This window comes from Toxorhynchites rutilus, chromosome 3 (assembly GCF_029784135.1).
Source record: "Toxorhynchites rutilus septentrionalis strain SRP chromosome 3, ASM2978413v1, whole genome shotgun sequence".
NCBI classification, from domain to species: domain Eukaryota; kingdom Metazoa; phylum Arthropoda; class Insecta; order Diptera; family Culicidae; genus Toxorhynchites; species Toxorhynchites rutilus.
This window is the reverse complement of record NC_073746.1, coordinates 101,773,786-101,845,874: the sequence shown is the minus strand read 5'-3', so window position 1 is coordinate 101,845,874 and position 72,089 is coordinate 101,773,786. Positions and strand designations below refer to the sequence as shown.

Genomic DNA, 72,089 nt, shown 5'->3' with positions numbered 1-72,089 from the left:
TTGCAATCGCGTTTATATCGTGAAAGATGAAGTGTTGATGATCCAGAGTAAAGCATGTTCAGTTTATTCTAAATTGATATTATTCTATTTGCCAGCATGAATCATATACTTGTATGAAAATAGAAAAAGACGGGTTGTAATGATAGTGACATAAACAGATAGTCGTAGGACTACACCAAGGGCTGTCAATTTAAATAACTTATTGAATACCCATGTAGTTTTTCTATATCGCTTAGCGAAATTACATCTTAAACGCTCCCAAAAACATAATTCGCATAGAAATAATCCGCAAATCATACTCTGCAGCACCTTTCACAGAACGACAACAGAAAATCCGGAACCGATTATTGACGGCGACTACAGAAATCGCAGTGGAACGAATTTCCACCTTCAGTTTTCAACCGATGGACACAGTTCTCACTGCTCTCATAAACTTCTTCTATCTATCCGGCTTGCAATGTGTTGTACAATGACGTCATATTTAATCACTTCGTGAAAATTGAATGACCGATCGGAAGTCCCCAACCACCAATAAGCCCAAAAACCCTCCTAAATTCACAATAGCTCTCCCCAGCATCGAACCGTTGTATTGAATCGTATTAAAATAATTGGCCCATCTGGTACGACATTATTTAAAACCATTTTGTATTTGTAACCATCACGAATACCTAAGAAATCATCAGCTAAATTTTTCGCAGTAAGACGACATCATTCAGTGACAAATCATGAAACGGGGTACGTTTTCATGAAATCGAACTAGCAAATGCAGCGTTCGTTATACGGACAATGTGGATAGAAAAAATATCGCAATTGAAGCTCCGCCAATTTATTGAGTATAAACAAACTTTAAAAGCGAACAGATTTCTCTTTACTGATGTCAGACACAGCTGTTTTGCTCGATACAAAGGAACATTGGAAGATAAATATCGCACACAGTGGTGCTACTCTGTTCGGTGGAGGTACCGCGATGATTCTCATGCCGTCTGATGGAGAGTACTTCTGTTTTTTTGCACCGCATCATTTCTGCATCTGTACTGTGGTGTAAGTTAAAAATTTTGAAAACGAAAAAATTACGTTCTAAGTTAGGCTGATCAAACGTACCGTTTTTAACGGGACAACACCGTTTTTTTTAGTCATTTTTGATTGTCCCGTCTTTTTACCATTCTGTACCGTATTTATCTTTACTGTCAATATTTTTATTTCGAATGAACTGATTGGAATTAGGATTTTAAGATTGTTTGCAGGGAAAGAGTTTGTCTGCCAATTGTGTATTTATATAGAATAATTGAAGTGTTTTTGCAACTTCGTCGGTGAACATTATGCAAAACTACTTGAGCATGGTAACACACTTTTACTTTCTCTTGAACTTTCCATCGAGATGATTCTATGTGTTTTTGAACGATTACCTTCCTATTTTCATTCACATAAAGAATGTCTTGTTGGACTACGCGAATAATTTGGAAACCCGGGTCTCAAACTACAGTTTCTTTTCACCACAGATCTCAGTGTCCTTTCAAACATAAATTGGCCTTGTTCAGACAATGTTGCTGAAATTGCTGTGAATTTTGATTATTTTATTAGTCTAGCTGTCCAGTTGATTCAGGTGGAATACAGGGGGCAAAATTTCTCAAAACTGTTTCAAAGTAGCATAAGTAAATATCTTCCTGTTTAGATAGATGAAAACATATTTTTTGATTAGCGGACAATGATTAAAGGAATTATAATTGATGAGATGAAAAGTTGGAACAAAGAACCGTGCGAAATATTGTTCACAAGTCATTGAGTTTTGTACAACTACTTCAATTTTTACTGCGTTGAAAATGTCGAGTTTCGTTACGAATAAGCACCACTGGCGGGAAGTTTTGATTTTTTGTGTTCATTGGAAGAAAAGTGACTCGGCCAGATTTTGTAGGGAATGGTTTGGACGATTTAAGAGTGGTGATTTTGGAGTTAATGTCAAAGAATGTCCAGATGCGTTGATCCGTTTAAAGTGAGATATTGCATAAATATAACTTCCAGATAATGCGACCGAACGCGAGTCAATAACATTCCATCATTACAACTGTCGGCCTTAACGGCGCCAGTGGTTGTATGGTTAGCGTAACAGCCTCACAATCCGTTCGGCCTGGGTTCAATCCCAGCTGGCGTCGTTGGGATTTTCTGAGGCGAAAAATCTCTGGTTACGTCTTCCTTCGGAGCGGAAGTAAAAGAAGTTGGCCCGGCTCATGAGTTGTTGAGTCTGATAGGTAGGAACAGGTGGAGTCGCCTCCCTGATGTCGGTGATTGGCACTAAAGTGGCGGAAATAGGCCGACGAAAAATAAGCGAAGATAAAAAAAAAAAAACTGTCGGCCTTATGTTGCTGTTCAGGTTAAAAAATATTTGAAAAATAGTGGGTAAGAAATTCTGGTTCACCCGCTATATATTCCAGACTTTGCTCAAGTTGATGGCAATATAGTTGCCACTGCCCGTTAACCCCAAAAGCACTGGCTTGTAAATTCACTTTATTGCGCCTTTGGTTATGCAAAAATCAAAACATTATTTCTAGTGCAGCGATACCGATTACTTCAGCGATTTACAATATTTCTAGTGCAGCGAAAAAACATGTTTTTTATATAGAGTTTTAGAGAAAAAAAAATTCAATTTTTCATCAAATACACCATTTCTTTAATTGAAAAAACTGCATGATCTTACACAGCAGATCCTAAATAGTACGTTTACAGTGAAAAACATAACAACTGTTGCATTTTCAACGAATTCAAACAGAATTTTCTGCCGACGCTCAAAAATCGTGGTTTTGTTACATAAAAATGTCTCCCAAATTAATATCGTACATTTTTAGCAGCCCAATAAATCTGAGTATTGTTAGATACCTTTGGAAATTCTTGGTTAAGTAAAATATTGAAAGACTATTCCAAGCGCAGCGAAAATAATTTTTTGTTGGTATATTGCCAACAACGATTTTTTTGCCACGGTCTCACAAATGGTTAATTCATTTTGGTATTCAAATAAATGTGTTTTTCTTGCAAAAACGGAACGAATTAATGGCTTACGTGTCTCGTTTTTTCCTGAACTATTTGGTCAGCCTATTTAGCGTGCAAGGATTAGTCATGGTGTCACGGGCCGCAAAAAAATAAAACAGGGTGGTGTACAAGACACGACCGCATTGTTATCGTAGATGATAATGAAGAAGAAGAAGATATCCATTTAGTTGTGATTGCGAAATGACATGAGAATGGTCTCGCCTCTGCCCGCCAGTGCATGCTCTGCACTATACTTACACTATGCATATTTTGAGAATGCATTCTGAGGCGGGAACGTGAACAGACGTAGCAAAACATGAACTGAGTTTGGTCAGGGCGATCAAAATATTTCTAGTGCTTTCACGGCCATCCGACGACATGCATCAACCGCTGACCAATGTTGACTTCGATGAATATTCAAGATTTTTGAGATTTCACCTATATTCAATGATCTTTGTACTTTGAAAAGCTATAAAAGTTCTCACATCATTTAATGATTACACACAATCAATTGTTGATCTCAAGAAAGACGGGTGGGTAATGTCGGGGACATAACCGAAGAGACGTAGTACTACGCCAAGGTCTGTAAATTTAAATAACTTCAAATTCAAATATCCGAGTAGTTTTTCCAGGTGTATGGCACGATTTTCGCTATCTCACTCTACCTACCGATGTCAGATGGTGTTAAATTGGTAATTCGCGATGGCAGAAAAATAGTGTCGACGTCTGGTTACGACTTCAAATTAGGGCCATAATTTGGGTCCCAAACTCGTTAGTATAATCTCTATCAGATTAGAAGACACGAAGCCGGTTTTTAAATTTTAAAATTTGAATGAAAATTTTCACTTCATGTTATTTAATTACTTGAAACACTTATTTCTGACTTTCATTCAACCATATAGTTATACAATTCCAATATTGTTACTGATTTTTTTCGTTATAATATAAAGTTATCTAAGGTATTCGAACGGATTCTCAAAAACCAAATCTGCCTTTATATAAATCAAAATAATCTGTTAAGTTCAATTCAATCCGGATATCGGCCTAAACACAGTACAAAAACTGCTATGCTGAAGGTATTTGATGACATTGGGATGATGATGTCTTGGATAAGGGACGACCAGTTGTTTTATTACTTCCGGATTTTTCTAAAGCCAATTTCCCACGAAATGCTTTGCAAAAAATTGGCTCAAAACTTCAATTTTTCTAATCATTCAACCACACTTATTCAATCATATCTAACAGATCGAACCCAGACAGTTTTATGTAATGGGGATTTTTCTAGATTCCTTGCTATATGCTCTGGAGTACCTCAGGCCTCAATTCCAGGATCAACATTGTTCTCTTTATAATTAATGATCTTCCACAAGTGTTGAAATTTTGCAAAATTCACATCTTTGCGGACGATGTGCAAATTTACTTTGATTGTCAGGAAATTCGGCAGCAATGGTTTCAAAGAAAATCAACGATGATTTAGCCAGAATATATATCCATGGTCGAACATGAATAAGCTTGTGTTGAATTTTAATAAAACCAATGCTTTATTCATAAACAACTCTCAAAAAAACATCATACTAAAACCGACGTTGCAGTTTAACAACTCAACAATAGAATTTGTTGAAGATGGTGTCAGCCCTGGCATTACTATTCAATTCAACTTCAGTTTTGTTAAATATATATTCAAACAATGTGAGAAAGTATATGCTGGTCTTCGTACATTGTATGCTACTACATCTTTCCTCAGTGCGGATATGAAACTCAAGCTTTTCAAAAGTCTTGTATTACCTCATTTCATCACTTGTGATTTCCTGCTTTCTGAATCATCAATGTACGCTCAATCGAGATTACAAATAGCATTGAATGCATGTGTACGATATGTATTCAACTTAAATAGATTTTCCAGGATTTCTTTACAATATCGTCTGCTTAATTGCCCATTTATAAAGTTTGCGCCTATGAGATGCTGTTTATTCTTATTTGATCTTGCGAGCACAAGTCATCCTGGCTATTTACACGAACAATTAAATATTAGGCTGTCAAAAAAGTCCTGCGGTATTTTTTTTTTTGAATTTTCATTTGTTCATAAAATTAGTTACAATCATCTGTTTTAAGACGGCGCCAGTGGTTGTATGGTTAGCGTAACAGCCTCACAATCCGATCGGCCTGGGTTCAATCCCAGCTGGCGTCGTTGGGATTTTCTGAGGCGAAAAATCTCTGGTTACGTCTTCCTTCGGAGCGGAAGTAAAAGAAGTTGGCCCGGCTCATGAGTTGTTGAGTCTGATAGGTAGGAACAGGTGGAGTCGCCTCCCTGATGTCGGTGATTGGCACTAAAGTGGCGGAAATAGGCCGACGAAAAATAAGCGAAGATAAAAAAAAAAAAAAAAAATCTGTTTTAAGTCAAATATTCGCCGTTTTGTTCGATGACTTGTTCCCAACGAGATGCCAACTTCATAATACCCTTCTATAATGTTATAGAAGCTCGCTTCCTTATTGGCAAAAAACTCGGATAGCCAATTTTCACAGGCCTCTTTTGTGGCTAACTTCTGACTACCTAGCTCGTTCGCCATGGACAAAAACAGGTGGTAGTCACTTGGTGCAAGGTCCGGACTATACGACGGATGCAAAAGAACCTCCCATCCGAGCTCCCGGAGCTTCTGGCGCGTCACCAAAGAAGTGTGTGGCCTGGCGTTGTCCTGATGGAAGACAATGCGGCCTCTGTTTATCAAAGATGGCCTCTTCTTCATGAGTGCTACCTTCAAGCGGTCCAGTTGTTGGCAGTACAGATCCGAATTGAGCGTTTGGCCATAGGGAAGCAGCTCATAATAGATTATTGCTTGACAATCCCACCAAACATACAGCAGAACCTTCCTGACCGTTAATGGAGGCTTGGCCACCGTCTGAGCCGCTTCAGCGGGCTTCGACCACGACCGTTTGCACTTCACGTTGTCGTAAGTGACCCACTTTTCATCGCCAGTCACCATCCGCTTCAGAAACGGGTCGATTTTGTTGCGATTCAGCAGCGATTCACATGCGTCGATACGGTCAAAGATGTTTTTTTGCGTCAACGTGTGTGGCACCCATACATCGAGCTTCTTTGTGAATCCAAGCTTCTTCAAATGGTTAATAACGGTTTGATGACTTATCCCCAGCTCTTGGCCGATGCTACGGCTGCTACTATGCCGATCTTTCTCGGCTAATTCAGCGATTTTGCCGCAATTTTCGACGACAGGCCTTCCGGAGCGTGGCGCATCTTCGACGACCTCTACACCAGAACGAAAACGTTGAAACCATCGTTGTGCGGTGGAAATGGAAACTGTATCGGGTCCATAAACTGCACAAATTTTATTGGCAGCTTGAGATGCATTTTTGCCTTTGTCATAGTAGTATTGTAAAATATGTCGGATTTTCTCTTTATTTTGCTCCATATTTGCGACACTATAACTCACGAACGACTTAACCAAACAAAACACTGTCAAAGACTATATTATAGCGCGCAAAAATACCTTTCCAACAAGCTATAGTATGACTCGATACAATGAATACAACTAGAACTACGCGCTTACAACGACACCTCGCGGAAATACCGCAGGACGTTTTTTGACAGCCTAATATTTTGAGAACCGCGCGCGCAAGGAAATATGTTATCCCTCGACACTCCACTTCCAAATACGGCAATTCATTCTTCGTGAGAGGTGTTTCACATTGGAACTCATTACCCAACAATCATACTCTAATGAATTCGAAATTTGCATCTAAGAAGAAATGTTTAGAGCACTTTAACCGTTAAATTAGTAGAATTAGTCAAATTGAAATCATAAAAGTTAGTGACGCACTATTCTGTATATAAATCATTGTAGCATTTAAATGATACTAAAGTCTCAAGTTACATAATACGAATTGAATAAATAAATAAATAAATAAATAAATAAATAAACAAATAAAGTTGTCAATAATGTCAAACAATTTTCCTATGAGACTTTTTCACCACCTGCCAACAAAAATGTTTTTAATTTAAATAGAATACTAATTTAATATGGAAAAGCTAATTCTCATTCATAATTTTAATTTTGAAAACGTTCACTGAAAATTAGCTATTCTTTGACGCTCCCCTAAACTAGTAAACGAAGCTCAATGCCAGCTGAGTTTTTCTGTGCCTATTAGCAAAATTACATCTCCAATTTCCGAACAAATAATTCACAAATTATACTATTCAGCATCTTTCGCAGACCGACAACAAAAAAAACCGAAATCGATTGTGTTGGTGGTAACTACAACAATGAACAGAGCTCTCTCTTTTGGAAATTTTCTTCTTTCCAACCAGCTTGCAATGTATTGTACTTTGACGTCATTTTTTATTCGGAATTTGTAAAAACTGAATGATCACTCTGAAAAACCCCAACCACCAATAAGCTCAAAAATACGTCTAAATTAACACAGGCTCTTCCCAAGCAAATAAGAATCATATATTTTACTTTTGTATTCGGATATCACTTTAGAATCCATCGTATTGTAGATAACTTAATAACTCTTGTTTAAAAGGTTTTTTATTTTTTTTTAATTAATTCGTTTATTTTTGCAGGCTCAGTAACTTAAGTTTAAAGGAGCCGAATTCTTAAATATAATTTTAAAACTATATATATAAACAATTTTCTTACATCTATGGTTAGTAAGGTGGAAAACCGATTACTCGCGGTGTACTCGAGTTTAGAAGGGTGACATATTTTTAGGAGAAGGATGGGGTATAAGGAAACTGTAACAATGTTGATGAACACTCAATTCTTAAATCTGTTCGTATATCTATAGTGTTTTTACATTTCAACTTGTTCTACTATTTATAGCAAGGGGACGAATTACCCGCAAAGGAAGGAAAGGAGTGTATAAGGACTTTGTTTAAAAGGTTTGGTGGCCCTGAAAAGTGTCAATTAATTTTTGTTCTCACGATACTGAAATTTTGTCCTCATTTTGCCGATGCATTTTTCTCGACAAACTGAATGCAGCTACAGGAACTGGTGTATTGGATCGATTAGACGGAAGCGATGGGTTACGATTGTTCATTTGATGAAAACTCGATGGTCGTTGCAGATGATATTCGTGGAATAGTAGCCTTGAAGTTCCCACAGACTGTAGACTGTTTATCGTCCAATAGCTTGATCGGCTTCTTGATCAGTACGAAGAGATATCCATACGCGCACAATGCATCAATTCAGTTGTAGATGAAATTGATGAAATGTCTGCAGTCTACGGAGGCTCTTAGAGTATGTATGCAACACAATTAAAACTCGTTGCCCGCTGTCGCCGTTGCCACCGCTACGCTCCTGCCGCTTCTGCTGCTTCATACCAGAATGACGGGCTTAGCACATCAGCTCTGCTTCGCCGTTAGAAAATGAATGATGTTTTCAGGAAGCAACATCCAAATTCATTTCATTCGACTGGCGGTAGAATCACAAGAGAAGTGGCTTTCAATATAATTCGTTGCTTGTATCTTAATCAGTGCCACAAATTATCAAAATTTATTCACCAATGAAGGAATTAGATTTTTCCCAATATCGGATGAATTCTCTTCTGTTGAAACTCAACACCATATCTGTCATAATGAGTATAACACAAAACTCGAGACGCGTGAACTTTGTCTGGTATACTGATCGAAAACAGCATGAACGAATTTCGGAAAGCCTGCATTCAGGCACTTTCATCACTGTCAATAATTTCAGGTGATTATCAAGAACGTTAAGTTGATCTTCATCGCTTGCAGTGAATTTTTATTAAAAACATGTCACCCAATGCACATATAAATGGTGGTGTATGCCATTTCCGGGCAATCGTGAGTAGATTCGTAAAACGTAGCAAGAGTTATTCTATACATTCCATTGCCGAAGTCGCCAAAAACAAGAATTTTGTGTGATGAATTGCCATCCTTTACCATTAATCTATTTCACTCTCAATTGGTGACGATAAATTTTATGCTTTGATTTTCACTAACACGCAATGATGTTCATTTTCGACCTTACGAATACCATGACGAAAAGGAAGATGCAAATGAAAAATAAACTTCATGGCAAGCTGATGTTGATGTACATTCCACGAATTTGAATGTCGTGAACGTGAATATGTTCAGTACTGATCTTAATTATATTCCGCTTTGAATGTCGTGAACGAGAATATTTTCAGCACTGATTCTTAATTATATTCCGCTATTACTCTAGTTGCTCTTTTTGTTCGGAACCATTTGAACCGTTTGAACCAATCAAAACGAGGCATATAATGCGTTTGGCAGTGCTTGACATTTCACAATTATTCAATTGTTTATCTCAAAAAAATAATGTTATTCATCGTTATTGATGCGAAGAAATATTCCCTATAAATTGATGTAAACGTCTTTGCGGTTTATTAATAAATGCTCGAGTTATAAGCGTTCGAAATTTTTTATGTTTACCTACATGTTCAGTGTCTAGATTTTCATTTTACTCCCTATATCTTCCAGTTAGACGTAGTCCCACGTCAAAAATATAATTTTCTTTATTCTAATAGATGCGTAGGAAATATATCCAATCAATGTATGCAAACATCTCTGCGATGTTTTAAGAAATGGTCGAGATATAAGCGTAGGAGATCTTTCATTATTTCCTACATGTTCAGTGTTCAGAAATTTATTTTACCCCCAAATATTTCTGTTCGACGTAAACTTACGTCAAAAGAAACTGAAAACTATTGGAACAAAAGAAATTAAGGAAGCTATATGACATGTATCACAAAGGAATAGAAAACTAACGAGGTGTGGAGCCAAGTTTTTTTCTTGAACATTTTGTTTGTGATTAACATCACTCGAATAAATAAATCAATTATGAAAAATGGTTTGTCTGAAGTTTCAATTGACAAAAGAAAGTGTGTTTGATTTTTTTTTATGTCCATACGCTATAATCTGGTTGACGTTATTAATTATAGCTGAAAAATAATCATCAAAACAAATTATTTCGAAAATGTCACAGTTGGAAAGCGCCTTACACTCATTTTCGAGAAAACCTCAAAGCAATCACATTTGATTGCGATTCATAATAATTATATTGCACGAATCAATCGTTCACCACCCATCATCGCGCTCGCACACTTCCTACACACCTGTTCATGGCGGTTGTCGTTGCGCGGGTGATAAAAGAAATGAGGAGAAAACATATCTGCATTTGTTTTTTTTTCTCGCTTCAAGAGCAGAGAGATGGGAACAGTTTCATCCGATCTGACCGGAATGGTGGAGAAAGAGCTACTACCGTCACTTTTACTCTCGTTTCGCAATTGCATAATTGCGAACAAGTGATGATTGTCGTTAGTCTCCTCTGTCCGGGTGACTGCTGCCAGCTCGAGCTCTGAATCAAATTAGACCTCAAATACAGCTTCTCGGATGGGTTGGCGTTCGGGTGGTTGATACGGAAACCACTTAATGGTGCCAAGTGACCGTTTATAGGTCGGTAGGGAATACTGCAAGCTAGACATGGGTAAATGTAGGTAACACATGTAAGAGGCACAGGTGCTGATAGGCATGGTTCAGGAGGCTTACCCTGTGAATCTTTGGGGCAGAAGTGTATGCTTGCTGGGTTATGTGCGATTCACATAGCACGTTACGGAGAAGAACGTCTACGTTCCGTCAACGTCTCCACCAATTCACACATGCAGTCAATGCTTCCACCAGCACCGTCACGTCAAATGCCAAACGAATGATTTATTTAATTTTATTCATGGTGTCGCCACCTACAACAATTTTAAATTGCAATGCCCTCTTTCAAATCAGCATGCCTAGAATCAGTTCTAAATTTTGAAAAATTCAATGTGAATCATTGAATTCAATTATTTAAAAGCTTAAACCGCGTAGTCCGACCCATATGCAATAACAATCATACATAGAATAATTCTTTCAACTAATCGCGGATGATTTTCACTCCGAAATTTGGAGCTAAGAGATATGTTGGCATAAAAAGTACAGTTAGTTACTTATAAAGCGATATGCTGAGGCACCACTCAGTGTCGCATTGGAGTCGGTTTTGACCAGTAATTGGACATTTGCGACTGGTGGCGACTTTCAATGTGGGGCTATAATTTGGGCCCCGAACTCAATGTTTACAAAAATGTCCAACTAGAGGTAAAAATGTCTAATTAAACGTGTTGCATCACAGATCTGTTCAATTAGCCTTATGTCGATGTAGATGTAAATTACTGTATAACCAAATCAAAACAAAAGCCCAGACAAAAACCAAACGAGCCGTCCGTCTCCGTCAATTATTCTTTTCTAAGAACCCTGCCGGTCGTTTTCGTTGAACGTATGCTGACGGGTCGTTACGTTGCTGGTGTATGTGAATGTTTTCATGAGAATTGCATGGTAGAATCATTGACGTATCGTGACGTGACGGGACGTGAACGTGACGTGTATGTTGTATGTGAATCGCACTTTAGACTGCAAGAAGTTGCGTAATTCGCGAGCATTTACAGATAAAAAATGCGTCGTTTTTCTGCTTCTGTTACAGGTACAGTAGCGTAATAGAGCTATAAACTTGTACGCTAGTTGGCCAGAAAAATAGGTTACTTTTACTTTCTTGTTTATGGGTTAAAGGAGAGAAATGTTTTCATTATTACATGGTACATGGAATCTGGAGAATGCCACATTACTACGAAAGTAGCGCGGAGGTAAGATCAAAGAAGTAGCGTTACCACAAGTTACCACTTAGTTGATCAGGTGCCTTTATATAATTGCACAAAAAAGTTTTCTGTGAATGCCCACTGAAACTATGTTGCACGATTACTCCATAATTCAATACAAATGTTTTATAATAGCAAAATCATGCTTGAATTATATGGGGTAGTGTGTAATTCTGTGTGTATTTCTCTATCTACAATACTATGTGCGAGTTATTGAACATGTTTTATCAAATACACAAACACGTATTTCATTTGGTCAATTTATGTAAAACAAACGCAATAAATCTTAGATTCTTTATTGAATCGGTGATCTCTAACAACACACCCAACAAATCAGATGAATAATTAACTTGAATTAGTTCAAACGTGTATGATTATGGAACACACTTGAAATCCGAAAGAATTTTACGAGATGGAAAAAGAAGCGATTGTTTTCAAGTTTCGCAGTTTTTACAGTGCGATGTATTCGCTCGATCGTACCATATTATTTGTATTTTTGACTCACAACATTGAGCTTGCAATAATAACTAACTGAAGGTCGCAAGCAATGTGAGTTGGTCGTTGGCCGGCGAACAACCACATCGGTTTATTTTTAATGTTCGGTTCTTATGATAATAATTATTATGTATGTCTAAACTTTTGTTTTGTTTGATGGACTATCAATCTCATGGCAAATTTTTTCATGAGTTAGATAAAATTTGATCATTCAGAAGGTTTTTGCTCTCATCACACCTTATGTATATCTTGAGGCCTTCAACGGCCTTGAGCTGGCGTCCATTTGCGCTTTTGAAGTCAGTATATGCCTGAAAGGTAAAATACTCCTTCTAGTTGACCATTCAAGTGGAATAGATTTTTGGAACCATGCTCCGGTTTGGCGTGACATGTATTGGTGGTGCACTTAGAATGCAATGGGGATGTGATTTAGCTCACATGTTTTCAAAAAAACAAAATTCAAAACATGCACTCTCTGGTTGATCTTCCATGAAATTTCGCGATTTAAATCGCATGAATCCTAACTAAAAATAGAATATTTACTTTTTCTTCTTCTTTGTTGAATTATAGAGACTTTGAACTTTTTCAGTTCATTCGTCTGTATCCTTGAAAAAGGTCCTCGATGAAAACTCTTTTTTTGAGCTAAATTTCCTCACTTATGTCTTGAGAAAGACATTCGATGCATCGCTGAGGCTCGTCCAGTAAACGGTGTTCACCAATCCAGCACCCACGAAGAATGAATATTCTCTTCTTCTTCTTTTTGGCTTTAAGAGGGTTTAAACTTTTCAGTTCATTCGCCTCTAGAATATTCTCTTCTTTTCTCAAGAGCGACTAAATTATTGTATCGCATTGTACAATATCGATAGGTACAAAACAGATGTATCGATTGGTTGCGTTCGAATCGGAAATTAAATATCAGAAAACTGTTTAAAAAAGAAATAAGCGAAAACTCTACAAGTTTGAGAAATTCGTTTCTTCTTTTTTTCAGACCTTAGATATATTTTTCCACTTATTGGTAGTGAGAAACAGCACCAATATCTATCAATTCCCTATAAAACTCGTGTTTGAAAATCATGATGTGCTATAAAACAGGTGGCATGATGCTACAGAAAATCGTCTTTCCTGTAATTTTTTTTTTTTTTTTTTTGAGTAGGCCGGTTTTGCAACTACGCGACACAATTACCTCTATAGCAGAAATTCTCCTTTTTTATCCTATTCCTTCTATCCTCCACCAACAGTGCTGCAAATTTGTTGTAAGCGTGTAAAGGGTGCAACTATTGAAATTTGGTCAAACAAGAACGCGAGTAGATAGATTTCAAAGAACCTATCTAGTGGTTGTCCATATACCACGTGGACAAAAAAAGAACGATTTAAATTACCCCCCTCATCATCCGTGGACAAGCGTGGACATTTCCTATATCTCCCTGGTGTCAACGTGGACATTTCTCTATTTTTATTGAACATTTTTATTTAACTTGCCCTGTCACATGTTTGTATGTTTGTTTGTAACATGTTTGTCTGTAGCGCTGTACCACATTAATAGAAATTTGACCCCCTTCCTGTTGACCGATTGATCTGAAATTTTGAACACACATTTATCTCTGCAATAATTATAAAACTGCGCATTTCATGATCTTGAAAATCCCAGGCGGCCGCTACAGAATGGCGGATTACATATTTTCTCAAAACCCCATAATATGGGTTTTCCAAAGCCCCATCAATTTGGGTATGAAATGAAAGGGCTTTACTAGCAGAACACAGTTATTCATGAGGAATGTAAATCCAAAATGGCCGCCACAACAAAATGGCGATATATATATAGAAACACGTATATATATTTTTTTTTTCGAAACCCTCATTAATATGGGTATCAAACGAAAAGGCTTTACCAGTAGATCACTGCTATTTATGGAAAATTCAAATCTAATATGGCCGCAGTAACAAAATAGCCAATCACTTTTTAAACGGTTTCATTCAACTCGATCTGTTGGATCTATAATTCTTGGATTCGAGTATCTCAACACAAAAATGTAAGCTTCTCCGTGACATCACACAAACTGCACCAAGAGCAGCAATTCTTATACGGGATAACATTGGATATGTACCGATCACAGAATTTATCAATCGTGACATCGTGGCAATACAATTGGAGGTTCCAACGACCCGAGGGAAAGTCGTTATGATCTAACACTCTGCAGTTCTAAACTATCAGATAAGACAAAAAATTGGCATGTGCCAAAGGAAGAATCACTATCTATCTGATCATAAACATATAATGTTTAATTATAATTCTGGTGATCTTTAGATCGAACAATTCAGTTATCAGAGAAAAACAAATTGGGATAGTTATCATTCCAAACTTCAGGAGGAAATTTTGATATCAGAGGAAAGTATTTCTTCCACTGAACAGCTTGAAATAGTTTCATCAGAATTTGAAACCAATATTAGATCCACCTTCGAAGAAAACTGTCCACTGAAGCAAAAAACTTCAAGTAAGGATGCATCTTGGTGGAACGAAAAAACTTAGAAAAGGCTTAGAAAATTGTCTAGGAAGCTCTTCAACAAAGCAAAAATTACCTCTGATTGGACAGATTACAAAAACTGTCTAACAGAATATAACAAAGAAATCCGTAAATCTAAGAGAAGGGATTGGAAGTTCACCTGTGAACAGGTAGAAAGTTTACCTGTTATAGCAAGACTTCATAAAGCCCTTTCTAAGGATCACACCAACGGACTTGGTAGTCTGAAAAAAGGAAACTGTCAATATACAACCGACTCCCAGGAAAAATTAGTATCATGATGGAAACACACTTCACACGCTCAATCCATTTGACTTCCGGACACGCACAGGTCTTCAATACAGCTCAATTTTGTCCAATCAGAGACGAGAATAGGGCTAATGAAATGGCTAGGGCGGTCTTTACGAAGTCAAGGGTTGATTGGGCAGTGGATTTCTTGAAGCCCTTTAAATCTCCAGGACCAGACGGGATTTACCCGGTGCTGTTACAAAAATGCAAGCCTATCACTGTCCCTCTTCTAACGGAGATGTTTAGAGCTAGTATGGCACTAAGTTACATTCCTAGTAAATGGCGAGAAAACCGGGTTATATTTATTCCCAAGGCTGGTAAACGTGACAGGATGACTCCCAAATCGTATAGACCAATTAGTCTAACATCTGTCACCTTAAAAAAGATGGAAAAGGTCATACAAACAATAACAGCTGAATTAGGAGGATCTACTCTAACAACGAAACCAACTAGAGGTTGCCCTCAAGGAGGAGTTCTAATGAATAAGCTCGAATGAAGACTGGATGGAAACAATGACTAACTTCAGTGCTCCCTTCAAAGTGATTGAATTCAATTGGATAGGATAGAATACATTCCCAATAGTTTGAGAATGTATTTTATCCTTAAAACAACTAGCTGCTACTAACGAAGTTAATCTATGCTGGGTGCCTGGTCACTGCGGTATAGAAGGTGATCTCTTAGCAAGATTAGGATCTTCAACTAAATTCGTCGAGCCTGGGCTATTTTGTGGATTATCTACATCGTGCATGAAATCTGAGCTCAAAACCTGAGAAATATCAATGATTGAAGTCAACTGGAGGGCTCTATCAACACCAAGACAATCCAAATTATTTATCACACCTTGTAACAGAGTAACACGCAACCTACTCAGCTTGACAAAGGCAGATTTGTGTACATTAACCGGTCTATTGACCGGACACTGTCCGAGCAGGTATCACCTTAAAAAAATCGGAAAACTGGAATATGATAACTGTCGTTTCTGCAATTTCGAAGCCGAAAATTAGGGACATTTACTGTGTCAATGCAGTACACTAATTCAGCGAAGACTGCGGATTCTTGGAAAGGGCATTCTTATGCCTAACGAGATTTGGTCTGCTGAACCAAAAAAGGTAAGGAACTTCATAAAGGAAGTCATATCTTCGTGGGGGGATATGCAAAGTCCTGATGCGACTATCACTTATTCCCTGAGTGATGGAACGAACTGACACTGCATACATAGCAAACTGGAGTGCACTATAAAAGATCAAACTGATGGTCGCAGTGGTACAATGCTCCTACAGAAGAAGAACTTGATATGTTTGTATGTATGTTTGTATGTCTGTTGGGTTGTTCGACATTAATAAAAATAACGACCCCGTTCCTTTTGCCTAATTGATCTGAAATTTGGAACACACCTTTATCTCTGCTGTCATTATAATACTTGGACAAATATACTAATGATACGGATAATGTACTAAAAACTAGAAAATAAAAAAAAGCAAAAAAATCTTTTTAAGTTAACCGGTTTCATTGTGATAAAACATGATAATAATACAGATAATGTACTAAAAGCTAAAAAATAACCTAAACTAGAGTTGGCAGAAAACATTTCATCTTTGGCAGAAATGATGCCATTTCGTATGCTGGAGAGTCAAATGCGCAAATAATGAGCTGTTTTAAAAGCTTAAAAATGGTTGATATGTATGCGAGCAGACATCTGTTTCTGTTTTCTTTTCTCATTTCATTTGGGATTGTGCCAAAAAGAAAGTCCATACGACGTCAATGGGGATCGAACCAAGGCCGGCTGGAATGCAAAGCTATTTCACACGACCACACTATCCATATAACTGCCAGTACTGTCGTACAAAAGCGTGATAATATTACACCTCATCATAAAATGAAATTGAAAGTGTTTTTCTAAGAGGATGAAGAAGAACATGAACGAGAATATATCTTTCTCTGTCTGGGCCGTGTATTTGGCAAACCATACGAAAAATTTTCGTATGCTTTCAGTTAAATATGTATCCTGTTTCGCTCACTCATATTGGCTCTAGCATATATATTATACAAATGATATACATGTATTGGGGAGTAGAACATTTTCTGTTATTTTTCAGCTCATTTAATGTAATAAATTGGGATGCCATAACATGTGCTAGAAATTAACTTTCGTGTTGAGCCGCTTTTGAAGACACTCTTTCAAATACATCTGTCTATTCATGGTGCTTGTGATCAATGTTGCTACATTTTCTTTTGTGCCGGAAGGTTTAAAAATCTTTCCATCTGTTCTATTGTTGCCAAAAATCTGTATCATCGAAAATATTCGTTGCAGAGGAGAATCTGTTTTATTAGCATGTAAAAATACTCATTTATTTTAACAAAATATTTAATTTACTTACTACAAATAATTCATTTGCTGTTAATGTACACCCAAACTAGCGTTGGCAGAAAACATATCATCTTCGGCAGAAAAAATGCTTTTGTAGTGAATGTAATGAAGGGTGAAATGAACAAATAAACAAATAAAATGAACAAATAAAAAACATGATATGATATCAAGCCAGAGAGTGTAAATAATACACATTTGTGTGGTATCGAATAAAAGTGCGATTTAAACATGTGTTATCTCAAATATATAGACACCGCAGACGTACCTTTAGTTGAGTCGACATAACGACGGCGTAAGAGTCCGACGCCGCACACACTGTTGCTTAGCAACCGTTGGCCCTCGACTTCACATTAACCATCAACCAGCACGAGGTAAGACGTCCCTGCATTAATAAAGTTATGCTGGGTGATTCCCGAATAATATCATACTCGAGAAACGCACAACATTAAACTATGTCTACGCAAAATTTAAATTAGTTTTACCCAACGTATTAAAAGTAAAAGTAATTTAAGTGTGTGCGGATTTCAAACGGTACACCCTTTGTATAATTTTGGAGCGTAGTGGAGCTGACTCCCGTTTTTCGGAATCTTCGAAAAAGTCAACTGGCTTTATTTACCTTCACTTTTTAAAAAAATAAAACACAGATTTTTTGAGATATTGAGTTCAAATTTATTCTGGTTGAGGTTCAATTAAGAATGAAATTCTAATTCAGTCATATGACGACTACGGGCCTGTTTACAGCGATCGATCCGTTGAACCCAATTTTCCACTACTCAGCCACACATGTCAACCGGAATGTGGCGAATTTTGCGTTAGATGTTGTCTCGGAGCTCTTCTAAAGTTGCTGGTTTGTTAGCATAGACCAGTGACCAGGGTTGCCATAATAATATTTGTGTTTTCGGTCTCAAAAAATCTTTTTAATTGAGTTTTTTCTCAGAAAATCTGTATAAACCCTTTGCGGTCGTTTGGCTGCTATCAGCCACCACAGCAAAGAAGTATACCAATACTATAATAATGCAACATTAACGCTTTTTCTAAACGAATTTTAATGTCTTGTGAACTTTTTCACGAAAAGCAGTGATCTTTATATTCAAACAGAAAGATAGAAGGCGAAAGGCGTAAAACTAATTATTGTTGTGATACATGTGAAAGGTATCACACGGGGAAGAATTAAAGCAATTATTTTTTAAACATAAACATGAAACCATTGTTTAGTAGAAATCAGAAGTTTACAAAAAATGAAGGAATCATGTTCATCTTTCATAATCTCACAAAGTCATACGTTACTGCTTTTTCAAGTAAAAATAATTGCGACCAATACACATGCGGAAATTTAATACGACCGCAAAGGGTTAAATTTATAAGTTCAATTATGAAGCATTTTCTTAACTTTAGTATTATTGATTGTCATAGTTATTATGAATTTGACGATGTTGATGGTATCCACGCAAAAATTCGCATTTACTGTGTTATTTATTTATTGTAAAGCTAACCGATGACGCAGACTTTTGCATCTTTTCGTCTTAGATTGAACATGAGGAAGCTGTACTAAACGCTACACATGAATGCAAAAATGGCTCTCATTCAGACTAATTCGAATGCTATATGAATAAAATTGGTGGATTGGGATGAGATCAAGCCATAACTAATATTGGATCGTTATTTTGAAAAATTCTGTAAATCTGTATGAAAACCAAAAAAATCTGTGATCTGTATCTACAGATTCTTGGTTTCAAAAAGTCTGAAAAATCTGTATGAATACAGATTTTTCTGTAGATATGGTAACCCTGTCAGTGACTCGACATAGTTCCATAAACAGAAATCCAAGATGATTGTTGCTGTTCAGCCAACTGCTGAATTTGTAGGTAAATCCAAGCGACCACATCGATTGTACAGCCCAATCCCTATTAAAGTAATAAAGGATACTATCTATTATGTGCTACCGTTACCGCAGAACAGTTATGTCAAAAATTATGGTCAGATATAAAATAAATTTTATTCTAAGGAGAAACTTTGATGAATCTTACATAGCGTCGCTCAAATTGACATTCCAAATCGTCCAGGTGCGGCAGCGGCGCCACTCAAGTGCAAAGGAGTAATTACATACAACAACCTGTGTTTACGATTTATCATCGACATACCAGATACTCAATCACACCCTAGTGCTATCCGTTGTGTTTATTGAAGATTTGGCTGAATCATGATCACTGACAAAAATGACATCGGGTGGGAAATCATAAAAATGGTATTATTTTGAAACAGTAACAAAAACAGAAAAGTGAGGTGAAACAAATTTATATAAAATTTAACTTGTATCTTTGGAACTGGGAATCTGAGAATAATCATCAGTGATGAATGAAAAACCTAAACAATGCCACAAGCTATCCAATAAAAGAAACCAAAACAAACAACCATAAACTACTAATACTGCCAGATATCATGATGAGGGATTACAATTTAATTACGTATCATTTTAGCCCATTCTCTAACAGTACGCCACTAAACCCGGCTAGCTGTAGAGTCCTATGCGAATCAGCATGGTCCATTTGTTTCAACATTGGTGTCAGTAGTTTAACTCGAGCGATTTTTTGCACGGCATTCGGTGAGCGACAGTAAGTCATAACTATTACTTAGCTACCAAATGATTTAACAAGTGTCATTAGATAATAATGATCCATTTTTTTTTTTGCTCTCTTACTTTTCCACCCCTTTCTGGTAAACCACAACCAGTTGGGACTGACGTAAAAACGGTTTAGTAACACCCCAACGAGTTTCCGTTTCCCGAACCATTCCCGGCTTGCGCATGATGTTTTCCTTTTGGCGCTCGTGTTTCACTCTCTGGGCTCTCTCAAACCCATATGAGTCTGGTATCGGCATAAATCGTGTTTTTCAGCGCGGAAAACTATACACAAACCAAAAAAAACTCGAGCGGCTTTTCTCAGATTTCGCGCTTCTCACGTTTTCAGTTTGCAGTGCGGGGTAGGAAAATGACTTTGAGCTTCGAGTCGTGAGCTCTCCGACTCTCCTGTGAGACTTCCCCCGAACCTCGAAATTGGCGCGTGGGGTGTTTTTAATCTATATAAGTAAGGCAAAAAGAACGATTTGAGTGGTTATTTACATGTCTCCGGTGAAAAGTGATAGACGCCTGTCTGTTCGATTGATTTGAGTGTTGACTTGTGTCTCGTTTTTAGTGTGTCTATATGTGTTCTGCGGATTCTGGGACTAGGAAGCAATAATCGCCGTGATCTCGAGATCACGTGCAATCGAGTGTGGTGTGGCTCTTTCAGAGCGATTGAATTTGGCGGTTCACTGTTCAGCATATTATTGGTGTCGTTCGAGGCGAAGATAAAGAAAAACATTTTCGCAACAGTGGAAAGCGGTGGACGCAGTTGCGAGATGAAGTTGATATTTGTGGTAAATGAAACCTTTTTTCAATTTGCATTTCTAAACTTCGAGGAAGCGTGAACAGTGCGAATTGTATTGCAAAGCGTAGTTATGTGATGAATGCGAGCGCACATTCGTTTACAATATGAATACACATATTATTTGTTATGGAATAAGAAATAAGCCTGTGAAAACTCGGTGTGATAATCAATACCAAATGAAGGACTAATCAACATACCAATTCATATACTTTTGTGATTCTACAATAGTTGGACGGAGATCCTCCGTAATAAGCATTGGGGATATTGCTAACAATATGTACATATGTTATCAAATTTAGTTATGATTCACCAGATTACCAGGTTCTTATTGATCGCTTCTTACGGGCGTTTTTCTTCTTACATATGGTATAAAGTTTCTACCCTAATTTGAACCGATGGATGGAAGTGGTATTAAAAATGTGTTTTCCAAATTTCTGGATTCCGTGACGAAAAAAAACTTTTTCATGTAACCATCATATGAATCGACCAATTTCTATGACTTTCCGGAATTTGCGAAATGCCTCTCAAACGCCTTTTGACGTGGGACTACGTCTAACCGGAATATATGGAGGGTAAAATGAAAACCTAAACACAGAACATGCAGGAAAAAATGAAAGATTTCGAATGCTTATAGCTCGAACATTTCGTACTGGATAGGAGAGATGTTTGCATCACTTGATAGGGAATATTTCTACGCATCTATCGCAACTAACAAAATGTTGTTTTTCATTAGATAAACAATTGAATAACTGTAAAATATTAGGCGTTATCTAAACGCCCTAACTGCATCGTTTTGATTGGCCCGATTTACGGTTTCCCTAACACAGCCATCAAAACCAAGCAGCCTTGGGGAAATCGGCATTGCAAATACATGAAAGTAGGGGGACTTTTGTTCTCATCGAAAAATGTTCCCTAACACAGACTTTAAAACCAAGCAGCGAAATCGGCATTGCAAGCACACGAAAGAGCCTAGAGGCGAGTGAACAGAAAAGTTTAAACCCTCTTAAAGCCAAAAAGAAGAAAAAGAACACACGAAAGTAGGGGGAGCTTTTGTTCCCACCGAAATGTGTTCCCTAATAGAGATTTCTAAACCAAGGTGCCTAGAGAAATCGGTATTTCAAATTCATGCAAGTCGGGGGTATTCTTGTTCCGACTGGAATGTGTTTCCCTAACACAGACTTCAAATCCACGAAGCGTGGGGAAATCGGCATTGCGAATTCATACAAATCGGGAGTATTTTTGTTCCGATTGAAATGTGTTTCCCTAACACAGACTTCAAAACCGAGGTTTCTGGGGAAATCGGCTCTGCAAATAAATGCAAACTGCGAGTACTTTTGTCCTCGCTTGCCTTTGTGCAGAGTGGAATATGTCTGTCCTAACATGATCTTCTAAACATAGGAACCTGGGAAAATCGTGCAGACACTAGAAGCGAATGAACTTCCCAGTTTCAAGCAAATTCGAGATTCGAGAAGTATGTACACTTTTGGGATGTAAACTTCAGAGGGAAATGTAAAATAAAATAATCGTTTGATAATTTTTTTTTTGTCTTTATTGGAAAGATTTTCAGCCTTAGGCTGGTTCATCGAACGTTTGATAATTCTTGCGTACATATATTTTGTTCTAGTCATCATACCAAACGTAAAAGGTCCGTCATTAAATTTACTTGTAACGAAGAACAATCAATCACAATAAATGAATTGACTTTACACGGCATTTGTTCATTTTTTTCACTCACAGAGCAAATATATTGAACTCAATTGAATTTGGAAACTGTTTCATTCAATCAAGAATTTAATCAATACAAACGAATGATTGCTAAGCTAAGGTAGTTCCACGTGAACCTTGCGGTTATATCATAGATATAACCCACTTTTTTTTTTTTATTCGTACACGTGGGTGACATCCAAATTGAACCCCTATTGAACTGACAGAACCCAACATATCGGATTCCCCACTGACATTTCCCCTTCGTGTTTCTCTTGGATTGAGTTTCCCACTGACAGTTCTGCTTGAGATTTTACTAACGATCTGAGCATCAATCATAGTACCCGGCTGGATAATTATTAATACTTTGTTCAAATGAAGTATAGCTGTCAATAGTGAGCGGTAGTAGCTGAACTTTTCCAAGTTTGAAAAATTCATAACGAGGAAGCAAGAATTCATTCCGCGTAATTTTCCCCGAAAGTATTAGGTGTCAATACCTAAATACCGACTTAATATGTTTTTGTGTAGAATCACTTCAAATGTAAATAAATATGTTTTCAACATTAGGAAATATAGGGTTGGGGAAATGTATTTCTGGTCGAAATTTGACGCTTTATTTAACATACTTAAAATTATCTTCACACAGCAAAACCTTCCTGGCCGTCAATCCGGGCTTGGCGATGGTTTGGGCCGGCTCACCGCGCTTCGACCACGACTTTTTTCGCTTAAGGTTGTCGTACGAGATCCACTTTTCATCACCAGTCACCATCTTCTTCAAAAATGGGTCGGGTTCGTTCCGTTTCAGCAGTGCATCGCAGGCGTTGATTACGTCTAAAAGATTTTTTTGCGTCAACTCGTGTGGCACCCATACATCCAGCTTTTTTTGGAATCCAATCTTCTGCAAATGGTTCCGAACGGTTTTATGGTCTATACCTAGTTCCTGGCCAATCGAGTGAGTGCTCACATGCCGGTCTACTTGGATGATTTCAACGATTTTCTCGGTTTCCACGACGATTGACCTACCAGTACGGGGTGTATCTTCGACAGCCACTACACCAAAACGAAATCGATCAAACCAACGCTGTGCTGTGCGAATCGTTACAGTATCGGGCGCATAAACTACACGAATTTTTTCGGCCGCCTTCGTTACAGTTTTACCTCGCAGGTAGTAAAAACGTAAAATATCGTGAATTTCTTGCTTGGTGGACTCCATCTTTGACGTGCTATAACTTGAGACTGAAAAGGACAATCAAAACACTGTCAAAACGACACTTGGAGCACAGATGACAAAATAGCCGTATAGTATGCGATAAGTACAACACAAGATATATTTAAGTGTTGCCATATAATGACAATATACGACATTTCTTTTTCCCTGACCCAATATTTCGGTATACTCGAATGTTTTCCCAAGAACTTTTGTGGAGAATCATTGATACTACATCTCTTTTGAAATTGTTTAAATACTCTTTTGGCGGACGATAACTCAAAATAATACCCTGTACTAAATTCTGCTAAAATGAACTTTAACCAATCTTCGATTGTTGGTATGGTCGAATTTCGGTAAAAATAATCTCGAATGTGATTGGAAATCCGTTACGATCAAGCAAACCATTTGTCATGACAATTGTCATGCGTAAATGCGAAAACAGAATAGAAACATACGGTATGAGGCATGTTGTCGACGCCAACCTCTCTCAGTTTCTATTCTGTTTTCGCATTTTCGCATGACAATTGTCATGACAAATGGTTTGCTTGGTTACGATTCTACCTCAATCTTTTTTGAACTTCATTCCCACTTATGAATTTTTTTTAAATGCAATAAATTGTGACTGAAATGTTTGAATTTTTGATTTTTGAAACTTAAAAGTGGTGAATTGAAATTGTTGAAATTTATCTATTTTTTAGCTTAGCTGGGCTTTACCTAACTAAACTGAATTTTCCTTGATTCCCTCTAGAATTGTTGCTGAAATCTTTACCAGGCCTATCAGGCCTATTATCATTCCGTTACAATTCTACCTCAATCTTTTTTGAACTTCACTCCCACTTATGGAATTTTTTAAATGCAATAAATTGTGACTGAAATGTTTGAATTTATGATTTTTGAAGCTTAAAAGTGGTAAATAAATTGAAATTGTTGAAATTTATCTATTTTTTAGCTTAGTTAGGCTTTACCTAACTAAGCTGAATTTTCATTGATTCCCTCTAGAAATGTTGCTGAAATCATTACTTGGCCTATTATCATTATCTTCATTATTATCATTTTATTTATATGAACTTCGATTTTACTCTCGATTTCAATCAAGCTGGAAATCTATTATGTTCAATGAACTTGACCGAAATTATTAAATAATTTAATTGGAATTTACCTTTTAACATTAGAAGGACTTTCACACACCGTTTTGCCTATTCTTGAATGATCGAATCGCGAAGCGCTTGCCCCAGCGATGCTATGATGAAAACAAACGAACTTATCATAACAATAAATGTCTGCTGTAATTTTATACACTCTTAGCTAAAAAAATAATAAAAAATGTTTGAATGCGTTGAATGCGTCCGGAATTTTTCATATTCGATCTCTAGCATTGCCGTACTTACTGTGCGTTGGAGATAGGCATTGTGTTATGGTAGGTGAGAGGGGGTTCAAGATCTGGATTATAGCGGATGGAGCCAGCGCCCATCATACAGGCTGACGAGACGGTGTTCCGCCTTGCTTCCACAACTTGGTGAACGCTCCGCATGCAGCCATCATGCGTTGGCTCGTCCGGAACCACCAAAACACAGATTTCGGTTTTACAACAGATGACGTAAATTGATTATTGTTCCAGTGAATCAATTTTCCAGACATTCGTTGGAAAGCTACTGTCATTGCGCGTCTTTTTCAGTATGAGTCAAAAAGTTGAAGCGTAAACAACTTAGTTTTTTGCCACTTCGAATATGTCGAATTTCGTACCAACGAGAGTGTTTTCATTACTTCAATATGAAGAAAAATGCTGCGGAAAGTCATCGCATTTTGGTGGAAGTTTATGGTGACCATGCTCAAACTGAGCGAACGTGTCATACGTGGTTCGCACGGTTTAAAAGTGGTAATTTTGACTTAGAAGACGAAGAACGTTCCGGACCGCAAAAAAAGTATGAAGATGAAGAATTGGAGGCTTTACTCGATCAAGGTCCGTCACAAACGCAACAAGAACCTGCAGATACACTTGGAGTAGCTCAGCAAACCATATCCGATCGTTTAAAAGCAATGGGAATGATACGAAAGATAGGACATTGGGTGCCGTATGAATTGAAGGCACCAGTCGTCGAATGCCTTTTTTTCACGTGCGAACAACTGCTCCAACGGCATAAAAGAAAGGGTTTTTTTGCATCGAATCGTTACTGGCGATGAAAAGTGGGTCCATTACGACAATTCTAAATGTCGGGCAACCTCGGATCTCCGGCAATGCATCAACATCGACGGCCGTGCGGAATATTCACGGCCAGAAGGTTATGCTGTCTATTTGGTGGGACCAGTTGGGTGTAGTGTACTATAAGCTATGAGCTAAAACTGAATGAGACCATTACAGGGGACCTCTACCGACGACAATTGATGCGTTTGAGCACTGAAGGAAAAACGGCCACAATACGAGCAAAGACACGATAAAGTTATTTTGCAGCACGACAATGCTCGGCCACATGTCGCGAAACCGGTCAAAACATACTTGGAAATGCTGAAATGGGAGGTCTTATCCCACCCGCCGTATTCTTCAGACATTGCTCCTTCCGATTACTACCTTTTTCGATCGACCAGCCAATATAGTTAAAGTCGAAAATTGGATCGATTCGTGGTTAGCCGACAAACCGGCCGATTATTTCCACATAGAGAATTGCCAGAAAGATGGGGAAAAGTTGTGACTAGCTATAGGCAATACTTTGATAAATTTGTAACCATTTTTGCAGAATAAAGCATTAATTTTTGAAAAAAACGAAGAAACTTACCGGTACTCCTAATAAATGTGTTTCTAGGTCTTTTCTAAATATTTGTGATTTTTTACAGAATTTTATCAGTATTTTGCGATACAAAAAAATATTTTTATAAAATTTTGATTTTTTTTCTAGATTATTGAGACTCAGTACTGGTTTAATTTGTATTTAAATATGTTCGTACGTAGATTTTAATATGCCTGATTTTATTCAGAAAAATTCGAGGACTGCGCGGTGTGAAAATATCCACTATTTTTTTAAAATATTATTTTTATTTCTATTTTGTTTATTTCCCTGAAATCATTCATTGTGAATAAATGTACGTGAAAAGTGTTCACAAACCGTATTACCAGCGCTATGGAAAATGTTGTATAAGGTATCATAATAGAAAACTAAGTAATTTTTATGAATCCTTATATGGTTCACCATAAGAGCTATAGTGAAAAACGTAGTTTTCCTTTTTTCACGCCATACTGAATAGGCTTGGAAATGAAAATTCGAGAAAATACGTAAAGTGTGTCTACTATGATTTACCGCGACAAATCATAAATTTATTTTCAGAAAACCAGCAGACCCAGCAAACGTTGTTCTGTCATATAATCTATTTTTAGAATATTTTGGTCGACAAAAATAACGAATATATTTCAAGAGTATCGTTTAGATCTATAAGATTGATCTAAATGATGATTTTCACGGTGAAACATACCTGCATACCTGTTTTTTTTGTAATTTCCTATTTCCTATTTTTTTCTATTTTTTTATTTTTCCTATTTATATCAAATATCCTCCAAAGCCATTTCTATCATTCTAACTTGGGTGAAGACAAACTCACAAAATTGTGCTCCCTTGGCCGAGTGGTTAGCGTCATAACTAACATGCCGGGTGTTCGGGTTCGATTCCCGTTCTGGTCGGGGGAATTTTTCGTCAAAGAAATTTCCTCCGACTTGCACTGTGATCACGCGTATTCTAGAACTTGCCACTCAGAATGCATTCAAGGCGTGTTATTTGGCATAGAAATCTCAACTAAGTACTAATAAAAATGACGCAAGTAATACTACGTTGAGACGGCGAAGTTCCTCTAGGAACGTTAGTGCCATTGAAGAAGAAGAAGAAACTCACAAAATATATAGAAGACAAAATCTGATCAACAGTTGTTTAATATATAAGATAAAATTTCAGAAATTAGAGTATTTTTTTTTGTATTTCAAAATTTTGGATTTTTTTTCTTTTGGATCTATTGAAACATAATTTTCATTTATATGTACCTGGTTTTGATACGTTTTTGATATGTGTGTTTTGAATGGCGTACAAAAAATTGGAAAGTACTTTTTTACCATAGATCCTATGGCGAACTTCATAGGGATTCAAAATTTTTTAGAAGTTTGTGTTCAAGACACGACCGCATTGTTGACGTAGAACTACGCTGTGGTTTAATTCAAGTCGCTTGTTTTTAACTGCGAATATTATTTTATATGCTTAAAATTTTAAAATAGAAATAATTTGAGAATTACATTTGAATTATGTAATTATGTATGTTAGTAGGAAAAAATCCAACAGCACTACTCATTATCGTTTGTGTTTGATGTTTGCTTAGCGTGAGCACGTAGAATTTACCCCTTCATCAATATTTAAATTTCTCTCCTGCAAGATGGTGGAGTTAACAGGTGGCTCGTAATTTACACTACTTAGAAAAGACGTATGAGGAATGGCAAGACGAAAAGTTTGGATTTGTTTATGTTATTACTTTTTTTTTTTCTTTATTATAGTGACTTTCAACACATTTCGGTTGGTTCGTCACTTTTACTTCCATTTTTTGGAAGAATGTCGGGATTGAGAATTGAACTCGTGATCTCTGCGTGAGAGGTATGGATGTTACCACTACGCCAGATCGCCTCCCCTATTATGTTATTACTTACGTTGGTATAGTTACATTTGATTTCGTCGAAGGTATTTGAAGCAGTATAATAAATAAACAGTTGTCGTCGAAAATAGTAACCTAGTAACCTTTATGCATATGCTTCCGCCAGCTGGCTCGGCTAACGTGATATGATTTATTCAGGGAATGCTTTGATCGTGGTACCGCCACTGGCGCATAATTTACAGCTTTGTTTTTTTGTGCTGGTTCATAACGGCAATCAACCGTGCCGGCGAAACTGTAGTCAATGTTTAGTGTTCTTTGGATACCATCTATGTAAATAAATACAAACTTACGCGATAGGTCCGAACGGCAATTCTGACATTACGTTTTACCTTCCACTTCACTTTCCTTGCTCTCGTTTTTCATCAGTTCTCATCATCGTTATCAGGTTACTGTTATTGCTTGGTAAGTGTTTCACAGTTGACTATCAAATATAATCAAGTGTGATGTAATTTTCGTTCAAAAATTTACAAAATAAGCTGTCCGAAATTTGAATTCAATCTGTCCGAAATTTGATATTTTTTTTATAAATAGTGTCCGAAGTTTGATTCTTATTCGCTTCATTTGAAAAGCATTTTATTCGATGATTTTTTTTATGTTTTCAATCAAATAGGTACAAAAGAAGAAAGCTTAAAAGCATATTGAACTAATTTATTTAAAATATGAATCGAATAATACCTGTGCATAAAGTTGGGATCTGTTTTCTGCATCATATGCCTTAAGCGTCCGAAATATGATTCAGAACGGTAACACCCTAGCGTAAATATTTCCCTCTCGCTATCTCCCCTCCTTGTTTATATTTATCATTACGGCTGCACAATTTGCAACACAAAACAATCGTCAATCATAGCATAAAAAATTAGGCGATTGTTACATCGTTACAGGGCCAATGCACACAGAAGCAGATACAAATGCGGTTTCAGCGTAGCGAAGATGCACTATTTTTACGTACGTTATAAAGCACGCACATACGCACACAAATATCCATATATCGATGGCTCGAAGCAACTAAATATACACACACTTATCTCCGTTTTGCGCTCTTCTCAACAGAAGCCCTTTCTATTAATATTGCCAATCTAGATTAGCTTAGCTGTCATCCTTTGTGGAGAGAGTTTTCCTACCGTCATGCGAAACCAAATCACTGACAAAATTCCTGAATATTTATTTTCTTGGTGAGCTGACGATAGCCTAGCTTGACGATTCCCCACACAATTATGTAGCTCAGAACCTTAATGCAATGGCGTCAGTTTGATGCAATGATTGCAATGCCAGAGACATCAACGAGTAATTTGGTCGCGTCCACAGCTCAATCCGAAACGAAGACGTGTGATGACGCAAAACAAGGAAGAACAAACGATATTCATTGCTTTGAATTCAGAACGATACTGAAAGTTTGCCTTCCTTCCTTGCTTGAGACATTAAACTTCTTCAGTTCATTCGTCTCTAACCTTCAAAAAGGACCTTGGAAAACTTTACTTTATCCATCATATTACTCCTCCACTCCCATTGCCTTGAGAAAGGCATTCGATCCCTCGCCGTCCAGCTCACCCAGCAACGATGTTGTTCAGTCGATTTCCTCACGAAGAATGAAAGTTTGCCTCAGCGAGCTCCAGGTAAGGAAAGGTATTGTATTATAGAGACTTTAAACTTTTTCAGTTCATTCGTCTCTAGCCTTGAGAAAGGCCCTTGGAAAACTTTACTCTACTCCAGCATTACACCTCCACCCTCTTGCCTTGAGAAAGGCATTCGATCCCTCGCCGTCCAGTTTGTCCAGCAACGGTGTTGTCCTGTCGGTGTCCACGCAACGAATGAGCGAGATCCACTGGTTATCCACTCTAGGCAAATATTCCCCTCCGTTCTTCTTCTTTTTACTTTGTTCACGGAGACTTTACACTTACGATTTCCCCTTCGTTGCTCGTCGATAAGTTGCTCGTTATTTACAGCTCTGTTCGGGAAAGCACACAAACGGACAAAACAAATGTATGAGGAAATGGGAATGCTTCCAATTTTCATCAATTTAAACCATATACAGACTATGGGATTGAAATGTATAGCATATCAAACAAATCTTAGGGAAATTCCGATTCGATTGGTATGTAAATCGCCAAAATCCGTTCGCGGCAAAAATAATTATTAACGTTAACTTTATTTCATAAAAACGTGACCTGTTTTTTGATTTGGCACCCTTAATGAAAGAAAGTAGTTCTACGTCAAAAATAGTCAAAATTTCTTATTTGGTACCCTATACAATATTTTCCATAGAGCAGGTGATTTGGTTTGGGGCACTTTTTACTTCCTTACCCGGCTAGGCCCTTTATCTTTTTAGCCGACCGGTTTGATTTTTCAAGTAGAATAGCTGCGATGTAATTGGGGTTTTAAACTCATAAGCGGCGGCTCAGCGGTGTGAATGAACATGGATTCCCATGCGTTTAGATGGGAAGGCTTCCTAACACACTTTTCGAGCTTCGCGTTGTCTCAGTCGATTTTATGGTTGCGCCCCGTAGAGTGAGCTGCCACACTGGATTAGATCTCTGATTGTCCACGGCCTTCTTGTGTTCCCTCAAACGTAGTTTAAACTTCCGATAGGCTTGGCTAATGTACACCGCCGAGCAGGAGTTACACGGAATTTCGTAAATACAAATGCGGTTTCAGCGTAGCGAAGATGCACTATTTTTACGTACGGGTTATAAAGCACGCACGTACGCACACAAATATCCATATATCGATGGCTCGAAGCAACTAAATATACACACACTTATCTCCGTTTTTCGGCGGAATCTTGTCCTTGAGGGAACACAGAAGGTGTTTTAATGTGTGAACGCTTTTGTAAGCCGTTTGGAAACCGTGTAGTCTCAGAGTCCCTACTACGCATTGGTAACTTTCGAATAAAACGGGAGACTGATCCTCTGAATATCCTCTTTTTGTGGCTGTAGTGTGGTGGCGTTTTGGCTGTGTTTTTTCCGTTCATGTTTTCGGAGGATCTTGTTTACGAACTCTTCGTTGTAGCCGATCAAGAAGGCTGCCTCGTGGATTTTCTTCCTTTCTTGTTCAAATCTTGTGTTTCCATTGAAATATTGAAGAGACAATGTGCCATTGAGTGAAAATCAGCTTGCTTCTGTGCTCCAAAATGGTTAGAGCCGGATGTTATATACCGGTCCGTGGAGGTCGGTTTCGGTAGATGCCATATTTCAGGATATTGTCATCTTTTCTTGTGATCATTATATCCAAGAAAGGGAGTTTTCCATCCGACACTTTCTCAACCGTGAATTTAATTGAGCTATGTCGAGTGTTCAACAAGTTTAGAGTTTGCGGCAGATAACGCTCTTTCACAGCAGCAAAAATATCATCCACATAGCGCTACCAAACACGAGGAAAGAGCTTTTCATTTTGAAGGTCTACGACAAAGTCGCTCAAAAAAACTTCATCTAGAAGTGGAGAAAGTTTCCTGCCCATGCTGAGTCTGAATGTTTGTTGGTAAAACTTTCCTTTAAACATGAAGAAGTTTTGTTTTATACACATATCATCTTCGATGTGATTGCCGAGCACCACCCATCTACTTATCCAGTAACTGTTCTGTATCCTAAACCCTGACCCTGGATTCGCTATTGTACATTATTGAATATTGAAAATCGTTGGGAAAATTGTTTGGCCTTCCCTGACTAAATTTATTGTTTTTTCCTAATAAATAATTAAACGACTGATGGATTTCTATTTTCTTCCCCCAGTTTACGCTTTACTTATCACTGGTAGTCCTACAAACCGGGGCGAATCCTGTGCGAATCAGCAAACCCAGAGCCCTTGTAGCAAGTCGCGAGGAACGTTCGGTGAGCGCCGCCCAAGATGGCAATCACAAGGAACCGTCAAAGCCCCACTACCTCCTACACGTCGTACCCGCAGAGGAGAGTGAGTTCGATAAGCTGATGGATTTTTTCGCAGTTGGGGAGATCGATTCGCCCACCGAATCAGTAGTATCTCCCCTAAAGAACTCCTACGGATCCTATGAGCCACGACAAGATGATTTAACCGAGGAGCTGCTGCCACCACCGGTGGAACAAGCCGAGCCCAATTATTATGCCGTCAAGCCAAGGAAAACCAAGAAATATACCCCGAGCCAAAAGCTAATCAATATTAAAAATTCGGAGCATTACGAAAATTCTGATAACGCAAACTCCAAAGGTCAAACGAACGAGGGCTACTTCCTAGACGAGATTGATTTGGATAAGCTCCTGGCGTCCGCCTGGTTAACCGAAGCCGATGCGGATGTGGAAGCGAAGGGACACTCCAAGGAGCTCAAGAATGAAGAACTCAACACGGGAGAATTTATGCCTAGTCAGCAGAGACGAGTGGACGAGAACACCAAGAGTTTGCCTAGTGAGAACGACGGTGCTCGAGTCGATTATCAGTTGCATGGCCACAAAGGACCCGATAGCTACGCTTTCGGATATGATACCGGTAAAGGGTAATGGTGGAATTATTTGTGTTACTAATCGCACGTTTTTGGTGAATGGTGGCAATGCGTTCTTCTCAGTTTGGCGAGTTTTACAAGGATCGTTTAAAACCAGGGTTGCCAAATATATATTTTTTTTGAATCAGAAAGAAATCAGGATAGATTATATTGGGTTGTCCAGAAAGTTTGTGGTGGTTTTTTGAAAAATAAAAGCATCATAGACAACTTCATAGACAAACATGTATTTATTCAACTTTATATGTACGGTTTCGTTCCACAATCTTCGGCCATCCTTCCACAACATGTTTGTTTTCTCGTCGGAAATTGTTCAATGTATTTTTTATGCTGTCTATATAGTTTTTTTCCCTTGAGAGAACTTTGAAGGAACATGAACCGGTTACAATCTGAAGGCGCCACATCCAGTTTTTTAAGTTAAGGTTAGTTTGATATAAGCACCCTAGCACCTCCAAGCCAGACTCCAAAATAATTTGTGGTGTTGTCAATGAGACATGAAGTTTGGAATTGCCCTGATGGAACACGACTTCTATCACATTGACCAGTTCTGGAAGTTTATCCTTGATCACATACTATATATTCCCATATCGGTTTTGAATTATATCTATGATATTTATATACATTTACATAAAATCTGGCAAATAACTGTATAGCTGTCATCCTAAAGGTACGATTCTGGAGTGAGAGGAAAAAGATTTCGCTACACTATCCTCAATGCTCATTCATACAATTCGGGTTGACGGTATTCAGCTCCGTGTTTGGTCATTGTGAAGCGAAAATCATAATGAACTTTTCAGGTTTGATAAACGCACTTTTTTCAATAAAAAATATGAATGAAATTTCACTTTACTTTTCTGCATCGAATATGGTCAGTTTCAGACCAATGATCATTGAATGAGTCATTGCATTGGCAGCACCATCTGTTTACCTGTAGAAATGCTCATACTCCAACGTAAGAATGTAAAAGCATTGATCATTTGCAAGTTTGCATATTTGAGATCTCAAAAAAAAATTAGACTACCTTTTAATAGGGCCAAAGTTATCTCCCAAATTTTTTTCAACTAAAAAAGACCAACAAGACCTACATAATTTTAGCCAAAGAAGGAAATGTAGGAAATTGATTGAATTGTTTAATTAAAAAAAAAGTTTTTTTTAAACTTAACACTGGATTTTTTTTTTGTAAATCAAAATTCAATTTCCGCATAAAAGATTTATTTAAATTCTTAAAGAAAATACATGAATCGCCCATACAATAACCAACTAGTAGCATCTTTTGAGTTGTCTTCAGACACAATTTTCATATGGGATTTTCTCACCACCTGCGAATAATGTGTTTTTCATTCAAAAAGAATGCTAATTTGGTAAGGAGAAGTTAATTTTCATTCATAATATAAATTCCTGCCAGAAAATCAATTACTATCCTTGACGTTCCCCGAAATCGTAAAACGAAACTAAATGCCGTCAACGCGAATCATAAGGCTGAGGACATAGTAAACGCGATGCGATGCAAAGCGATTAAATGAAACTCATCGCGTGCTACGACATACTGATCGCTTTTTTGGCGTTTCAATAATATACATAATCCAGTCCATTCTACATGTAAACAGCCCAAACCAATAACTTCATTTTGTAAACAATTGTTGTAAGATATTTGATTTAGTAAAAAAAACACATTGAAATTCGCATCGCTTCGAGTTAACTAAGAAAAGTTTGGCAGGTATCTTAGGGACTGTCTACATACCACGTGGATAGAAAATGTACGGTTTTTGACCTACCTCCCCCCCCTCTCCTCTCCCTCCCCTGTTGTCCACGTGGAAATCCCATTTCAAGTTTTTCTTTATACTATTTACTTTTTACTATATTTGATTTATAAATAGAAGCGGTTGGTTCCTAATTCGTTGATTTTTTTTCTCCAACACTGCCTGGGAAATTATATGTGTCGTTCTTTGGTTTCTAGCAAATTCTTCAAAAAAACATCAGACATGCGGGAATCTAATCTCGGGATTATTTTTACTATAAACAATGACAAGCTGACTGAGCTGTTTAAGTTTTCATCAAATTCAGACCATCAAATCAAAGGCTTTGTTTAGAAATTATTTATTAGAATTTATCGGAAAAATCCGAATCTCGAAACAAGACAGCAGAAGTATAAAAAAAATCAATATGGTTGTCATCAAGCTGTTTAAGTTACAGTGACTCAAACTCGAAGTCGTACCCCACCAGATCTGTTTTCACTACTTTTGAAAGTCGAAAACAAGTTTTCGAAACATTCTATTTAGATAATCATAAGGTTCGTAAAATATGTCTATCTTGATGTGTGTAGATGTATGGACAACAATATCAAAAAAAAAAATTAAAAATGCAATTTTTCTCTTTTTTTTCAGAGATTTTGTGGGCTAACACAATTCTTTGCTAACCGATTTAATAACAAATCCAATTAACTATATCAACCAGCTTTCATTTGATTCCTATAAAGTTCATGTGGATCCTTCCCATACAGAGACAGTTTAGTTTGAATGAAAAACTATCTCTTGTCTTTGATGATGAATAATTCAATAAACAATTATGGCACCGCAAACCGAAAAGTAGTTTTAAAAACTCCAATTAATTCTGTACAAGTTTAAGTTGTTGCTTCGTGGAAAACAAAATTATTTTCAGTATTAAAAAATTGCCAAAAACAGGGCCTTTAAAAAATCTCCTGTAGTTTTGCGAAAATTTGCAATAGGTTTTACTATTAGCAGGAATTTTTTTAGCCTAGTGTATCTACAAAACACCTGTGAACATTTCATATTGATACATTCAGCGGTTTTTTCTAGCCGATCGATCAAAGTTTGGAGCAAATGAAAGGAGCACTTCTACGTATGTTGTACCAGATGTTCAAAATGCTATGCGTACTCTCAGAATGAACGATTCTCAAATTTCGTTTGCATAGTAGGATTGCAAGGAGTGATAATACTCACACGAATGCATACCCATTCCCACAAATACATGCACTGCTCACCCACAACCATCATCAAAGACCAAGGGGAAACTCTTCATCCAAATAAAAAAAAACTGTGTCCTAGGGCCTTTCACTACAGAAAGGTTTTGGGGATCGTATGATAGAAGAAATTGATTTGTTATTGACTTAGTTGGCAAAAAATTGTGTCAGTCCTTGAAATTTTCGAGAGTATACAAAGAAATAGATTTTTTTATTTCTTCCCGATATTTTCGTCCACTACATCTACACACACCAAGACAACAATATGTTCGTAAGATATTCCAAAAGCTGAACTTTCATATAAATCATTATCTAAATAGAATGTTTAGAAAGCTTGTTTTTCGACTTTCAAAAGTAGTGAAAAAAGATCTACATAGTGGACTACGAATCCGAGTTTGAGTCACTGTATAAAAATATTATACTTGGGCCCAATTGCATAATCAAAGTTTCACTTAAAATATTAGTGTAACTTGAAACTTGTAGATTCCTATTGCATAATGAATCTAGAAGTACAAATCTACAAGTCTAATATTACAAGCTGTTTACACTAATATTATTAGTGTTACATGACATTAGTATTACAAGTGAATGCTGCATACACAAAATACAACAGCAAATTATTAGTTTCATCCTTTACTTTTTTCTATAACTTTGAGTGGACCCGTAATTTCATTTACAAGTTACCGTTTTAAATATTCGATTCTTCGTTTGAACTATTCGAGTACGAAAATGTACCGTTTCAACGTTTAAGATGATGTCAACTGCCAGCTATAATTTTTTTTAAATCAGGAAGAATGTAAATAAAAATCAGGATAGCTTATATTGAGTTGTTCGGGTAGTTCAAGTCGATTTTTTGGATAGGAACATGCTTATTTCCTCATATTTTTTTGTGCTAGCCATAGAGTTAAAATTGAGAAATTGTCTTTTTTCTATTGAAATTTATTGGAAAATCTATTGGTGGTTCAATTCACCTACTCAAAGTTCTTTTTCTCGCTCAACATCGTTGTAAATTATTTGTTTTTGCATCACCTGTCTCTATTTTTACATAAACGGCGTGTTTTCAAACACAATGATCGATCGATCGTGAGAAAACTCTGGGTCCTCAATTGACCATGTTTGCGTTGTTATAGAATAACTACGTCCACGCAACAATCATTAGCGATGGAGATCGATCCACGGTCGAATGGAGATCGATTCATCCATACAACTGCTCTTCAAGAAACATCGGGCTGTTGTGCTATTAATAACACAACAATGAACATACCAACTGTCTCCACTGTTCGGTGGTCTAACTGGAAGAACAGAAAGAATACTCTTACGCCTAAAAAATGGCTACAGTGTAATGTACAATTTATAGATACGATAAAACATGTAACACAATTGAATATACGGCACTGTTACAGCTTAAATGCTGATGAGCCTAAATAAATAAACAAATGGGATTTGAAATACTGTTTTTCCGTCAAATATTGTGGAACCCATACATTGTAGCGTTCTACGCAACCAAATTTCACTCATGGTGCTTAGTGGTTTTGGATATCCGTACTGAATTTACTAATGTTTCATGTACCGAGAAATATTCTTTATCAGCGTATCGATTTCATTTTCATCAGTGACAATACGTATTTTCTGGACAACCCAATAGAAACATATTCGAAAAATACCACAATTCAATGAGGAGCATCGTCGCTAGAAATATTTTCCAAAGATACGGCCCATGTACCCGTGAAAGAATACGTTGTTCGTCTTCCATTTTCGCAAAACCTTGGAAGCTCTCGAAAGATAGAAACGAAACGGTTTTTCGAATTCAGAAACCCGCATAAATCACACAATTTCCAAATTGTAAACGATGTCAAAGTAAAATGCATTTTGTGACGCGACAACGCGCTCTGTATGAAAAATCAGTCTCCATAAAGCGTTGTCACGTCATACAATCAATAAGTTGTATTAAATAAGAATATCACCGCATTATAACAAGCTATATACAGGTAAACTTCGATATAACGTACATTTCACTTTCAAAATTGTACGTTGTATCGAATTGTACGTTATATCGAAGCATAATAAAGTACTCACAAACGTAGTCTATAATACATTATTGTGTTGCTGTTTTAGTAAACTTAATGAATAACTTCAATCAGAAGACGAAGCCAGCCTTTCTCATGATGTTTTCCTTCGTACTGTTGATTAAAGCTTGATTCATTTAGAATCCGGAATCACAAAACCAGCTGTATTTCGGGATTTATTGAAGGTACAAAACTTGTTTTAGCATCACAATACAGGTAATTCATTGTTCTATCAGAAAAAAAATTGAAACAAATTTTCCTTTACACTTTGGAAATGTGTACGTTATATCGAGTGACGTTATATCGAGGGTACGTTATAACGAGAGTACGTTATATCGAAGTTTCCCTGTACTATTTTTTATGTTTTTTATTACTCTAAAGTCCATCCTATAGGGGAAGGAGGTCCTAATGCGACCGATGGTCCTGAATCTACCCCCCTTTGGATCTCAGGAAAGGTGCTTCCTATCGAATTTTCAGTGGTGTCAAATGAAAGGTGTCACAACGCTGGCAACTTGAGAACATTGTGATTTTTTTCTGGCTCTCTTCATTCTAGCGTTTTAGCGTCATTTTGCGTATTCACTGCTTCAAAAACAGAGAAGAAATATTTTTGACCTGTATGAAAATGAGTTCAATGTTCTTTTAAATTGTGAAACAGTACAGAACAAGGCAACTTTAAATGCTTACGGTATGTTTATCAAAATAACCTATATAAATAGATTTTTCCAACTATCCACAGTACACGGCATGTCGTTATTTGGGAAAAGTCGGGGTTGTCCCAAGCCGACCCCCAGTTTTAACATCGTGATTATGTAATACGTTCACTCTGACGCTTATCATCAATGGCTCGTACAAGCCTGGTTCATCGAGTGGGGCTCACTACCGGGAAAATGAAGATACTTTTGATAAACTTTTTGTGTGCATTCGTGTGCATGTGCGCGTGCCTGTGCAAGGGCGTTTATGTTTGCGTGATGGAGATGACTTTTACGTTGACGTTGGCTTTGACCGTTGAACGTTGACGTTAGCGTGTACATTTGTTTGTGCACTTTCTTAGTCTAACTCCACACGCGTCGCTCTAAGGCTAAGTTCTCTCATTTCCAGTCTTTAAGATCCGTTTTCAACGAACTGGAAGTCACCATCCTTGATTCCAAAATGGCATCGGAATTCGATATTCGACTTCCGCTGGTATGGGTTTTCCATATTTTTTGTCATTCAATACTATTATCAGCAAACCGGAAGTCGTTATATTCTATATTCTGGAATTTAAGTTCATTAATTGTTGACAAAACATAGAAGAAATTAATTAAATTAATCATTAGCGCTCTTATACTCGCGCATATGTCTGTGAGATCGAGAAATCAATAATTCGTTCATTTCTCAGAAAATATCAACACTACGACTTTGCGATTGAACGGATACATATATTATTCGTTGTTATATTTATACGTGCAAATAAAAATACAAATGTTTGACTTTCGTATAGTTTTTTCTTCCAATTATACCCTTTTCTTCAAATTGCTGCTAATAAAACCTGAAAAATACCCAATAGCAACATTACAGAGAAGTTCAACTTTCGGTCTGTCACACCGTGCGCGAGTATACGAGTTATGATTTTGCACGCGAGTACAGGAGGGTTAATGTTCAACATTCCGAAACAGCAAAAGGTCAGGTGTTGTCAAGTCACAAAAGTATTTCACTGACAACAAGCCAATCCAACTATAAAATATTGATTGCATCTATTCGTCGCAACTCTTCAGGGAACGGCTACTCTGTTTACAGAACGGATCGCAATGCTCAAAACAGCCGCAAATCATCGGGTGGTGGAGTATTGATCGCTGCTTCGTCTCGATACAGCTCCTGTATAGATCCAACACCGGTCGACGATACGCTTGAACATATCTGAATCAGGATTTAATCCATGGATAGAACCGTTAGTATTGGAGTTCTCTATTTTCCACCAAGTAAAAAGAATGACATCTCTGCTATTCGTAAACACATCGATTCAATTGGCGTAATTCATTCGAATCTCTCTCCGACGACATTGCACTACAGTTTGGTGATTAGAATCTCTGTGATGTGCACCGGGCTATTAACGAGAATGGCTACGCGTCAGTTGATCTGGATCGTTCTCGACCGTGTGCTGCCAGCTGCTCATTTCTGGATGGTTTCTGCTTCCCCGGCTTGTCCCAAGTTAACAGCTTGGAGAATGCAGAGAACTGGACTCTTGATCCTGTTCTCGTAAACGACATCGTGCTACCTGGTTACCAGATTAGCGAATCCATTGAAGCGCTCTCTTGGATTGATCCTCGTCACCCTCCATTTGAGCTAATCGTTGCATATCCAACGGCTGTTACATACGAAACAGAACGTAACGATCCTGGTTTCGATTTCAAACGGGCCAACTTTGAGCATTTGTGTGCAGCATTACTCGTGGTCGACTAGAATACTGTGGACACGATTCAAGATACCGATAGAGCCGTTGGATTCTTCTCCAACGCTGTACTTTAGGCGATTACAGCACACGTTTCTTTGAAGTCTCCTCCGTGTAAACCGCCATGGTCAAACAACCGTTTACGCTTGCTGAAACGTCGACGATCTGCTGCTCTACGTTCCTACTGCAGTCAACGTTCTCAACACTCGAAGCTGCAGTTCAATCGGGCCAGTAATGCGTACAGGAGATACAATGAATTTTTGTATGCCAGATACAAAATTCGTATTGAGGAGAGCCTACGTGTGAATCCAAAACAGTTCTGGTCGTACGTCAACTAGAAGCGAAATGAAAACGGTCTCCCGACATCAATGTATCTTCTGACTCGATCAGTGGAAAATGCGAACTATTTGCACGACAGTTCAAACGCGCTTTCAACGGTTCTACAGCTCAACCTGAACAGGTGAGATTAGCTGTCCAGGATGCTCCTCGTGGTGTATATAGCGTTGAAATGTTCGAAATATCTGAGCAGAATGTAGTCAAAGCAATTCAAAAGCTTAAATTCTCGTATGCTCCAGGCCCGGATGGAATTTCACCTGCTGTGTTGAAAAAATGCAGTTCTGCGCTGTCCTCTCCGCTGACGAAACTTTTTAATCGCAACGCAATCGCAAACTGTAGCAACGTGTGTTTCCCTCGAGCTGGAAAAAATCGTACCTATTCCCCATCCACTAGAAAGAAGATAAACGAGATGCTAAAAATTATCGCGGCATTACTGCTCTTTGCGCCTGTTCGAAGCTGTTTGAGATCATTATAAATGAATCGCTTTTTGCCTGTAGCAAGCAGTACATCTCAACGAATCAGCATGGTTTCAACCCACAAAGATCCGTGAGCACCAATCTTGTTGAGTTCTCATCGCGTTGTATTCGCGCCATGGATGCTGGTAACCAAGTGGATGCCGTCTACTTGGACTTGAAAGCAGCTTTTAACCGGGTTGATCATCAAATCCTTCTCGAAAAACTAGCGAAATGTGGCGTAGCTCTTGGTTTTGTCGAGAGGTTCGAGTCATACCTGAAGAATCGAGCTTTGTTTGTGAGAATAAGGTCACATGAGTCCGAGTCATTCACAAACATATATGGAGTGCCTCAGGGGAGCAATTTAGGTCCTTTACTTTTCGCATTGTTTATAAACGACGTGTTCTTCATCCTGCCACGTGGAACGAGACTCTTCTATGCTGATCATTCTAAGGTCTACGTTATTGTCGAAGACATAAATGATTGTCATCATTTTCAAAGCTTGCAGAACATTTTTGAGACGTGGTGTGTACGAAATTGTATGACGTTGAGCGTCGAGAAATGCCAAGTTATATCGTTCACCATAGAGCGGAAACCCATCAATTTCTCCTACATGCTATCCGGCAAGGCCATCGAGCGGGCTCAACGAGTTCGCGACTTGGGTGTAATGCTTGACAAGGAGTTCACTTTCACCTACCACTACAACGATATCATCTCCAGGGCAAACAAGCAGCTCGGTTTTGTTTTGAGGGTCACCAATGGATTTAAGGACCCGCTTAGCTTGCAATCTCTATACTGTGCGCTGGTTCGTTCTATCCTGGAATTTGCTTCTGTCGAATGGTGCTCCCCAGCATTTGGAAAGCATGCATTGAATCTGTACGATGTAAGTTCGTACGTCGTGCTTTGAGGGATCTTCCATGACGGAACCCAAGGGAATTGGCTTCTTACGAGGAACGATGTAACCTGCTGCGAATTGATACTCTGGAGAACAGGCGATCAGCAACACAATCCATGTTTGTTGCCGAGTTGCTGAGGATTGCGAGATTGACTCCCCTTTCTTGCTAGCTAATCTAAACATTTATGCTCCAGAACGCACCCTACGTCATCGTGATTTCCTTAGGCTCGATTTCCGGAATAGTTTGTTGTGCCAGCATGATCCGTTGGAATTTATGTGTGCTACATTGAATAGGATTTTTCACTTCTTTGACTTTAATCTCGCTAGCAATGCGCATCGGATTTTATGATTATTTTAGAACATGTTGACATTCGCAATGCGTGTATTTGATACTGACTTGAGTAAATCCATTAAGACAATTTGATGTCAGATGGATTGAATAAAATTAAATTAAATTAAAAAAAAACTCCAATTGATGATTCCTGTAGAAAAATTTCCCAATTTTACTATAACATCGTTTGATTTTGTGTGATTTATACATGAAAACGTGAAAAAAAATGTTTGAAGTGAGTCAAAATGGTGTCACGTCTCGCTGAAATGGATCGTATACTTTTCTTGGCGTGATAACTTCTTGAGACTGTTGATATCCCTCTACTTGTGGATTGATCTTAACCAAATTTTGTTGGTTGTTGACCCACCATATGGCTAAGAGAAACCCAAGTATAAACATTTTTGAACTTAGGTTCATCTGATAAACTAAAAAATGCTCTACTTTCGAGACGTGACAAAACTTCAAAATACCTGTTTTTCAAATGTCTATCGACGACTCTTCAAACAAGTATTTAATTATCCATTCAATGGTATATATATATATATATATATATACATTTGAGTTTGGTTGAGCAGGTGCAGAGATATCTCAAGAAACATAAAAATAGAGAAAACCCAAAATATTTTAAATTTAACTATGTATTTTTTAAAACTCGCCCCCCAAAGGTTGGTGGAAAAAAATGAAACTCGTTTCAAAGGATTTATGATATAACTCAGCTTCATGCAAGGTTTTCAATTTTCTCTTAAAACTAGATTTGAAATTTGGTTCTCTGGTGCATAATCTCATGGAATGGGTCTAATGTATTTGTTGAAATATTTTATTTGACGAGTCCACGTGGACGTTACCTATACCCCTCGCCCCTCATCGTTGGGAAACATGGACATTTTCGTACTCCCCTACCCCCTTCAAGTTGTCCACGTGGTGGTATGTGGACATACTCTTAGTTATATTTATTACGGAAAATGTTTATTCTGATGAATTAAAAAGTACCAAAATCAGAATCATTTCCGTAAAATCATTCAAAAATTGAGTGTTTGTCAGGATGTCAGAGAACGTGCCGAAAAGTCTGGTAAATCCTGAAGAATCAGAAGGTCGGCATCTCTGTTTGCAGCCATGATCCTTGTTAGACCTGCTTGAAACATATTGTATACCGTCATTAATATTCTGTATTCTATCTTTCATTATATAGGAAGAAGCGCCAGTTTCACGTAGAAGAACGCGACAATGATGGAAATGTAAGAGGACGCTATGGATATTACACCAGGGGTGGGAAATTCCGCATCGTAGATTACACTTCATCGCCAGAGAAAGGCTTTCGGATCGAGAGCTAAATGCAATAATCATTCGTTGTAGATATTTATTGTTTTCTATTATATAAATTTCAATAAAATAAAACACAACAAATCAAACAGTATGTTTCTTTTCCTGTAGTTTAGCTGTTATTTGATAGTATTGCTTTTCTAGATCATCAAGCAGACCGGACGCTCCGAAGCGGAATAATGTGGGGTTTAGCCACTCATCACCCAGAGTTTCCCTAACCATAAGCATCCATGCTATAGAATCCTTAACAGTGCGAACACCTCCAGCCGGTTTCAGACCAATTTTCTTTCGTGTGAGCCGGTGGAATTCTTGAATAGCGCGAATCATGACCAAACCTACTGGCAAGGTAGCGTTAACCGCTTCTTTTCCGGTCGACGTCTTAATAAAATCTGACCCAGCCATCATTGCCACCATCGATGCCTTGTAAACCTATTTCAAATGAATGTTTTAAAAAATCGTCCGCGAAAATGCTATAAGCACATACGTTGACCATCGTTCCACACTCCCCAATGCCCAGAATGGTCTTCAGATGAGCTTTGTCCCCACACGCGTCTCGCATTTGTGCTATCTCATCATACAGCTGCTCCCATTTGTTGTTCAACACTAAACTTCTGTTCACCACAACATCGATTTCGGTTGCACCCTCTTCGATGGCATACCCAATCTCGAGTAAACGAGTACTCAGTGGGTACTGGCCGGACGGAAAACCGGTTGCAACTGGAAGCTGTTATTGAATGAATAATGTTGACAACGAAAACGTTGTGCCTCACCTGCAGCAATCTGAATACTGTCCACTCTGTGTAAAGCTCTCAGCGACATGAAGGCATCTGCCACGCGACTTGGATACACACAAACCGCAGCTGTGTGTATTTTTCCGAACAGCTCAGCATCAACTTGTCGTCCCGGAAGAGGATATGCGGCCCGGAAGCACAATCTTTCCACGTTGGCTTGGGTGTCGTCACCGCCGAGTGTCGTTAGATCGGTGAGGGTGATTGCTTTCAGTGTCCATTGGAGTAATTCTGGCAGGCTTTGGCTGTTGAGTGCGTTTGTTAGAAGGCCAACCGAGCACTCCAAGCTGCGCAAATTGATGTAAACTTTCTCGAGTGCAGTGGGATCTGGTGATGAGATTAAAGCTTTAAAAACATTTTAATGAATATATTACACTAAAAGCTTACCAAAAGAAATCTTTGAGTTGACCTTCATTATAAAATCTGAGAGGAACACTGATAGGAATGTGTTGATAATCCAGCATCTACTCGGACTGGAATTAGAAAAAAATAGGTGATAACCCCATGAGCAGTATTAAGTGCGATTCACATACAACATCCACGTCACATTGCGTCAATTATTCTTCCAAGCAGATTTTATCCAAACATTCACATACACCGGCAACGGGAACTTCGACTTGCCGTTGCTGGTGTATGTGAATGCTTCAATAGGAATTCCATGGAAGAATAATTGACGCAACGTTACGTGGATGTTGTATGTGAATCGCACTTTATTAGGTGGGGCCGGTGGAGCAGATGGTAGAATTTGCGAGCGTAGTGTGCGTGTGGCATACGCGGCCATAGCTACTTTTCACATTGTGACGTCAATATTTGTGTTTACATTCGATTGGCGATCTAACGTACAAATATACACCTAGGCAGCGCTGCGGTAAAAGTGATGATGGTTTTAAATTTTGCCATGTGAGCTTATGGAAGGTTAGTAGTTCTTTCCATAAATTACAGTGTTATAATCATAAAAGATTATTTGATTGATCAAAAACAAGTAGAAAAATGCATGGTTCTTGCATGTGAGAACTACCTTGGAAAGTCCGGAAGTAAAACATACGTGATTTGTTTTTTAATTTTAGGTTACCTTATCATCATTTTCTTAGTTCAAAAACAGACTCCAGATGTCTCACCTAGAGATGTGCCATCCGCTCATGAGCTGTTCCGAAGAATCGACTCTTTGAAGTGAGTTGACGCGGAACAGCTCGCAAAAAAAATCAAACAGCTCTTCAGCTCACTTTGATGATGATGAAGGAGAGAAAAGAGCTGTAGAATTGAAGAGAGTGTGTGAGCTGTAATATTCAAATGAACTGACCGTCTCTCGCTCTCCGTGTTATGATATCAGTTCAGTTTCATTTGTTCAGGCAGAATGAGCACGTTTTTAAAATTCAAATTATGAAGGAAAATTAAAATCTGTTAAATTAAAATTAGTCTAAAACACTTTGTTTGTAGGCGGTGAAAAAATCTCAAAAAATTCTTCTTGAAGACAATTTTATATTATAATGAAAAGTCTCAGTAAAAATATCGGAGATGTATAGACGAATATTCATTTAAATTTTAACATTTTAAACTGGCTTCGTCTTCTAATCTGATAAAGATTACACTATCGAGTTTGGGACCCAAATTGAAAGTCGCCACCAGATGTCGACTCTGACAACTGAGCTGAAGAGCTGTTCATAAAGAACAGCCCTTCTAGATGAGCTGAGCTGATCTGAGCTGTTCATCATGATGAGCTGGATTGCACACCTCTAGTCTCACCGATCGTTTACGTTTTGCGTTAGATCGCCAATTGAAGAATTTACGTTGGATTTACAACCAGATGGCACAGCGAGTAAAATGAGGATGTTTTGTTTTTTGGTATGAAATTCGTTCAAATTTTCTAGAAAAATCTGAATTTATCTTCAAATTTTCCGGTTTCATGTATTTTTTCCATGCTGAAAAGGCTAGAAAATCATCATTTTACAATGTGCTATGTACATTACAAGGAATGGTTTGTTATAAGTATTGTAACTTTATTTTTTTTCAACTACGTAAACGATGAATAGGGCGTTTTGCGTTAAAAATACTGCAAAATCTTCTCGTATCGGTCCCTACATAATCAATGATATCAGCCAATTTGATGTGATATCGATTTCATCGCAGTTATCCATAGTATCAATAACCGGTATGCATCATCAAACATAAAATTTTCGAAGATTATCTATGACTTTGGTCAAATCGCGTGTTGAAACCATCGTAAATATACAAAACTCCAACTTTCTTACCATATACTGACGACGGTTTTGACGTCTATTTGTACAAGTATGGAGTATAAATACGATACTATTATTTCAGCACTATGGAATCACAAAGAAATACAATAAGAGTCACATTTGCAGTACATTTGTTCATTTTTGGGTATATGAGTACCATCAATACACCGGGTATCTTGAATTTGTCGAAGAAATATTGCTTTATACGAGTACACACATAGAAAGATTGCCCACGTGGGTGATCTAAGAATAAAACGATATGTTATTGGTTTCAAGAAAGAGAGAGGAGATATTCCTCATATTTTAGATTAAGATGGTGTATATAAATATAAAGTCAGTCTAAAATCTGCCGAAACTTTATATCGGAAACGTATATAAGACAAACTCACTCAATTTCACTTAGCGAAAGACAGACACTTTTATTTATTATACTTGAATTTTATCCCTCAACTCCCGCCTCTGTGGAATAAGCGTACTCTCTTCTTCACTATCGCCATCGCCAAAAAACATTTCGCGATTTTTTCTTTCTAATCACAATTCTAATATTACATCAAAATAAATTTGTTTTTCGGCATTGATATTTGCAATAGCCGTGAAGTTTGCTTTGTTTACAAACTCAGAAATTTGACATATCTCTTCGAGACAAATTTTGCTCGAAATCTAGTACATTGAAAATAATAACTCGAAAAAGATACATAATACTAAAATCAATTCGATTCGAGTTTGAATTATCACGGAACGAGTTACTCGTTTCGAAATGCGCAATGTCACCCCAGATCTTTTCGTGGAGTTTCCACTGAATATGCGTATAATGTGACAGTGTGCAGTGGATATTTGTGAAATGATGTCGGAGAAGATGAATAAAAGTGATAATTTTGTGAGTTATTTTCACTCTCTCAGCATCATAGAAACTAGACTTTCCGAAATCTCGCACAGCACGCAAAAGAGACAGTGTGCTTTGCGTTATCCAGTCTCGCATCTCACAAAGTCATTGGGAGCTGTCTGCAACAAATGAGCGAGACAGAAGGCAGCCGAGCGAACAGACTTCCTGTGCGCGCTTAAATTTCGAGAGATGAGTATCGATTTTTTCTTCCTCACAACTCTTCCATGTGCAAGCCATGAGACCGGGCATTAGCACGCAAGCTTGGGATTGGCTCTTTCTCTTCTCTTACGTAAAAATCTGTGACGCTTTCAGTAATGCCTCGTCGCGTTTCGATGCGAACGATGCACATGTGTTGTATACACGAAGAGATGCTCATGCATTAGTGCTGAGCAGCAGCACTGTCAAGCATCTTGATGATTTTTTCATACTGCAAGCTCCACCCCACAACGAAAGAGTTAACATCTTGAGGCACTTTGTGCCCGCCAGATGTAGCCGATCTGGTATTTACAATATCATCTCTTTGCCGCTCCTTAATCCGGGAGATCGAGGCAACTGGCCAAACGGTGGAGAAGAATCTGGCCAACATGGACATTTTTATGCGGAAACGTCAGAGGAGACCGGCCGTATCTGAGCAGCAGGCAATCACCTAGAAGGAGTAGCTTGAGATGCTGGTGAAAAACTTCTTTCCGGCGAAAGAAGTGAAAAACTTCCACCAAAGCCACGAAAAGGTAAAATAACACGCCGGTATACATCTTTTCATCGGCCATGTTTCAGGTTCCGGCCAACTTCCGTAAGACCGCCCAGCGCTTCATTTACGATATTTCATCAAACAACTCTGCCTCTTCCTGACGAGTATACACTAGTTCTTCCGGATTATTTAAAACGTTAAGCCCTGACCGAGCTAGGGGACTAAAGATGAACTTGTCGTCTGACTCACGTTGGTCCCTGCGGATCAATAGGGGACTTTTATAAAAATCACTTTCCAATTTTGTTGCTGTCGCTTCCAGTTGACACTCTCTAAACAGAAAGCCCAATGTCGGTGCGATGAAACCAGCTCAACGTACTAATTTTTGGATGTATTAGAAGCGCTCTTGAACAGTCTGCCAAAAAAATTTTTTTTGAGGTTCATCGATTTAAGAAAATCAACATGATCAAATTGTGATATTCCAACATATTGATATCGCGGGACATTTTCGTTTCTTTTGCCAAATGCGGGACGTTTCGCGGGACGGAATCTTACGCGGGACATTTTGTTGAAATGCGGGACTGTCCCGCGTAACGCGGGACGTCTGGTCAGTTTACTCTAACCTGAACAGAGTGTCTGTTCTCTATTCACTGGATACTTCAACTAGAGCGCTGACTGGCATCGTCTAAATCAGCCTTTAAGGTCCGCTTAAAGACGTCACCCGGCTGATTTTTGCGCGCTATAATATAGTCCTTGACATTATTTTGTTTGGTTAAGTCGTTCGTGAGTTATAGCGAATTCGTTTTTGTTCAGTCTCAACCCCAGTGCCGCACTAACTGCTGTCAAAACGTTTTTTTATTCACTCAGTTTCGCACTCAGTGTCGCACTAGTTCGCCCCGAAAGCTGTTAGTTTCGCACTGAGATGTTTCACGGGTTGGCACTCGGGTTCACCAATACAACTATACTGAACTGTCAAGTTCCGAATATTGTTTTGGAAAATCTAAAAATAAAGACTATGAAAATGGAAAACCTGCTGCTTTTGCTTTTGTATTATTGGAATCGTAATCCAATTCGGATTCTGATTTTGAAGAGTAGAGTAGACGGCACTAAGCTACGTGTGCTTTCATTGGGAGATGAAAAGGTGGAATTCAGGTGGAATAAATTTCAAAATCAAAATTATGAATGAAAATTTACTTTAACGTATCGAATATTTATTTTATGTGATTAAATAAAAGTTTTTTCCGATATCGCAGAATATTGAACGAAAACTGTGTCTAATGATGGTTTTATATTATAATAGTAATTATTTGTGGAACAAACAGGAAATGCATCGACAAATGGTTAAGTGAGTGTCAGAACTACATGTGTTAGGTAATCAAACAATATTAAGTAAAAAATTTCATTCAAACTTTTATATGTTTACACTGCACTTGGCCCTTCTGATCTGATGGAGAACAATTTACCTCCCAAGCACTAATATCACCACCAGACGTCGACACTGTACATTTGCCGTCGTAAATATAAACAAATCAGACTATATAACGCACACCAACAAACCACCGCATTCGTGAAACTGAAAACGTTTTTTTATTACAGAGTCAGTTTGGCACTGACTCAGTTTTAAAAACGAATTCGCTATTATAGTGTCGCAAATATGGAGCAAAATAAAGAGAAAATCCGACATATATTACAGTACTACTATGACCAAGGCAAAAATGCATCTCAAGCTGCCAATAAAATTTGTGCAGTTTATGGACCCGATACAGTTCTCCACCGGTTCCATTTCCACCGCACAACGATGGTTTCAACGTTTTCGTTCTGGTGTAGAGGTCGTCGAAGATGCGCCACGCTCCGGAAGGCCTGTCGTCGAAAATTGCGACAAAATCGCTGAATGAACTAATGTATTATAATTGTCCAATATTTGATTGTTTCAATAATCTAGAGAATGACCGTCTTCCCCCGTCCTCCCCTACTATCTTTGACGCTCCCCAAAATCCGAAAACGAAGCACAATGCCATCAATGGGAATGGATTACCATTTCTGTGTTTGAACTTTACTATTTAAAAACTTAAAAAGCTAAACTTGAAAAATTTTATGATTTCGTAACTCCCATCGATGTAAGATGTTTTCTCATATCTAAGAAAAACCAAAATTCAAAACTGATTGAATTGATGCATCATCTATTATTGTAGTTCACTTGTTTTAAACTATTTTATTCTCGCTATAGTACAATTTGTTCACTAAAAAAATTAATGATAAATAAATAAATAAATTAGCTTTCTTTAGTGTCAACACTTGGAACATTGCCGGGTCGTATGGGTCGAGTCTGACCCTAACGGAACACAATAAAGCGCATAAAAACCTGTTACAGAGTTTTTTTTTCCTATTCTGATATTTGATAAGTACTAACTACTACACGAAGTGAAATGTCCTGGTCCAGCCATGTAGTACAAACACTACACGATAAACCCTATCGATGTTTCTCCCACAGGGACCAATATTCGGCGGATTGCATTTCCGCAAGTCTGGACACCGTTCGCTCGAACGCAAACAATTCCTCCTCGCCGGTGAAAATATTCGAGCTGGCATCCTGCGAATCCTTAGTAATCTTAAGATCATCCATGAGCATCCGGTGCTCGTCCGATGTGTGCATATCGTCCGGTTTTTCGTTCGAGAATAGCTGCTTGTATGGTACATCCGATGAGACAACCAGCTGGCAATAAAAGAAATCAATTTTGATTCATTCAACACGTTTCAAGACTTTAATTTCTTTCTATTATCAGGATACTACTGACCCGCACGCGGCTGTCATACAGCGTGTCGATAAGCGTGATGAACCGTCTGGACTGTGATTTGAGCTTCAGATTTAATTGTGGGATGTCCCTCAGTAGTACGGTGTGGAAAAATTGTGCTATCTGAATATAATCGGACGCTCCAAGAGGCTGTAAATTGACACATTATTTCACAAAGAGTTAAACTGATAAATATTTGAAGGTACCCTATCACAAAGCTCCTCAAAGGTGCTGTCCAAAACCTGTCCACATGTTTTGGCAAACGATATATTGCGTCCAAAATGTGTGAATGTTTTGGGTCGAATAAAATCGTTCTCTTGTGAACACAAAACCTTGAAGAGTTTGTTCATCGCATCGTCAGCATCCATTTGTGATTTCCTGCAAATGAAAAATAGCGCTCAAACCGTTTCACGTTCAATTAAAACTTGTTCAATTCCTACACAAAATAGTGCATCCCTTCGCCTTTCAGCGTTGCTGTTCTGTAGTCCACCCCACTGTCCAGCGTGATAAGGTTGCAGTGATTTTTCAGCACACCAATGAAGGGGACAAAGTTACTGCGTTGGAGTCCATTCTTGTACAGGTCGTCGGGGGCTCGATTGCTCGTTGCTACGACGATAACGCCGTTATCAAATAAGTACGTGAACAGTCGCTTGAGTATCATCGCGTCCGCAATGTCGGTGACCTGGCGGAATAGCGGGAGGGGAGATTAGCCGCTTGTTTCTTACTGATTATTAACGTTGTCTGCTTCGCAGTGTTTTTGCTTTTTAATTAGTCTCACCTGGAATTCGTCAAAACAAATCAGCCACGAGTCCTCGGTGATAAGTTCCGCAACGGGTTTTATGGGGTCGAATGGTTGCGGTTTTGTGCTACTGACATCACGAACTTGCTTGGATTTGATTTCGTGGATTTTTGAGTGGACATCTGTCATGAAGGAATTGAAATGAACTCGTCGTTTGCGATCCACCTTTTTCATAGAAAATCCATACAATTGCATTTGAATATTATGTTTCTGAATTCTTATACTAAAATGGTTCTAAATGATTAAAAATGCATAATACAAAAATGATTCATCTGGGAAAATCTAATGACATGAATCATCGGACAAACTGTGATGGAAGCAAAAAATTATCACCTCCAATCACAACAACGGTATTGAAAATTATTTGATTCATTGCCAAACACGTGAATGTAATCGTCGTTTCCTTGAAGCAGTTCTTCCGTACTTGATCAGCTTCACACAGAACATAAAATCACTCACTTGCCAAATACTTACCAAACAGCAATCATAGAACATATCCATCAGCATGGTTTTTCCTCCACCCACACTTCCATAGATATATAATCCCTTGGGGGCTTCGACCTTGTTATTTGCGCTTTTAAAACTGAACCATTTTCCCAGACCAGTGGCGGCCTTCGGAGGGCTATAGTTCTGAATATTGTTGAACACGGTCTGCAGCGCCTCGGCAATACTTTTCTGGTGCGCGTCTGGTTGTATTTCGTTGCGAGCTATCTTGTCCTGCAAGAGCTCGAGCGGAGTAAGACGCGACGGAACCTGGTGGCAGTAGAATCTTCCATTCGAAACACCACTGGCTGCTAGCACACAGGAAAACTGCTTCAGTCCAATCGTCGTGGGACATCTGGTCAAGAACAACATATTCGTTGCAAGAAGAACGGCTGGTAAAATCTATAACTAACTGAGGTAAATTTGAACATATTATGTAAGGACAGGTATGACCGTGAACTGGCACTACAGGCGAAACATGCCTCTGCGCTTCCGAGCAAGCAGACGTCGAGTCTTGTAAAATATTTACAAATAATCAATGTCACAAACTCGTTGTCACATGTGAGAATGACGTAGTCGCAACAGTGCTGGCAGATATGTTTTTGGATGTAAAATTATTTTTCCGCATTGAGGCTAGGCGCAAATTGAAACGCGTATTGCACGAGTCACATTGCGCGACATAGCGTTTGTTTTTGTGGCTAATGAAAATAGATAAATCGGCGCAAATTGGCCAGATGACGCGAGATGGTGGAACGCTAGTGAGGCCAGGCGCAAATTGAGACGCATATAGCGCGAGCATCTCGGCGCGATCTAGCGCCTGTTTTTCTGGCTAATGAAAACAGATAGAACGGCCCTCGTGAGACACGATTCGCGTGATGCTGTGGCTGAACCACAATTTCTCGTGCTGGTCGTGCCGGTTGTGGTGGTTGTGTTGGTGAACAATCACATACCGCCGTGAGTCTGACACTGTATGGTTGTACACGTCGGGTGGTTGTGTTAGTAAATAAATATATCGCGCAACTCTCCGTGAATCTGATATTGTATGCGAGTGGCCATACAAATTCAACACTAATTTCTACATTACTCGAGAATTAATCAAGCAAACGAAACGAAATTTGGCATGTGGAGGTTTTAGGGTGCAATAAATGTTTCTATGGTGCTTAGACACTCTACCCCCCTCTATAAGGGGGGCTGCCATACAAATGAAACACAAATTTCCGCATTACTCGAGAATTAATTTAAAAAATGAAATCAAATTAGGCATATGTAGGTTTTAGGGTGCAATAAATGTTTCTATGGTGGTTGGACATTCCACCCCCCTCTCTAAGGGGCAGGGTCTGCCATACAAATGAAACACGAATTTTTGCATTACTCGAAAATTAATTAAAAAATGAAACCAATCTAGACATATGGAGGTTTTAGGGTGCAATAAATGTTTCTATGGTGGTAGGACATTCCACCCCTTCTCTCAGAGGGGGGCTGCCATACAAATGAAACACAAATTTCTGCATAATTCGAAAACTAATCAAGGAAATGAAGCCGAATTTGGCATGTGAAGATTTTAGAGGACACGGAACGTTTCCATGGTGAATAGACACTCCTCCTCCCTCTCTAAGGGGGAAGAGGGGAGGGGTCGGTCTTTATTCTATCATATTTTCTGTATCAAACATTTATTCCATGTATGGGAGAAACATGTTAATTGTAAGTGGTTGAAAAATCTTGAACGAGAATTGTGTCTGAAAATAATCTGATATTATAATGATGAGTTTTGGTAGAAGTACTAGGGATTTTATAGTAAAATGTAAATTTAACGGGGTCGATTAGAAGGTCAATTAATGAACAGTTCTGCGATTGAACTCATGAACATGCGCTTAGTAAGAAAACGTAAATGTTTGAAGGTATTGATAACAAAAAACAAATTTTGGGCGGGACGAAGTTTGCCGGGTCAGCTAGTAAAATATAAATATAAAATGGAATGGCCAACATCTGATCTAGAGATCTTCGTTGAACCCAGGCCGAGCGTTTAGTGGCGTTTTACAAAAAGGCATGGACAGTTAGCTTCTTGTGTATGGTCAACAGAACGTTGTTGTTTAAAGGTGTCCATTCCCAACAGGTAGCATCGATCGGTATTGTGGTATCCTGATTTGAGTGAGTAGTGTGTAGTGTGTTGACAGTTTTGGTGGGTTGGTATTTCTACATGGAATAAAGATGAATGTCGTTCTTTGTCAACACCATTAAAGTGTTGTGCATAATTATTTACCGAGATATCACAGGTATGAGAGGGCGATACTATGATCCCTCTAAGGCAAAGGGCAAAGTGAAGTGGTCACCATGGCCTAGTGGTAAGCGTTGCGTTCAGGGGATCAGTCTAGGGTATGGTGGGATGAGCAACGGGCACTGGCAGTCTCCAAGAAAAGCAACAAAACCCGGAAACAGCTTCTCTAAGCGAATTGATGCCGCTATAAGCGTCTTTGCCCAGTACTGGTGGTACTCGGGACCTGAAACAGAAGTACCACGATGGTTCTTCTGCGAGATAGTCGGGTTGGTCGCAGGCCTTGCGAGTCGCATAGCTAAAACACCAAGCAACGAACGATACACAATAAGATTTGAACCGTACTAATCGACATAGACCCATGTGATGAAAACGGACTAACCATTAGAAACTCGGGACGTGGAATTGTCGATCTCTAAATTTCATCGGAAGTACTGCAGGAAATGTGTTGGAGAGGATCTACAATACATACGTTTCGCGATGGTCATACCATCTACCAGAGCTGCGCAATACAAATGAGTTAGGTACAGCTTACATTGTGATGGGCAATTTGCAGAAGGGTGTGATTGGTTGCAACAGTACCTTCTTCCAACACAAATTCCTCCAACAAAACACTTGAAGCTCACCAAATCAAACAGAATCTCAGATCGACCGTGTTCTGATAGACGGTCGGAATTTCTCTAACATAACTGACGTCAAAATCTATCGAGGCGCTAATATCGATTCGAACCACTACCTAGTGATGGTTAAGTACCCTCAAAACTCTCGGTACTGATGCTCGCGTACCATATGCCCCATATGCCCTGATGAATCGCCACCACAGCCTTCACTGTCACAGATTCAGTAAGTCTAGGAAGACTGCGGTTGTCATCATATCAGGAAACATGTCAAAAAAGTGGATGATCTGAAAACCAGAAACATTGGCATCACTATCGAGAGCTATGCAAACTGTCAGTTGATGATAGAGATGGGCAAATTAGAGTGCCTATTGGCGATCTAACGTACAAATCTACACCTAAACGGCGCTGCGATGATGGTTTTAAATTTTGCCATGTGAGCTTATGGAAGGTTTGTAGTTCTTTCCATAAATAACAATGTTATAATCATAAAAAATTATTTGATTGCGATGAGTTTGTAAGAAATTTAATGCTGCGCAATTTTATATATAACATGTTATTTATTTACCTCTTTCAGTAGTGAAAACTATAAACATGTTGACAATGGTTGAATTAAAGAAGGAAATTCGAGAGCACAATCAAACACAAGTAGAAAAATGCACGATTCCTGCATGTGAGAACTACCTTGGAAAGCCCGGAAGTAAAATATACGTGTTTTGTTTTTGAGTTTTAGGTTACATGAGCATCATTTTCTTAGTTCAAAAACAAAATCCAGATGCCTCACCGATCGTTTACGTTTTGCGTTAGATCGCCAAAAAGGCACTCTAGGGCAAATCAGCTCATCATGGTGAGCGGCTCAGAGCCGTTCAGCTCATACAAGTGAGCTGCTCATTTAGAACAGCTCTCCAGCTCAGTTGAATTTTGCGGTTGTCCACACAATTGCATAACTACCATGGGACATTTTAATGTGGGCATTTTCTTAATAGACGGAAAGCGAAAAAATAAACGAATTTAATTTGTAATTGTACACAAACTAAAACTAATATAAATTCTAATATAATAATATACAACAATATTGAATGCTGAAATCCAACATAAAAGATGCTTATGATATGTTTAACTTAAACAGCAGAAGAATCAGCAGTAGCCAAATGAAATGCCTTCAGAAATATTGGCCGAAACAAGTTTTTTTGATAAAACTACCGAGACATTTTGTTTTGCTATCCTTGGATGCAAAATAAATCCACTAATAGGCACAACGAGAAATAATTCTTTGCGATGACAAATGTAACAAAAGGACCATTATCAATCATCAGCATTTATGCCGGGTGGGTTTCTGAATTGTTTTGATTCAGCACGCGGAAATAAATTTATGTGTTTCCACAGTCGTGTTTAAAGAACAATATAATATAGTAATTTCATTTACAAGCATATAATAATGTTTATTATTTTGTTTGGCGATGTAAGAAAAATTTAATGAAGTAACGAACGATTGAATATCTTAAAAACAATAAACTTTTCCCTATCTGGCATCTCTGCTAAAGCTAAAGAACGAAGAGGGACATACGAAAACAAACTGACGTCATATCATAATGCGCGGGAGACGAAACATTCTTTCGCGTCTCACAATTCACATTCTCTGCAGCTTTTGCGCTCCACAGCTATGCAGCTCTTCAACTCAACAGCTCAGCAGCTCAAGAACTCAGCAGCCCATCAGCTCAGCAGCTCATCAGTTCTCCAGCTCCGTAATGAGCTGCGTTGTTTTGATTGCGAGCTGATCCGAATCCGCTCACTATAATGAAGCGATTCGAATGAACAGCTCATGAGAGGATGGCACATCTCTAGTTGATGATCTGCTACCATGCGGATCGGTCGCACCAATTCGTTTACTTTTCTGAATCGAGACGGAGACGAATGACTCGAATGATTTAAAGTTTATCAAAAAAAGGAAGATTCTCTTTCTGGTCTCGCTCCAACCAGCAAGCAGTCAAAAGGCTTTGTTAAGACTGAGAGCTAATTTTAAAAAATTCAAATACTTTTTCTGTTCAATATTGTTGTCATTCGATGTCGGCAACATCTTTTGGAGCAATTGGAGACATTTTATTAGTATGGTTGCTATATTTTGGTTTGTTCAGTTCATGTACTACTAAAGTAAGGTTAGTAGACGATCCATTTTTGCTTAGTTAAATAGCACGAATAATCCGAAAACAATACAGCCGTTAGGCTACCGTTGACTGTAACCTAGATGAAAAAAAAAACAAATCAAAGAAACAAACCGTATTGTAATTGTATTGAAAAAGATTTTATTTTGACAAAAATATAACAAATTCTGAAGACATAATTGAATCTTAGAGATCTTTCAAATACTGTTACATATTACTCTTTTATCACATTTAGTTATACTAAATTACCAAATTGAATAGAAACCCTGCGACCAGCAGCAAATGTGAGACAAAGTTTAATCTTTGCCACTTACTTATGGTGTGTTTCATCGAAAAGCCCTCTGTTTGTAGTTGAGAATTCGTATCGAATATCATTCCCAAATAGATGAGATTCGTGACCGTAAGGCAGAAGAATATTGAGTTGATTAGAATTGACAGAGGTCGCTTTCGACCAATCACATGGTTAACGCACGGCTCCTGGCATCTACTAACCAAAACACAAGCCGAGAATGCCTGTGCCAGCTTTTTCCGAATGTTGTACTCAACGTAGCTCCACAGACCCAGCGTTAGCAACGTGGCCCACAGTTGGAAGTTTAGACCATGCAGCAGTGATGATACGACATAGGTCAGCAACACCGCGACGAATGTCCCGTGCGGCTTTAGTGGGCGGAAAACGTCTGGAGGGAAGGATAGTTGCATTAGTGCAATTGCACGTGTAAATTTTCGTGATACGTACAGCGCTTGAGAAAGTGATGCATCGGCACATTCCATGCAACCACGACGTGTAAAATTGATCTTGGAAGCTCAATGCTCAGCGGATGCACTACGTTATATCCGAGGTAGTTTTCGGTTGATTTCTGTATTGCATTAACCTTTTTCGTTTTGAATCCAGCCGATACCATGGTAGCTTGCGATAGAAATGAAACAAAGTAATGACTCATACGGAATGCAAATGCGGACCCGTATGCGGTTACCCATCTAAGATGAAACAATAGGTTTACCATACAGACTATCACACAATTATATGTTTATGATTTGTAAAACTTACTTCCAGTAATAAGCGGGAACAAACAAAACTTCAACGCAGTTGGAAAACACTAAACATGACATCGATAACACTAAATTAAGTACCAGTTGCAAAAAATAATTAATGTTCTGAAATAGTAGTAAATATTACGAAAGGTTTTATCTCAATTATGAACCAACATGTCATACCACTTTGAATCTTTTTTTCGCCTTCGTGAGGGTAGTAAGATGCTCACTGAAGGACGTCCATGGTCCGAAGATGCAGTTTGCCGGGCAACAGACATAGCCCAGAAAGGCCAACATCGTGAAATGCTTCCGCAGCGATTGTTCAGTCTTCATGTCAAACGCAAGGGAAATTACCTTCATCACAATAATCATGAGCACGCCTCGGATGTGATGCCACAATTTTGGGTCCTTCTCGTGGAGTTCGCTGAAAAATATATTCATAAAGGATTTTCTTGTATATGCATTTGAAATCCTCTACATATTCCGCCAAAAATATTTTGAAGCGTGACCTTTTTTTTTACTTCTGTTCATTCAAGCATTTACAACTACTCTTTGAAGGCGACATCTGCGGTCAATAAAGACAAGCATAATTTCTAAAAGAGATGTCACTAGTTTGTAAAAAACTGATGTTTGTCAGATTCCAACATTTTTGGCGCAACATATAAACATACAAATAGATTCAAATACACAGCTATATTCTACATTCGTGATACACTCACCCCACTATCAAACAAAGTATCGCATAACTACTGATTGTATAGTCGAATCGGATATAGTGCTGATCGATGAACGATATCCTTAGCAGGAGGTAGGTGGTCACAACCAGATGGACTAAATAAATGTAACCGCCATCGAGATAATGGTACAGAAGATACGAGCCACTTCCAAAACTCAGTATGTGCATGATAAAGTTATACGATGGAAACAAACGTGCTACGAGAGAATACGTTACAGTTATGGAGTATTGCAACAAAAAGTAACTTACTTTTTAACTTAGCCACGATACAGAGCACTATGTTCGCTACTAGGAATGGAATAACATATCTAGATATTTGTAGAATCGAAGGCAGGACACAGCTTCCGTAAATATCGGTCCAGCTGGCAATTTGAGCTGAAAGTGTCAATGGAGAGTTACTATTCAATCAGCATCTTTGCATTATGATAAAATCCTGTTTTTGCACAATTAAACATAAATCAGGACAGGAAAGCTTTGCCATAATCGTCATACGAATAGCAGATTTCGAGTAGTTAATACGAATGTTTCTCAACAACTTAATATTGATTTAAATATATAAAAAGCAATAATACAATAACATAATTTCATACCATATTTATTTCACAGAAGTCATTCATGTATTGACGAATACTTACAATATTTCATAAATATCTCATGAAGATCATCATAATTATCATCCAGGTAATCATCCTCATCGTAATTATCGTAGAAATAACTACCCATTCTAGTCCTAGTAAACCCAGTGCTTACAATAACATGGATGACAGTATTAATGTCGTATTGTTCCACTTAAACTACATTTAAAAATTGAAAGGACAACTCGCACTGGGCTTTGTTTACATTAATCTTTTGCACAAAAGCCGGTAGTAAAAAAATGTATTTGCTGCATTATGCCAAACATATCCATTATTGATAGTAAACTCGCTTTGTCACCAAGATGGAATCCCGTCAGAACTATATCAACTCCAAGTTGGGTTCCAATTTGAAATCGGGTAGTATGTGGTACAAATAGACTCTTACCGATTCTGATTGACCACAGAAAGAGAAATGTTCACAGTTGATTACAAAGCAGGGCTGCCAGAGTATAATCTGAAAAGAAAATGTGATGAGATGGAGATGGATTTTATTAGTGTTATAGCGAATTCGTTTTTGTTCAGTTTCAACCCCAGTGCCGCACTAACTGCTGTCAAAACGTTTTTTTATTCACTCAGTTTCGCACTCAGTGTCGCACTAGTTCGCCCCGAAAGCTGTTAGTTTCGCACTGAGATGTTTCACGGGTTGGCACTCGGGTTCACCAATACAACTATACTGAACTGTCAAGTTCCGAATATTGTTTTGGAAAATCTAAAAATAAAGACTATGAAAATGGAAAACCTGCTGCTTTTGCTTCTGTATTATTGGAATCGTAATCCAATTCGGATTCTGATTTTGAAGAGTAGAGTAGACGGCATTAAACTACGTGTGCTTTCATTGGGAGGTGAAAAGGTGGAATTCAGGTGGAATAAATTTCAAAATCAAAATTATGAATGAAAATTTACTTTAACGTATCGAATATTTATTTTATGTGATTAAATAAAAGTTTTTTTTCCGATATCGCAGAATATTGAACGAAAACTGTGTCTAATGATGGTTTTATATTATAATAGTAATTATTTGTGGAACAAACAGGAAATGCATCGACAAATGGTTAAGTGAGTGTCAGAACTACATGTGTTAGGTAATCAAACAATATTAAGTAAAAATTTTCATTCAAACTTTTATATGTTTACACTGCACTTGGCCCTTCTGATCTGATGGAGAACAATTTACCTCCCAAGCATTAATATCACCACCAGACGTCGACACTGTACATTTGCCGTCGTAAATATAAACAAATCAGACTATATAACGCACACCAACAAACCACCGCATTCGTGAAACTGAAAACGTTTTTTTATTACAGAGTCAGTTTGGCACTGACTCAGTTTTAAAAACGAATTCGCTATTAGTGTTCACATGCACATCTTTGACCTAGAACTACGTCTTTCAGGATGGGTGGCAAATCAGAAAACAGGTCATGATTTTATGAAATAAAGTAAACGTTAATAGCTATTTTCAATGTGAACGAATTCTCATGATTTGCATACCAATCGAATCGGAAATTCTCTAAGATTTGTTTCATATGCTATACATTACAATTCGTTAATCTCTAAACGGTTTAAATTCATGAAAACTGGAGGAACTTCTGTTTTTCCCATACATTTGTTCTGCCGATTTGTATGCCAATTTCGAATGCTTCTAACTTAACTTCTTCTTAACAGATCTGGAAGATGTTTGCATCAATTGATAGGAAATATTTCTACGCGTCTATCACAATTAATGAAAATGTAATTTTTATGAGATGAACAATTGAATAACTGTAATATGTCAAACGTTATTTAAACGCCCAAATTTTGATTGAGCCGATTTATGGTTTCCCCAACACAAACTTCAAATTCGATGTACCTGTGGAAATCCGCTTTGCAAATATACATGCAAGTTGGGGGTATTTTTGTTCCCATTGAGCTATGTTTTCCTAACACGGACCTCAAAATCAATGTGCGTGGAGGAATCCGCTTTGCAAATACATGCAAGGTATTTTTCGGTGTTGAGTACTTTTGTACTCGCTTCTCGTTGTGCAGACCGGAATATGATTCCCTAAAACGTTTTTTAAACTGAGAAGCCTGGGAAAATTGTCATTTCAGATAATAGAGGTGAATGTACTTTTGGGGTTCGAGAACTACGTAAACATGAGATGTATCAGCTTATCTTAGCTTAACTGTTTCCGTCAACGCAATACAGAACATTTATCACTTAGATTATTTCCAGAGAAAGCTTTGTCTGGGAATTCACTAGCGCAGTGAAAATATTTTGTATTTACAAATCCATAGCAACTATTCAGAATTGTGTGTCTAGGTCTAGGATCGAGTCTACGCTACAGTATCGAAGCTAGTGACGTTTTTTTCTCCACTGCTTTTGGTTTTTTTTGCCCGTTCGTGGCAAGATAAGTGCCATGAGTATCCGGAACAACAAGGAAGAAGCACCTCTCCGGACCGTGCATTGGTTCCAACGGCATCGATTTCATCAAAGAAAAGTACAACTTTTGCCGTCAAGCTATTGTGTTTACTTCGCAGCGTTCGACGTTGTACAGATCTCCAAAAAGTTTTTTTTGGTTTTCAAGAAAATTTTTGTTTTGAGTTATTTTTTATTTCAAGTTAATTTTTTAGTCTAAGTTAGTTTAAAGATGAGTTTTTGAGCGGACGCGTGTGTTTGTGAGTTTTTTGTTTTTTATAGACGCACAGCAACTGTTGTGGCGTCTGTTGATGCTATTGTTGCGCGGACGCGCTATTACCAACCGTCCTCAAAGGCATCATGGGTTGTTTTCTTTCGACCCAAGGTGAAATCATTGAGAACTCTTGACATTTCAAGAGATTTTCTGCGTAAGTATTCGGATGTCTTGATACGTAAAGAGAGACCGGGCAAACAGCGTGTAGAAGCACCGACTTTTGATGTGGCAAACAAGATTGTTGACCACGAGATTTTTAACAGGGAGTACCACATTTACACCCCTTCTCGAGATGTGGAGATAGAAGGCGTAGTCTCCGATGCGAGCCTGAGTATCGAAGAATTGAAAAAGCATCGGATTGTTTTTAAAAACTCGCTAATTGGTGAGCTTGTGAATATTCTGAATATTAGGCATCTACATGCAGCATTTTTGGAGCACAACCAAAAAGTCTATAAGCCTTCACACTCGTTTCGGATTACTTTCGCTGGTTCTGTTCTACCGAACTATGTAAAAGTAGATAGTGTCTTTTTTCCGGTGCGCTTGTTTGTACAGCGGGTTTACAATTGCACTAATTGTAAAAATCTAGGGCATTCTTCCAGCCATTGCGGCAACAAATTTCGCTGTAGTGAATGTGGATAAAACACAGTGAGGATTCTTGTACACAAACAGTGGAAAAATGTAGCTACTGTGGCGAGAATCCTCACCCTCTACCGGTGTGCCCAAGGAACAAACAGCACTCCAATGAAGTGAAGCGTTCTATCACAGGACGCTCCAAGCGGATATATGCAGAGATGCACAAGGCCGCATCAGCCGCTCATGATGAAAACCAATATTCGGTTTGGTAACTCAAGAATCGGACTCTGATTTTAGTGAGGATCACACTACGGCTGCACCAGAATCTTCAACAAAGGATTTTGGGTACCTGGCCACCTTCGATAACTCAACGATTTCAGGCACCCAACATCGCACGGGAAATCCTTTCCCGATAAACAAAAATGCCATCGGTAGAACAATTTAAAACCAACTGCGTTTACGCAGTGCCGACGGCAACTAAACTACACCAAAAAACGTACCAGCGGACAGTTCTTTCAGTTACTGATTATAACCACTTATGCTGGTATAAACTATACATTTAATCAAATTACATATATTTATAATACATTTCACAATTGGCGATCTAACGTACAAATCTACACCTAGGCGGCGCTGCGGTGAAAGTGATGATGGTTTTAAATTTTGCCATGTGAGCTTATGGAAGGTTTGTAGTTCTTTCCACAAATTACAATGTTATAATCATAAAAGAATATTTGATTGCGATGAGTTTGTAAGAAATTTAATTCTGCGCAATTTTATATATAACATGTTATTTATTTACCTCTTTCAGTAGTGAAAACTATAAAAATGTTGACAATGGTTGAATTAAAGAAGGAAATTCGAGAGCACAATCAAACAAAAGTAGAAAAATGCACGATTCCTGCATGTGAGAACTACCTTGGAAAGTCCGGAAGTAAAATATACATGATTTGTTTTTTGAATTTTAGGTTACATTAGTATCATTTTCTTAGTTCAAAAACAAAATCCAGATGTCTCACCGATCGTTTACGTTTTGCGTTAGATCGCCAATAATACAACATGAATTTTTACGATCACTTCTAATTCATTATTCCATATAACTCCTGTGGTGGATGATCTTGAAGAGACGCAGCTAGAGACGTCAGTTAATCGTTCGCTTAATTCAAATAATCGATTATCTGAAATCATAATCGAGTCATTTTGTATCGAATAATTTCAAATCAAAATATAAATACATCGAATAATTGTCACTGAAATCACTAAACTGTCACGCGATCAATGAAAAAAGGAATCTTTCTCAAGGTTAATGCATTTCTAGGTTAAGAATTAGGCTATATATTTTTTTTATCCAACCATGTAACATCGACAACCGGATAGACCACGCGTCCAGAAAAAAAAAGTGATACGTGATTATTACAAGAAATAAATATTCGCTATATTGAAAGACAATTATTCGAATGAATCGAATATTGAAAAATGCCCCAACGATTAATCGATAATCGAATAAATGAAAAATTTAGACATCACTAGTCGCAGCTCCTCAAATTTACATTCTGCTGCGCACTTCTCCCAGTCTACATTGTTGTGCCGAATTGGTCCCAACAAATGGTGTCGACAACGGTACCGATGTCGTGCCATTTTGCAATGATTTTGTCGACCTACCCTCCGTATTCGACAACCAATTATGAGCCAACATTGGGCCAATCTGGCACCGCGTCGACCACGCGCAAAACTGCTCGACCCTTATTATGGCTCTGTTTCTTTTCAAGGAAATGATAATAAAAAGTAATGAAAGAAATACCGTTGATAAAAAATATGTATTTTATTTCTAGAATTTACACTTGAATACAATTGCAATTTTAAATACAATCATCAATTTATCGATTGTTTCCTAAGTTCTATAATGTACATCTAAATACATATTCATGTTAAAAATATGTGTACTATATAATAATATTAATGTGAATATTTAATTTCTTTCTGTACATTTCTAATCTATTACATTATATCATCGTTCAGTACAAAAGTTTTCGGTGATTTCTTTATATAGGATATATTATGTTTTCTTGTATATTCATTTGCCTGCAGAGAATTTTTTGTATGCTAAAAATTATAATTTTTTTAATTAATTATATTTTTGAAATCCAAAAACCTTACAAATAAATCTATCGTTTTAATTAAATATAAAGGATAAAGGTATAATGTAATGTTTTACGATGTAATTCTATATATTAATATTATTATTTTTTCTTTTAAACAAGAAATTTTCAGTAATTTCCGTATATTGATTTCATATATATATACATCCATACCTTCGGTAATATTAATTTTTTTAATTTTGAATAACAAATTAGTTATAGTTTTGGAAACCGAAAAAAAACAACAAATTAATTCATCTAATTTAATTTATCAACCAAAAATACAAATTCTACTTTTTCATTTATCGTATTGCGGATAAATTATTCTATGAATAAAACAAACCAATGAATTAAAATAAATGTGAACAATTGATGTAATAATCAGTTAATATAATTATTTTTGCACGACTTATTAGACTCAGTTCAGAGTGACCGTAGATTGCCGTTGGCGGGTTCATATATTGTAGCTGATTTTTATTTTTGTAATGGTTAAAATGGTTTTAAATAAATAGAATTGTTCGATAAGCATCACTACGAGATTTGGAGGTGTTTTGTTAATAGAAATCGATTCCTAATGCGATTACTAATGTGGTAGCACAGAAAGATGCACTTTTTACTTGGCAATTTTATAGTTTGGAATCGATAGGTATCATTAAGCAAGAATTATAACTTCCCTTTCTAATTATCACTCTAATGGAAGGGTACTATCGGATATGTCCGAAGCCAGTAAGCAAAATAGATGTGTCGTAAACCGATTTTTCCAAACATTCGCTTCCAAGGGATATTGTCATTGCCAACGAGGGCAAAACAGTCCTGATTAATCAGCCAGTTTCTTAGGTGAAAATCGTTCCGTAGCCTTTTTTTGTCCTTTTCTACCAGAAGGGGTGCAGTGCAGCTGTTTGTAATCTGATAGTAGACTAGTAGACTATGTTTAGTAAATCTGTTGAGGAATTATGAAATAATCATAATGAGTTTATGATGCAGTTTCAAATCGAAACAAGGATAAACAGTTCTACAGTTGTTTTTGTTTTTTTTCTGAAATTTGCTCATTCTTAATATTATATTGTTATTCTATATACAGTAGAACCTCGATTATCCGTGGAACAGTCTGGCTAGCTCACCACGAATAACGCAATAACGAACTAAACATGAGTTCCAAACACGAAAAAAAAGATATTTCAGCATGAAAAATATGTTTTATCAATTATTAAACTATCCATCTAGAAGGTTCTGTACACCATTATCCAGATAATGTGAAAGCCATGATCAAAACAAAAGTGCATTATCCTATCACTACTGACAAATTCCTGAAAGGCCTATGAATTTACTATGAAACTCGCTGTCGCGTATAATCCGCACCTCGGATCATTCGCTCGCGGATAATCGGGCTTCCACTGTATATGTACACATTTTATTTATTGTTTTTGTATCTATTAAATTTAATTTAAATTTATCTTGAATAAATTATATTTTGGAATACGTAAAACAGATAATAAATTATTGTATTTTAAATTTAATAACTAAATTTTTTTTAGTTTTCATATTGTGGATAATTCATTTTCACCTGTATTTACTATGATGCCTGCTGTCGGTGGAGCGGTGGAAGGCAATGCGAGATTAACCTGAAAATGAATAAAATAATTAGTACGCAAGTACATCACACGTTAAAGATAATAGGAACGATAACAAAAACGATTCCTTGGTCTACATAAAACCAGAAACAAGGAACCGTTTTTACCTTTAGATCGATTCCCTTCATAGCAAAAAACGTTCAAATTATACGAAAAAATAAATCATAGCACTCACCTGTATTTACTGCTGTCGGTGGAGCGGTGGAAGGCAATGTGAAATAATCCTGAAATAAAAAAAATAAATAGTATACATGTATATAAAATATAGCCTATAGAAACGATACTATTTTTATTATATTACCGGAATAAATATTCGTTATCAGATAACAAATATTTATTCCGGTCACATCCCTGGATACGGGAAAATTATCCGACACAATTATTTTAATAGTGCCGACCTTTTCTTATAGAACAATTAAATAAACTTACTCACCTGTACTATCTGTCTACTCTGCAGTTCGGGAGTTCGATCAAGCCAATCTGAAACGAATTAAATTATGTTTAAACTGAAAATAAAAGCAATTTTTAATACTTACAAAAATCGTTCCTCTTTCCTAAAACTGTTGTGTTGTGTTTTGACAGTTCAATGAGGAGAAAATATGCTGCTTGATGGCGATTCGCTCAATTCGTGTAGTTTTATTGTGATTATAGCAGAAGCTTAGGGCAGTGCTGCCTGCGGGTGGCAAGGCGGGATAAAATTCCGGCACTTTTGTAGCACTTTTCGTCACTCGACCGACACCGTGCTTATAACCGCTCGAATAGATTTTAAACTGGGCTGCTATTGTTGTTGATCCCTACGCTGTGCGATGTTTTGGACTTCGGCTTCGGTAATGTGGTGAATTCCATTCCGTTTTGTGTAGATCTTCACATTAGGCCGTATGAATAAAAACAAAATTCACCTTTACTTCATTCGAGCAGTCGAGCAGTGAGATTAAGTTTTTACTACGTTTGGTATGAATAAAAGAAACAACAAAGTATTTACTTTTCGAAAATGGATGTTTAGCTGATTTCGTATGAATAAAACAGCATTCATCAAGTATTTACTTCGTTATTATCAAGTATGCTCATGAGCACTGCACTTTGGATCTGAGAACACTATCATTCGTTTTGATGTCATATCCGATTTATGTTTAATGCTGCTATCTTGCGCTTGAAGTTAAACAAGTTAACGATCCGCATTGATGGCATTGAGCTTCGTTTACTAGTTTAGGGGAGCGTAAAAAAATTGATTGATTTTCAGGCGGAATGAACACGTTTTTAAAATTTAAATTATGAATGAAAAATAACCTTCCCGTACCAATTTGGCATTCTGTTTAAATGAAAAACACTTGTTTACAGGTGGTAAAAAAATCTTGTACGATATTGTTTTTGAAGACAACTTTATATTATAATGAAAAGTTTCAGTAATGATGTTGGAAAAATATAGACAAAGGGTTAAATGATATTCGGAAAAAAAATGTTTTAAGTAATTAAATAACATGATGTGAACATTTTCATTCAAATTTTAACATTTGAAAACTGGCTTCGGCCCTGATTCTCGAATACACTTCACGGTGGAAACGAAAATAACGGCACGCAATTGAACTACGTTTTACGAGTTAGTGAAGTGTCGAAGATAATGATGAGTTTTCAGGCAGAATGAGCACTTTTCGAATAAAAAATCATTAATGAAAATTATCTTCTTCGTATCAAACTGGTATTCAATGTGAGTGGAGAACTTTGTTTTCTTCATGTGGTATAATAATCCCATACAAAAATTTCATCTGAAGATAATTTGATATTATAATGATAAATTTAGTGGGAAACTAATCTCGCATCCAGATATCGACACCGTACCGTTGTCATCGCGAATGCGTTTCATTCCGTTTCCACCGTGAAGTGTATTCGTAGTGTATTCGTGAATCAGGCCCTTCGTGTCTTCTAATATGATAGGTATTACACTAACGAGATAGGGACCCAAACTATGGTCCCTAAATGAAAGTCGTCACCAGACGTCGACACTATTCTTTTTTCATCGCGAATTCACGCTTTGTCCAAAAAAAAAAACGTTTTGAAACGAAACCTAAACAATCAGTTGATAGATGTTTGACAAAGTAAAAACTATGTTCGAATTCGAAAACCAAATTAGTAAAGTAAACTTTTATTCATACGGATTCAAGTACTAGCAAAGTTGACTTTAATTGGAAACGGGCAGAATAAGTAAATACTTTTTTTTATTCATACGACCTATTGTGATCATGGTCGGCTCGCAAGGGCGAGAACAGTGTGGACGACGTTTACCCAATAATAGTATTGGTTTTCTCGATTCCGCTAGTGGGATTCCCATACCGACTACAGTTAGCAGCGTTACCAATGTTCCAGTTTAAACTGGATTCTTCCAGTTTTTTTTCTCTCGATCCAGTCGAACAGTTAAATGCTGAAATCTTCCAGTTATTTGAAATATCATCCAGTTTTATCCAGTTTTTTATATGTGTGCTTAAGTTTTACCCATTTTATGTATACATAATATCCCTCATTCACCCTTCCTATCCTTTGACCAATTTATTTTTTTGACATTCATCGATCGATCGATCCAATGTGTATTTACCTTGGATCGACCTTTTTTTTTCAACTCAGTGTTTTTTTTCTCTAGCTTACACTTCAGAATCCAATCGGTTAGCGCACAGTCTCTGTCTTTGAATTTATAAAAATATCAGATGTTATAGGTTCTCCAAAATATTCTGAAGTTCTGACTTGAACTATAATTTCAAACACTACTGGCAATGTTCATAGCAAAATATCTCACCTAAATAGGTTCATATATAAATACTACACGACGCTTCGAAGGAAATTCTATCTCTCAACCATTGGAATGGGCAAAAAAATCATTTTGTAGCCGATCTTTTTAAAATAAGGCGGTTTTACATGATCCAGTTTTCTTCCAGTTTTTTAAAGAGCAATCTTCCAGTTTTTTGAAAAATATCATTGGCAACCCTGACAGTTAGCCGTACCGTTACTATCACCCGGTTTTTTTACAGCTCCCTTTTTGTCTGCAATCAGCTGATAAGGTTAATCGTAAAAGCATTGATCGCAAATTGCAGACGTAAACAACGTTTTTCGCCAACAAAGGATGATTCTTCAAAAAGAAAACTCTCTTCCCTAATGCACAGTGGTCCAAGAGATGCATTTCAGTGGTAATTAGCATTTAGAGCTCGACAGTTATTCCTTAGACAAAAACTGTCTTCGACAAAGTGGTTACATATAATAGAGCACTCATTTTCATGTCATCAAAAAAGGGGAACCAAAATTGTCGATGAAATAAAAAATACTACTTTCTTGTTTTTATAGATAGAGGTAAACATAGTTGAACAATGTTGCAGTCCCAATTATCTAAGACATGTTTGTAGAACAAAGTTTTCTTCTATCTCATGAAATAATCGATATAGCGCCTTTTTCTAAGTTGCACTAGAGTTGCCATGAAAAAAACTGTTTTTGCTCTAACTTTTATATTTCAAATTCTACATACAAACTGTTTTCAAAAGACTTTTAGAACATACTAATACAAACATTTTTCGACGCAGAATTGAACTCAACTTCACTCAAAGTTATTGATGTTTCTTTCCAAAGAGATATACTCTCTTCAATTACTTTCCATTCTTTCTGGGGCAAACATAAATAAAAGTTTATTGGCAGCATTTGAAGAGCATAGTTCACTCTACATTATGTGTAAGTTTCAAAACTATGTTATTTTTCGTGTTTGAGTAAATTAAAATTGAAATCATGAGTTTTTGGGTAAAACCCATCAATAACTTTGAGTAGAGTTAAGATATTGACAAGTTCTGCATCGCAAAATATTGGTCCTGATAAGCTCTAAAAGTCGTACGAAGACAGTTTTGACGTAGAATTTGAAATATAAAAGCTTTTTCATGGTCACCCTAATGCAACTTAGGAAAAAAGCGCTAAATCGATTATATTAAAGGATAGAAAAAAGTTTTGTTCTACAAAGTTATTTAAAATAAAATAGGCTACAATATTGTCGAACGAAATTTATCTCTATCCATAGAGATAAGAAAGTTCGATTTATTATTTCATCGACAATTTTGGTCACCCTATTTTTGATAACATAAACATGAGCGCTCTATCATATGTAACAACTTTTTCGAAGACAGTTTTTGTCTAGAGAACAACTGTCGAGCTCTAAATGCTAATTTCCACTGAAATGCATCACCTGGACCAGTGTGCAATGATGCACCGTAAGAAAGCTTAATATTCAAGACCCCCTTAAAAGCCTTATGTCTGCCTTGCTTCCATCTCTGAAGTCTTATCTTAAGCATCAATCATATCTTTCGATGGATAATTGATAGATAAGATGGAGTAGAAGATATGATCACTGTGCTACAGTGGAACTGCCGTAGTCTAGTGCCCAAACTAGATTCGTTCAAATTTTTACATCAAAATTATGACTGTGATATATTTGCTCTTCCTGGAATATGGCTTTCTTCTGACACAGAACTCAACTTCCACCATATGAAGAATAAGGAACTTTGCATAGCTTCAGTATACGTTCCTCCAAATACTTACATTAGTCGTAGTTAACTTTGGAATCTAGTCTCGACTCTCTCATCCCCAGTTCTAATTCTGGGTGACATGAACTCCCATGGTACTGGGTGGGGCGAACCTTACGATGACGCTAGAGCGGCTTTTTTTTCACGATTTATGTGAGGATTTCAACTTGACTATCTTGAACACTGGTGAAGCGACACGAATTCCAAAACCTCCGGGTCGAGAAAGTCGACGCGACCTATTTTTTTTGCTCAAGTTCGCTATCATTTGATTGTGATGACCTTCCACTACCAATCAAGTGTGGCCTGCAATCCACTGAACCATCTCGAATTCCATTTGATATAACAAGGTACATCAACTGGAAGACATTGGAAGAATATCGATTCTTCGTCGATTTGATGTATAAAACGAGAGAGAAGAATACTCCAACTGATGGATATTCGATTTTGTTAAAAAGGTCTGTCCAGACTCAGTTCCAGTGTCCAGTTTCAATCCAACATATGCTTCGAAAAACGTCTCCGAGCGGTGGACCTCTGGACAGTCTATTCTCAATGCTGGAATTTTTCAAGGCTCTTCCTTCATCGAACAACTCTTCACCCGGAAGCGATATGATTAAATTCTTTCTTCTAAAAAATCTTCCTGATATCGCGAAAAAACGCTTGCTAGACTAATTCAATACCCTACTACAAAACAACATCGTTCCACCCGAATGGAGACAGGTCAAAGTAAAAGCAATTCAAAAGCCTGGCAAACCAGCGT

At 37.6% G+C, this 72,089-nt stretch overlaps 4 protein-coding genes and 2 long non-coding RNA genes across 9 annotated transcripts; 2 read left to right on the top strand and 4 right to left on the bottom strand.

The window, feature by feature from the left end:
* Window positions 1-20,459: 20,459 nt before the first annotated feature.
* LOC129776371 (uncharacterized) lies at window positions 20,460-43,745 on the top strand. 2 transcript variants are annotated; one of them, XM_055781964.1, is made up of 3 exons: window positions 20,460-20,784; window positions 32,112-32,845; window positions 43,526-43,745. In XM_055781964.1, exons 1-3 carry the CDS (start codon window positions 20,767-20,769, stop codon window positions 43,665-43,667), a joined length of 894 nt encoding a protein of 297 aa, XP_055637939.1. In that variant the 5' UTR covers window positions 20,460-20,766; the 3' UTR covers window positions 43,668-43,745. The 2 variants fall into 2 exon arrangements, with proteins under 2 accessions (XP_055637939.1, XP_055637940.1); XM_055781965.1 differs by having other exon boundaries at window positions 20,465-20,784; window positions 32,112-32,838.
* Window positions 43,680-45,496, bottom strand: LOC129776370 (deoxyribose-phosphate aldolase). 3 transcript variants are annotated; one of them, XM_055781963.1, is made up of 5 exons: window positions 45,463-45,496; window positions 44,832-44,917; window positions 44,427-44,771; window positions 44,141-44,373; window positions 43,680-44,085 (listed from the first exon to the last, which is right to left on the bottom strand). In XM_055781963.1, the coding sequence occupies exons 2-5, from the start codon at window positions 44,857-44,859 to the stop codon at window positions 43,741-43,743; spliced, it is 951 nt and encodes a 316-aa protein (XP_055637938.1). In that variant the 5' UTR covers window positions 44,860-44,917; window positions 45,463-45,496; the 3' UTR covers window positions 43,680-43,740. The 3 variants fall into 3 exon arrangements, with proteins under 3 accessions (XP_055637938.1, XP_055637935.1, XP_055637937.1); XM_055781960.1 differs by lacking the exon at window positions 45,463-45,496 and adding an exon at window positions 45,154-45,230; XM_055781962.1 differs by lacking the exon at window positions 45,463-45,496 and adding an exon at window positions 44,978-45,020.
* Window positions 45,497-50,409: 4,913 nt separating this feature from the next.
* LOC129776369 (putative ATPase N2B) lies at window positions 50,410-52,850 on the bottom strand. The gene is made up of 6 exons (XM_055781959.1): window positions 52,315-52,850; window positions 51,820-52,005; window positions 51,482-51,723; window positions 51,248-51,419; window positions 51,045-51,191; window positions 50,410-50,962 (listed from the first exon to the last, which is right to left on the bottom strand). Exons 1-6 carry the CDS (start codon window positions 52,693-52,695, stop codon window positions 50,720-50,722), a joined length of 1,371 nt encoding a protein of 456 aa, XP_055637934.1. The 5' UTR covers window positions 52,696-52,850; the 3' UTR covers window positions 50,410-50,719.
* Window positions 52,851-55,596: 2,746 nt separating this feature from the next.
* Window positions 55,597-56,151, top strand: LOC129775249 (uncharacterized). Its single transcript, XR_008742900.1, has 3 exons — window positions 55,597-55,663; window positions 55,790-55,885; window positions 55,946-56,151. It is a non-coding gene; the product is annotated as an uncharacterized LOC129775249 (long non-coding RNA).
* Window positions 56,152-57,557: 1,406 nt separating this feature from the next.
* Window positions 57,558-60,089, bottom strand: LOC129777974 (protein-serine O-palmitoleoyltransferase porcupine). The gene is made up of 7 exons (XM_055784588.1): window positions 59,778-60,089; window positions 59,392-59,517; window positions 59,126-59,339; window positions 58,590-58,830; window positions 58,423-58,529; window positions 58,111-58,352; window positions 57,558-58,051 (listed from the first exon to the last, which is right to left on the bottom strand). Exons 1-7 carry the CDS (start codon window positions 59,863-59,865, stop codon window positions 57,615-57,617), a joined length of 1,455 nt encoding a protein of 484 aa, XP_055640563.1. The 5' UTR covers window positions 59,866-60,089; the 3' UTR covers window positions 57,558-57,614.
* A 5,278-nt stretch (window positions 60,090-65,367) lies between these two features.
* On the bottom strand, window positions 65,368-67,468 carry LOC129778830 (uncharacterized). The gene is made up of 5 exons (XR_008743504.1): window positions 67,325-67,468; window positions 67,222-67,268; window positions 66,964-67,012; window positions 66,722-66,779; window positions 65,368-66,097 (listed from the first exon to the last, which is right to left on the bottom strand). It is a non-coding gene; the product is annotated as an uncharacterized LOC129778830 (long non-coding RNA).
* Window positions 67,469-72,089: the final 4,621 nt, after the last annotated feature.

Bases quoted from the DNA above. Each gene is read 5' to 3' on its own strand.
- LOC129776371 (XM_055781964.1), top strand. The intron at 32,846-43,525 runs GTAATGGTGGAA...TTCATTATATAG, and splicing joins GGATATGATACCGGTAAAGG to GAAGAAGCGCCAGTTTCACG.
- LOC129776370 (XM_055781960.1), bottom strand. From the start codon at position 45,215: ATGCCACACGCACACTACGCTCGCAAATTCTACCATCTGCTCCACCGG. The intron at 44,772-44,831 runs GTAAGCTTTTAG...TCTCATCACCAG, and splicing joins CAACTCAAAGATTTCTTTTG to ATCCCACTGCACTCGAGAAA. The intron at 44,374-44,426 runs GTGAGGCACAAC...AACAGCTTCCAG, and splicing joins CAGTATTCAGATTGCTGCAG to TTGCAACCGGTTTTCCGTCC.
- LOC129777974 (XM_055784588.1), bottom strand. From the start codon at position 59,865: ATGGGTAGTTATTTCTACGATAATTACGATGAGGATGATTACCTGGAT. The intron at 59,340-59,391 runs GTAAGTTACTTT...ATTCTCTCGTAG, and splicing joins TATCGTGGCTAAGTTAAAAA to CACGTTTGTTTCCATCGTAT. The intron at 58,530-58,589 runs GTATGACATGTT...CTACTATTTCAG, and splicing joins CGAAAAAAAGATTCAAAGTG to AACATTAATTATTTTTTGCA.
- LOC129776369 (XM_055781959.1), bottom strand. From the start codon at position 52,695: ATGTTGTTCTTGACCAGATGTCCCACGACGATTGGACTGAAGCAGTTT. The intron at 52,006-52,314 runs GTAAGTATTTGG...TCTATGAAAAAG, and splicing joins TGTTCTATGATTGCTGTTTG to GTGGATCGCAAACGACGAGT. The intron at 51,724-51,819 runs GTGAGACTAATT...CTATTCCGCCAG, and splicing joins TTTGTTTTGACGAATTCCAG to GTCACCGACATTGCGGACGC.